The sequence below is a fragment of the Zootoca vivipara genome, chromosome 5, assembly GCF_963506605.1.
Source record: "Zootoca vivipara chromosome 5, rZooViv1.1, whole genome shotgun sequence".
NCBI lineage: Eukaryota > Metazoa > Chordata > Lepidosauria > Squamata > Lacertidae > Zootoca > Zootoca vivipara.
This window is the reverse complement of record NC_083280.1, coordinates 30,364,129-30,436,217: the sequence shown is the minus strand read 5'-3', so window position 1 is coordinate 30,436,217 and position 72,089 is coordinate 30,364,129. Positions and strand designations below refer to the sequence as shown.

The 72,089-nt window shown below is 43.5% G+C and overlaps 1 protein-coding gene across 1 annotated transcript; it reads right to left on the bottom strand.

Moving 5' to 3' along the window:
* Positions 1 to 62,293: 62,293 nt before the first annotated feature.
* SCG2 (secretogranin II) lies at positions 62,294 to 69,310 on the bottom strand. Its single transcript, XM_035133332.2, has 2 exons — positions 69,199 to 69,310; positions 62,294 to 64,794 (listed from the first exon to the last, which is right to left on the bottom strand). The coding sequence occupies exon 2, from the start codon at positions 64,778 to 64,780 to the stop codon at positions 62,930 to 62,932; it is 1,851 nt and encodes a 616-aa protein (XP_034989223.2). The 5' UTR covers positions 64,781 to 64,794; positions 69,199 to 69,310; the 3' UTR covers positions 62,294 to 62,929.
* Between the last annotated feature and the right edge of the window lie 2,779 nt (positions 69,311 to 72,089).

Below are 72,089 nucleotides of genomic sequence, written 5' to 3'. Positions count from 1 at the left end.
GTCTTTCAACATGAAGGTTGGAAGCAGCTGGCTGCTAATTTCCAAGTAAAGAACGGAGCTTGCTTTTAGCACAGTCTTCCTCCCTATGCAATTGCTTCTGTGCCTCTGCTTAACCTGTATATTTGTAAAGAAACAGATTACTACAAAGAGGGGATATGCAGGAATGGGAGCAATGGTCCCCTAACTGCTACCATAGCTGCAGCTCTGATCTAGAAATGCAGTGTGCAGAATTCTTGCTGCAGAGGGGAGAAAGCCGATTTGCCTTCACTTAACTTCTTGTCAAGGTACATAGAGAAATATTATCAACTGACAATATTCAAATACTGTAACATGAATTTGATGACCCTTTTGCCATCTACAAATGCAATCTTCAGGTGCTTCCTAAGTGACATGTATTATAAATGTCGCTAATAACAAACTATATAAGCTTCCATGCATTTGTTTCCTGAGCTGTTTTATTGCTCCAAGTTCGGGACTCCCTCCACCCTCATCCAAATAATTCAACAATTCCCCTTAAGCTCCCACTCCTCAGAAAATATGTATGTAACCACAGGAGGTAGGGCCAGTCCAAAATATTTTGGTGCCTGAGGCAGAGTTACTGCAAAAATTGCCCCACGTCAAAGTATGTTGTATCCAAAGCCAACCAAGATATTTTGTGGCCTGAGGCAGAAAACTCTCAAAGCACCTTACCTTCCCCCTTTCTGGCAGAAAAACAACAATAATGACAAATTAAATAGCAATTTACTGCCCTTCACAACAGTCAATATCACCTCATTCTTCCCAATAGTGTCAGGTGACCCTGACAGAAGGGAATGGTGGTTGTGGGTGGGGTGGAAACTTCCTTACTACACACACCCCTGTCACTAACTGCTAATATTCAATTCCTTCCCACTTTTTGTTTGGATTTTAGTAGCTTCCTCTTCCTCTGTGTATAACCCTCTACCTCACAGTAGTATGGTCCAAGTAATTGAATTGTGGTCCTCGTGTGAAATGAAGCCAAGCCGCAATTTTTCTTTCATCAGTTTGTCAGGGACAGTTCAGTGCAGCAACTGGCCATGTGTAGAGAGCTCCTGAAGGCTTGCCGGGAGGAGAATGAGAAGTGAGGAACCACAGGGAAGCAGTTGCTGCCTTAGCTCCCTGCTACGGAAGCTTAAGCTTCATGTCAGGATGGGCGAGGATGCCAATTTCGGGCTTTCAGTTCCCCATTTTTCCAGGCTTCAGTTTGATTCTCCACATTTCTTTTGCAGCACGTCAGTGCAAATGTCTCCTGATATACACATTTACACCTGTTGGACATGCCTGCAGTATACTCCTGATGGCCTTCAAGTGTACAGTAGCTTCATATATAAGAAGAATCCTGTCCCCAATTCTGTGAAAACGGGTCTCTCTGCTATTAAAGTTGATTATAGCCCCCTCCCGTGTCCATGAGAGCTCTTATTTGCAACAAGCTGGATACTTCACCAGAGACAAGAACCAAGTATGAAATTGGGTTTTCTTCCATCTAAGTAGAAAGGCCAACCAGAGCATTTTGTGCAGTGTAGCCACGTACCCTGGAGCTGAGTGCAGACAGATAAAATTAATTTGATAGGTGACTCACTTCTTGCCCTTGTTAGTTCCCAATGATTCATTTGATCCAAGCAGATTTTCTAACTCCAGTAAACGCAGGCTAGCGAAAATATTGCCTGCAATATATTAGTACATTGGACAATGACAGTTGTAAGGTACCTGCCTGCCTGCCTGTTGGCGATGCCCCTTACAGCACATTCAGAACTACTTCCTTTAAAACTGAGCTGCTTATTTAAAAGAGAAATTAATATGCAAAGTGTTCAGATCACCCCGAACAGATTACTAGTGATAGAACCTGTGTACTGCTGATGTCAAAGCTGTCAGTTAAAATATCTGGATTTCAGTAAAGCAACATAATAAAATGCAGGGTCGAAAAAGACGGGGTGAATTTATTTTGCATGGTCAGAGAACTGACTCATTAAAATAAACTTGTTTAAGACAATGCAAAAGTGAAGAGTTGGTTCTTACAAACATTGTGCATTCTTAGTTCTAAAGAATTCTTCATAATCTCTCAAAGTATGAGCTGCACTCAGAGGAATTGTGTCTGGTTTAAGTCATACTCATACTAAACCCATGGTTTTGACTTATAAAGCTTAAAACGGTTCAGAACCGCAATACCTCAAGGACCGGCTATTTCCATATGAACCTACCCAGACCCTGGGATCATCTTCTGAAACCCTCCTTCATGTGCCCCCTCCTCGAGAGGTCTGGAGGGTGGCAACACGAGAACGGGCCTTCTCTGCAGTGGCTCCCTGTCTGTGGAATGTTCTCCCCAGGGAATTTCGTCAGGCACCTTCATTATACACCTTTAGGTGCCAGGCAAAAACGTTCCTTTTTAACCAGGCCTTTGATTGACCTGATTGACATCCTATGCCCTTTTAAAATGTGGCTCTTTTTTGAGGGGGTATTATTGGGTTATTGCTTTTATTTTGATTTTATATATTGTGATTTTTTTTGTGAACCATCCTGAGACCTCGGGGTATAGGGTATATAAATAAAATAAATAAATAAATAAATAAATAAATAAATAAATAAGTAATATGTAGCGACTGCTGTGGCCCCTCCTCCTTTTCTTTTCTTTTCTTTTCTTTTCTTTTCCTTCTTCGGATGAAGTATGTATGAAGTGCCGGTGTGCATTTTTAAAATCTTTTGCTGAGAGGCCTATTAAGCATGCTGTTTGTAGTCTGTTGCTTACTAGGTGTGCATATCAGTCTGCAAAAATGAGGTCTGAGGCAAAGCTTATGATGTCACAAAGGTATTTATGGTTACCTAAGGCAAAGGTGCTCCCTGAATACCCTGTTCCTGCAGGGAAGGGATATTAGGACAGCTCCCTCTCATATTGTATGCCATAAGGTTGCTAATCCACTCTATTACTTTCCTCTTCATCTTATCTTTCAAATAAACTCCTCTCCCTGGTGTGATAGAAAAGTTGTTCTGGAAAAGAAACCATACTTTCTGAATAAAACAATAGATGGATCTGCCTATTTCCATTCTGTGTCATTTTTCACATGTGTTCACTCAGACTTTGTGGGTGAACATGACTCTCTTAGAGTCTGTGGGCTCGGCCCCAAGATGGCAGGCTCTGGAGGAGGAACAAGACAGAGAGGAAGAGGTTTGAAGAGATGGAAGTCATTCCCTCCGTCTGATCCCATCCGGTTTTAGTATGGCGATACGACCTCCGGGCCCTCTCTTCTAAGAGGAAGAGAGAATTGCTGGAATCTAAAGAGGGCTCTGAGCAGGAGCCTGGGATGGCCGAGCTGGATTTGGGATTGGGGGTTGAGCAGGCCCAAAGCTCTCTCTCAGAATCAGGTATCACCTTAGAGAAGGGACGAGACACGCCCACTCAGTGACTCAGACACAGTGCCCATTTGCCACATTCTTAGGGACAGAAACTCTTGCAAAAACTTGATGGGTAAGCAGCATCAACCTCCTGGAACAACTAAAGAAGAATGGCAACTTAAGTTGACAGAAAATGCACAACTCTCAGACTTAACATACAGAATAAGAGAACAAGAAGAACATACATTTAAAGAAGATTGGAAAACATTTATTGAATATATGGGAAATAATTGTGTACAGCTGAAAACGCTGGCAGCATTAAGATGAATTCAACAGTGTAAACAAGTTTTGATGGAAGCAATAATGGAATACTTAATGATATAGTTTTTGTATAATATGCAGGGATTTATGATATGTAAAATGAAACATGGAAAGAGAAGAAGGGAAGACATTGAGATCTTAAGAATGTGAAATGAGTATTTTAAATGGTAAAACAGAAAACTTAATAAAAAAAATTACACACACACACACACACACACACACACCACCTTGTGGAACAACTTTTCCACTCTTGTGACTAATTGAACTTCTTGTGCTTGGATCCAGAACTTGTGGACCTTAGCCTCACCCCTAGACTGGGATCTGGGACTATAATACTGTAGCTGTTTCCCTGATGCTGAGCCTGTACCATTTCTTCCTTAATAAAGGTCTTGTAAGAACCAGGACCTACTAAGACCTACTCAGAGTTCACCCATTGAAAGGAATGAACCTAAGTTAGGCCTGTCCAGTACCTTCAGTGAATCTACTCTGAGTAGGACTAGTGTGGCATACCACCCATTATGTTTCCTTTTCTATGGACGGGGGGGGGGGGGGTTACCATACAAAAAATTGCATTTGCCCTGTAAATTGTTCACAATTTCTCACTAAAGGCATTTCTCACTAAAATGCACATTTTCTTTATATTCTCCCCTAAAATACGCATTTGTGTGCATATTGCTCTCTTCAAAAATATGCATTTTGTATGGATTTCTTTGGAGAAAAACTGAACAAAATTTGGGGAAGTACACAGTCCTGTTGATAACTATGCTACATTCCACATACAATCCAGGAATTGCAGATTAGGTTGTTTCGCCCTAAAATGGACTCTCCACCATGCCTGTTTCTGTGAGATATTATTATACAATTGTGCAATGTCTTGCTTAATTGAGGCCTTTGTTCTTTTATTTATACCCCTGCAGCAAATTGAATGTGTGCATGGAACTCATTTGGCAGGGAAGCTGTGTTTAAAAGCAGCTGTGAGCATCCCTTTGAAAGGTAGTAAAAGCCCACATCCTTTCTCATCATCTTGTTGTTGTTGTTGTTTAGTCGTTTAGTCGTGTCCGACTCTTCGTGACCCCATGGACCATAGCACGCCAGGCACTCCTGTCTTCCACTGCCTCCCGCAGTTTGGTCAAACTCATGTTCGTAGCTTCGAGAACACTGTCCAACCATCTTGTCCTCTGTCGTCCCCTTCTCCTAGTGCCCTCAATCTTTCCCAACATCAGGGTCTTTTCCAAGGATTCTTCTCTTCTCATGAGGTGGCCAAAGTATTGGAGCCTCAGCTTCACAATCCGTCCTTCCAGGGAGCACTCAGGGCTGATTTCCTTAAGAATGGATAGGTTTGATCTTCTTGCAGTCCATGGGACTCTCAAGAGTCTCCTCCAGCACCATAATTCAAAAGCATCAATTCTTTGGCGATCAGCCTTCTTTATGGTCCAGCTCTCACTTCCATACATCACTACTGGGAAAACCATAGCTTTAACTATACGGACCTTTGTCGGCAAGGTGATGTCTCTGCTTTTTAAGATGCTGTCTAGGTTTGTCATTGCTTTTCTCCCAAGAAGCAGGCGTCTTTTAATTTCGTGACTGCTGTCACCATCTGCAGTGATCAAGGAGCCCAAGAAAGTAAAATCTCTCACTGCCTCCATTTCTTCCCCTTCTATTTGCCAGGAGGTGATGGGACCAGTGGCCATGATCTTGGTTTTTTTGATGTTGAGCTTCAGACCATATTTTGCGCTCTCCTCTTTCACCCTCATTAAAAGGTTCTTTAATTCCTCCTCGCTTTCTGCCATCAAGGTTGTGTCATCTGCATATCTGAGGTTGTTGATATTTCTTCCAGCAATCTTAATTCCGGCTTGGGATTCATCTAGTCCAGCCTTTCGCATGATGAATTCTGCATATAAGTTAAATAAGCAGGGAGACAATATACAACCTTGTCGTACTCCTTTCCCAATTTTGAACCAATCAGTTGTTCCATATCCAGTTCTAACTGTAGCTTCTTGTCCCACATAGAGATTTCTCAGGAGACAGATGAGGTGATCAGGCACTCCCATTTCTTTAAGAACTTGCCATAGTTTGCTGTGGTCAACACAGTCAAAGGCTTTTGCATAGTCAATGAAGCAGAAGTAGACGTTTTTCTGGAACTCTCTAGCTTTCTCCATAATCCAGCGCATGTTTGCTATTTGGTCTCTGGTTCCTCTGCCCTTTCGAAATCCAGCTTGCACTTCTGGGAGTTCTCGGTCCACATACTGCCTAAGCCTGCCTTGTAGAATTTTAAGCATAACCTTGCTAGCGTGTGAAATGAGCGCAATTGTGCGGTAGTTGCAGCATTCTTTGGCACTGCCCTTCTTTGGAATTGGGATGTAGACTGATCTTCTCCAATCCTCTGGCCATTGCTGAGTTTTCCAAACTTGCTGGCATATTGGGTGTAGCACCTTAACAGCATCATCTTTTAAAATTTTAAACAGTTCAGCTGGAATATCATCACTTCCACTGGCCTTGTTATTAGCAATGCTTTCTAAGGCCCATTTGACTTCACTCTCCAAGATGTCTGGCTCAAGGTCAGCAACCACACTACCTCTCATCATCTTGCCTCTATCCAAAATGAGTTGATTTTTCTGTTCCACAACATATGCAGAGGTTGCAAAAGTGGGAAATGAAGGAAGTGCAATCGAGGCTGACTCAGCATCTTCTAAGGTCTGGTTTGCTCCAAGCTACTAAAGCAGACGACAAAATTAATTGTGGCTCGAGAAAAATCATAATTGTACATGTAAACGGCATTTGACAGGGTTCCAGCTATATTGCCATTTGCTTCCTGGCTGGGAAGAGAAATGACAAAATGTTGCTGCAGAACATGTTTTATAGATGATATAGATATAGATAAAGTGTGTGTGTGTGTGTTGTGTAGTGATATGTTTGTCTATGATGTGGAGTGATTTGAAAATCAGTTAATATTTTTCATGGTGGTGTGTGTGCAGAGGCAAGTCCTAGAGTCTAGACAATGCCCATCCATCACTTTACCAGCTCCATCCATCTTTCCTACTGCAACCTTTCTGCCTGCAGCAGGCAGACATTCCTAGTTCTAGGTCCTAGCTGCAACTTCTCCCCAATTATTCCAACTCCTTTTCTCAACTCTGTGCTTCCTCTGCTGCTTTTTGTCTTAGGTGCATCCCTCTGTGATTGCCACTCATCATTTCATCAGGGTTCCTGTTTCTCAGCCCACTGCTCTTCTTTGTAGCTTCTTTCAGGGGACTTAATACCGGTAGCTTTCTAGTCCTGGGTGTGGAGCTCTGGGCAGGGGTATGACCTGGAAGCCTGGAAGCTCCTAGTTCAACTATCACCTCAATCACGACATCTCTAGGCAAGCCCCTAAGCAAGCAACCTTCCATATGCTGCAAGAAGGATTACTAAGACACAAGTATGTGGGGAGTTTTAAACACTACTAAGTCCTATCTAATTCTATGATTACATGTTTGTGCTCTGCAACACAGGCTGGTACGCTGGGGTGAATGGGGCCATTGCCGCACCAACCTGCTCTCAGCCTGCTCCCACCTACAGCTCCTTCTTACTCACAACCAGGTGGCACTGACTGTCACTTTCCTTCTCCACAGTGACTTGCCTTTGTATAACTCAGCAGGGAAGAGGATGAGGACAAAAATAGAATGATGTGGTTGGCTCTGCCTGCCATCGGTTCTGGTTCTACCTACTGTTGACCTCCCCACTGAGTTTGCTATTGAAGAGAATGGTGTCATATGTTCCTGCAAGCAGTGGGAGAACTGCTTCCTAGATTCTGTTGGTGAACCTATGACACGCGTGTCACCATTGACACGAGTAGCCATTTCCAGTGACACGCAGCGATCTCTGGCCGGCAGTGGAAAGATCTCTCCTCTTTCGAGAGGGGAGACTTTGCGAACGGGATCCGCTTCAACAGGGGTGTGTGTTTCGGTCCCCTGCTCCAGCCTATCCCTGCTGCTGTGCTGAGCCTCTTGGCTGGCCAATAGGGCCGGCTTGGGGGGGGGTGTTGACAACATTTAGGCCAGTGGAGCAGCATTCAAACCCTCTTTCTCCGCTCAGCGGCTTCTTTGTTTCACGCTTGCGGCTGCATCCCAGGGAGGAACGTCTCCTGCCTTCGGAGGTAATTTTTCTGCAGCCTCTGCTGAGCCTCATTACCTTCCTCGTTCTCTCGTGGCTAAGTATTGGCTTGGTAGCCGTTGTGAGAGTAGCTCAGTGTGTGTGTATGGGGGGTAATTATTATTTTTAAAAAATAATTATTATTATTTTAAAAAATAAGTTAAATAATTAGTTTTTGGTTTATTAAATACAGTTGTATATTACAATTATACATTTTTGTTATTTAAACTCTAAATATTGTGAAATTATGTGTGTTTTCTTAAAGTGACACACCACCCGAGATATGCTCGGGTTTTTTGGCGAATTTTGACACACCAAGCTCAAAAGGTTGCCCATCACTGGTCTAACACCATCTGCTCTGTCAGAACAATTCTAGAAGTTCTCTGCAAGAACCTCTCAGGGAAGAGAAGGCTCCTAGCCAGGATGGCTACGCTCTGCCTCTACAGTTGGAGGCAGCCATGCTTCTGAATACCAGTTGCTGGAAACCACAGGAGGGGAGAGGGCTCTTGTGCTTGGATCTTGCTTGTGGGTTTGCCACAGGCATCTGGCCAGCCACACTGAGAACAGGATGCTGGAATAGATGGGTCAATTGGTCTGATTTAGCAATTGGTCTTCCTATGTTCATAATTAAGGAGGGAGGGAGGGAGGCAAAGGCAGTATCAGAGCCTGATGTTCTGAACTGTCTCGTTTCCATCATTTATAGCTTTTGTTTTTACAATTGAAAATGGCCCTGGATGCCATTGGCAGAAAAGCGGCAGAAAAATGCAATGAATAAATATATTAAGTAGAATATTGGCGACAAACCAGTTACACCACAGCCTTTTTCACATTCACAAAAGACAGTGTGCAAAAACACCCAAGGCTTTGCTTCCAAAGCTTGTGCTTGCTTGAAACCTCCTTGGCTTCATTTGCTATCTAGAATTATTTTAAAGGTAGAAATAAAGAGTTAAATTCAATTTCAGTATGCCCATACAGCCAAATTATCATCTTCCTAGGGAAGGTATTGATTTAAACCCCCTGTGGGACAAAAGTCAACACCATCTTCATTTTTTAAGCAGTAAATCTATCTGTATGAAATATATAACCATACCTGTTCCATATTTTTACAATACAGTGTCATTTTAATCACATACTGAACTCTCTGTTCTAATAAATATCAGCTCAGCTCACAATTTTATATATATCTAAAATGACTGAGCTTTATTGCTAACTACCTCTCAGCTTTGTGATGGTGGCAATACTGTAAAATACTCATTTCAAACTGATACACAGAACATTCAGGCAAGGTAGGAAAAATGCACAATTATTGATTTTTTTTGTTTTGTTCCTAGTACTCTTATTTCAGTGAAACACCTTTAAAAATAAAAGTAGTGAACGCTGATTTTTTTTATTTTTTAAAAAAACACCACAGTCAATATTTCCACAAAGAGCTAAAAGTTCACGTCAAAGATCCCCACACATATTATTTACTTGTAATGGAATTGTGGTTTGGAAAACAACTAGGGACCACTTCTAAATTTAACTTTGTAGATGGACCTAAGCATTTCAGAAACTACAAAAATGTTCTGCTTCAGCCTTAGCATTGTATTGATCGAAATAATACAATATTCATCAAGAATGTGTGGTTTGGGAAAGGGAGCTAAGAAGGAAGAGTGCTTAGGCTGTGTAAGGATGAGAGAGAAGCCTGATTCAGCTGGATTACTGTGAGGCATTGCATGTGGGGCTGCCCTTGGAAGCTTCCATTAGGGTAGACTGTGGCTTTGAGAATTTAAATTGGTGCAGCTGGATGGAACTGCATTACACCAAGCCTAAAGGAATTGCATTTGTTCCCTATTCACTTTCAAGGCCAATTCAAAGTGAGGACCTATAAAGTCATAAACGACTTGGGAAAGAGCTTCTCCTCCAACTCTCTCTATACGTCTGCCTGTGCTTTGAAATCTCTCTTATTTTTCAAGTTTATACATTTCACTAATTTTATACATTTCACTAATTTTACAATCATTTTGACATTTCAAAACTTGACGTCCTTCCCCCTCTTTCTGCGGTTCCTTAAATTTATTTTTAATATTTTGGGCATATCCAAATTAACCTAATTTGCTCATTTATTTCATCTTCTTTAAATATATACTCTTACAAAACTGCAGGTTATTACAGTAATCCTGCCCATATTTTTATCTGTTTATAATTCATCTGTAAATATTCAATAAACCACTTCCATTCTTTTATTTAAAAAATTGTTATCTTTATTTCTTATTGCGTGACCTGGCGTGACAACCCCAGCCCCCAGGGATCATAAGAAAGGAATAAAGACTTTGACAATGTTATATGGAATTAAAATTAGGCCACAACTTTATTAAACTTCCAAATGTAGGAAGACCTTGGCTTAGGCCTTAGGCGTGTATCCCTCCCAGCCCCCCAGTCGGGGGGAACTGGGGCTCATCAGGATAAATGGGATATGGGGGTGCTCTGCGAGATGTAAGTGTAGCAGGCAGTCCAGCCCATATCCCACACGCAGGGTAGTTCACTGACAACCTTTCAGTGTATGGCCAGTGACACCCATTATATAACCCCTTCAAGAGGGGACCCTGGAATCACTGCTACTGGGGGGGGGGTGAGTCACCACTTCATGCCCCCCTCCCCCATTATAGGGAAGAAAAGTCTAAAGGATTCCACCGAATGCCATAACCATCAAAGTTGTGACGAATTGCTACGGGGAAGACAAAACCTGCCAATGCAGGAAAATTTCTTCCCAGTCCTTCAACAGCAACCAGTCAAAGACCGTAGCAGCACCCAAAGTTAACCTGCAAACAAGAAACATTAAACAAAGGGAGGGTAGGGAGGGTGAATCTCCAGAGCCGACTGCCTGGCTATCGTCAGCTCCACCCCCTATTTATAAATAGGGCTGGTCCCGCCTCCCAGCAAGAAACTTGATTACTGAGGCTGGGCGTGAACCTCCAAATAATAACACTGAGAGGTAAGACAGCCCCCTCTCTACTAGAAAGTTCCCTGGGAACTGTAGCACCGCGCACGATCCCACAAAGGGCACCCACATTACAAAGTGTGAATGCTCATTCTTCCGGTAAGTTTAGCCACATCTGCATATTCCATAAGTTTTGGTATTCATTCTTCCTTTGCTGGGACTTCTGCTTCTTTCCATTTGGGGGCAAGTAACATTCTTGCTGCTGTAGTAACATACATTAATGTGTTTCTATACATTTTAAGTAGTTCTGTCCCTATAATTCCCAAACCTTAGAAATCTAAGGAGGCTCATCTAAGGACGCTATTGTGGGAAGCTCTTTATGTCATATTGTGCAATGCACTTTCATCATAAGCCAGGTCCACTGTCCACTGTCAATGGTTAAAAGTCCCAGTGGTGGTTGTTTAGCCTGTTCTGTGTCACGGTCTGGTTGGCGGGAGGTAGCAGTCCCGACTCAGGACGTCAGGACCTGAAATATACTCGGAGTCGAGAGTGAATTTCATGCTCTTTATTCAGCTCATAGTCATCAAGGAGGAGAAGAGAAGACGAATGGCTCTTTTCCCAAAACCATCTGCTTATATACATTATTTACACAATGGGCCTTGCGTGATTGGCTACTTCAGGGCTACACCTGTGGGCCAATTATATTGTGGATTGACTTCTGCCTGCAGCCTGATTGGCTGCTCCTACAGGCCAATCAGGTAGCAGATTCACTTCTGCCAGCCGCCTGATTGGCTGCTCCAGCAGGCCAATCAGGTTGCGGATTCACTTCCACCTGGAGTTGGATTGGGTAGCTCCCGCTGATTCTGAATCCTATTGTTCTAGGATTCAGCTCAGTACATAACACCCCTCCCCTCTAAGTTCCAGTCCTGCCCGGGAAGTTGCATTCGTAGTCCCCAAGGTCTGCTGGCCGCCTCCGTGTGCGTTGTGGCCTGGGGTGTTCCTTGGTCAGGGGTTCTGGTTCTGGCTCGTGTTCCGAGGCTGCTGGCTGTGCCGGGGCTGTCTGGTCTGGCGCCACTGAACCACTAGGTTGTAGCTCTGGTTCCGGTGTCCTTCCAGCCTCGGGGCGCCCCTCTGTGCCTACTGCTTCTGCTTCCCCTGCCCACCCCTCTCGCTCTACAGGCCTCACTGCCCTGCTGTCCCCTTGGGACCCCTCTGTCCCGCTCTCCTCCCGGGTTCCTCCTGGGAATCGTCGCCGTAGCTGGTCGCAGTGGCGGCGCCAACATTGCCCCCCTTCCGTTAGTACCTCGTACGACACGGGACCGGTCACCTTGGTGACTGTGGCGGGTACCCATGCTGGGCCTGCCCCAAAATTCTTTGCATACACTGGGTCCTGGGCCACAAATGTACGGGGGTTCCTGCCTTTCCCCCCCACTACCTCATCCTGAGCTCTGTCGGGGTGAAGTCGGTCCAGTCTAGTTGCAAGGCGCCGGCCCATTAGTAATTCAGCTGGGCTCCGGCCCGTCGTTGTGCTTGGGGTGCTGTGCTGTGCTAGAAGAAATGTGGCAAGGCGGTATTCCCTGTCCCCTTGTGTCATGCGGCGGAGGCTGTCCTTGGTGGTCCGCACCATGCGCTCCGCTTGGCCATTGGTGGCAGGGTGGAATGGTGCTGAGCGGATGTGGCGGATGGCGTTCTGCGCTGTGAAGGTCTGGAACTCCTCTGACGTGAATGCGGTTCCATTGTCCGAGACGAGGGTGTCAGGGAGCCCGTGGGTCGCAAACAGCTTACGTAGTACCCGGATGGCTGCCGCTGTAGAAGTGGATGGTACCAGTGCGACCTCCAGCCATTTGGTGTAGGAATCCACCACTATGAAGAATGTTTTTCCCTGGAAGGGGCCAGCGAAGTCCACGTGCAAGCGTGACCATGGATGTCGGGCGGACTCCCAGGGCTGGACTGGGGCCCTTGGGGGATCCGGGCGGGATTCTTGGCAGGTCTGGCAGTGTTGGACCCAGGCCTCTATCTCTCTGTCAATCCCCGGCCACCACACATAACTCCTGGCAAGGGCCTTCATCCTCACTACCCCTGGGTGTGTCTCGTGTAGGGCTGTGAGGACCCTTTTGCGGAGGGGCTGGGGAACAACAACCCTGCTTCCCCATAACAGGCACCCCTTGTGGGCCGACAGTTCATGTTTGCGGTTTGTGTAGCCAGCGAATTCTGGCCCGGGGCTGCTGCTGGGCCATCCTCGCCACACCCAGTCCAGGACCCGGGAGATGACCCTATCTTTTGTGGAATGGTGCGCAACTTCTTGTGCCTGAATGGGTCGGTCGGGAAGCAGCTCCAGGGTCATAACCTCTTGTGCAGGCGCTGGGTCGGGGCCTGTTTCTGGTAGTGGTAGCCTGCTGAGGGCGTCTGCGTGGCCCATCGCCTTCCCAGGGCGGTGGATTAGTGCATACTGGTAGCCGGCAAGGAAAATTGACCACCTGAGGACACGTGGAGACAACACTTGGGGGGTCTGCTTCTCAGGGGCAAACAGGCCAAGCAACGGCTTGTGGTCAGTCACTATGGTAAAGGGCCGCCCGTACAAGAAATCATGGAATTTTTTTACGCCCTTCACGATTGCCAGACCCTCCTTGTCAATCTGTGAGTAGTTTCGTTCGGCTGCAGCAAGCGTCTGGGAGAAGTATGCCACCGGCACCTCTCTTCCATCCGGGAGTTGGTGTCCCAGGACAGCGCCGATGCCATAGGGAGAGGCGTCGCATGCCAGCACCACTGGCAGCCTCTCGTCGAAGTGTGCTAAGACCGAGTTCGAGACGAGCAAGTCCTTGACTGCCTGGAATGCGCCCCTTTGTCGCTGGCCCCACACCCAAGGGGCCCTTTTATCTAGGAGTCTGTGTAGGGGCTCCGCTACCGCTGCCTTATGGGGAAGGAAGGCATGGTAAAAGTTCAATAGTCCCAAGAATGACTGAAGTTCGGGCTTGCTCTTGGGCGCTGGGGCCTCACAAATGGCCCGTACCTTGTCACCGGTTGGATGGACCCCTTCTGCGTCCACCTTAAATCCCAGAAAGTCCACCTGCGGCACTCCCAGTAAACACTTTTCCCGCTTCACCTTGAGGCCCGCCGTCTGGAAACGGTGCAGGACGGAGCGGAGGCGGTCCTCAAATTCCTCTGGTGTGGGCCCGGCGATCAGTACATCATCGAAGAAGGGGGTGACGCCAGGAATCCCTTTAAGGAGAGAGTCCATTAGATTCTGGAATATGCCTGGTGCCACGCTAACGCCAAATTGCAGCCGCTTTACTCTGAATGCCCCTCTGTGCGTCACAATCGTCTGAGCCTCTGCTGTGGCTTCGTCCACAGGCAACTGTTGATACGCTTGGGCCAAGTCCAGTTTGCCAAAGATTTTTGACCCAGCCAGGGTGGCGAGGACATGGCTGACCACTGGCACTGGGTATGCATGGGCCGTGAGAGCCTTGTTTATGGTGCATTTGTAGTCTGCACAGATGCGGACCGAACCGTTAGGCTTGACGGGTGTGACAATTGGAGTTTCCCAGGGGGCGTTGGGCACCGGCTCCAGCACTCCTTGCTCCACGAGCCGGTCCAATTCCTCGTCTATGCGGGGTTTCAGGGCGAACGGGACCCGGCGGGCCTTGTGTCTGATGGGTCGTACAGCGGGGTCTAGCTGTAGGGCAATGGGGGGTCCTGTATATCGTCCCAATGCCCCATCGAAAACCCCTGGAAACTCTTTGCATATGGCGTCCACGTCCACTTGTAAGCTAGTGCGGTTCACCCCGGTAACGGCTAGCCCCAGAGGTCCAAACCATGCCAGTCCCAGTAAGCTAACGTAGGGGCCCTTAACTACCAGCAAGTCCAATTGTTGCTTTCGCCCTCGATATTGCACCCTGAAGGTCCCCACCCCCATAGTAGGGACCTTACGTTTCTGGAAGTCCCGGAGGGTGAATGGGGCCGGCCTTAGTTTGGGACCCCCATTAGGGCACAGTTCCCTTAATGTTCGGGCCGAGATTATGGATAGAGTTGAACCCGTGTCCAGCTCCATGCGGCATGGGGCTCCCTCTATCTGTACCTCTATATAAATTTTCTCTGTGCTGGGATGGGGCAACTGGAATACCTCGTAGTCCGTGATCTCCGTTGAGTTGCCTTGGTGCATGGTGCCATGTGACCTGGGGCTCCTGGGTCGGTCATCTGATGCTTGTCGACGGGTGAGTCGAGCCCGACACACCCGGGCGATGTGTCCCAATTTTCTGCACTGCCTGCACTCTGCGTTGCGGAAACGACAGGTCCTCCTCTCGTGGTTCTCCCCGCAGCTTGCACAGTTCCCTCCTTCTCGTCGAGGCTGCTGTGGTGTGTGTGCTGCTTGAGTGCGCCGCTGTACTCGGTGTACTTCCTCCCTGTCAGATTCGGATTCGTCGGTGAGGTCTTCGTGGTAGACCCTCGGTTGGGATGGCGGGGCCGGTCGTGCCTCTTGCGTTGACCTCTCGGCGGCTTCGGTTGCCAGGGCTTCCTCCAGAGCAATCTGGAACGTGAGGTCTTTTTTGGCGTAGAGGCGTCGTTGCAACATCTCGTCCCTCAGGCCACCGACGAGGCGGTCACGAAGCATGTTCTCCAATTCTGAGAAGTTGCATATCCGGGCGGCTTGGCGGAGGGAGGTCACAAACCCAGTTATGGTTTCCCCCGGGGCTTGCCGCTTTGCGTAGAAGGCATTTCGGCAAGCTACCACCGAGGGCTGTGGTGAGAAGTGCTCCTTCAGCCGTTCCATTATTGTTTTGTAAGAGACGGTAGCGACATCTCTAGGTGCAAGGAGAGCCCGGGCGATTTCAAACGTCTCCTCTCCACAGACGCTGAAGAATGTCGCCCTCTTCATGGCATCGTTGGTGACTTCTTTCGCTTGCAGGAGGAAGTTGAAACGGGCGGCGTACCCTTCCCAGTCTCCTGATGCTGGTTTGAATGGCGAGAAGCTGCTGTCGGTTGCCATTCTGGGTTCCTTGGGTCCTGGAGCTGAAGCCTGGATGCACGGTGCGATGCAGCGGTGCAGCAGGTGGCGGTGCTGCGGTGCAGTGCGTGGTGGCGGTCAGCTCAGCAGGATCCCATCCTCGTCGCCAGTGAAATATACTCGGAGTCGAGAGTGAATTTCATGCTCTTTATTCAGCTCATAGTCATCAAGGAGGAGAAGAGAAGACGAATGGCTCTTTTCCCAAAACCATCTGCTTATATACATTATTTACACAATGGGCCTTGCGTGATTGGCTACTTCAGGGCTACACCTGTGGGCCAATTATATTGTGGATTGACTTCTGCCTGCAGCCTGATTGGCTGCTCCTACAGGCCAATCAGGTAGCAGATTCACTTCTGCCAGCCGCCTGATTGGCTGCTCCAGCAGGCCAATCAGGTTGCGGATTCACTTCCACCTGGAGTTGGATTGGGTAGCTCCCGCTGATTCTGAATCCTATTGTTCTAGGATTCAGCTCAGTACATAACAGGACCAGAGGCAAGATGGCGGAGTGGAAGCAGGAACAGGAGTCCAGGTGGCGTGGGGCTGTGGGTCAAGCAGCAGGAAGTCGCAGGGTTGAAGAACCGGAGGTCGGGAAGCAGGGTCGAGGGTCTGAAGGTCGGGGAGCAAGGAGTGACAAAAGCGAAGGTCTGAAGGTCGAGGAGCAAGGCGAAGGTCCAAGGAGCAACGCAAAGGATCAAGGAACAGGAGGCCAGATGCAACAAGGCAGGGATAGCGTTGCTGTGGCAAAGAGCTGAAGGGAAATGCTGAGCTTTTACCCCTCCCAGCTCCTGCCACCAGGTGCAGTGAGGTATCAAGTGGCCTCACCTGAGTGACTACTCCTTGCCTCTCCAGCACAAGCTGAGGTCTTCACCTGAGTGGCCACTCCTTGCTTCTCCACCACAAGCTGAGGCAGGCCCCAGTCCTGCAAAGCACTACAGGCCCCAGAGCCTGACTCCTGCCCATACTCCTGACATTCTGTCGTTCTTAGCTTCCATTGTAAAAAAAGAAATAAAGAAAGGTGTATGATACTTTATTGTTTTATTATGCATTTTATCATTTATGTTATATACCCCGCCCTAGATGCTGAGTGGGGTCTCTCTATTTTTTAATAAATAGAATAAATCACATAAGGGAGTGTTGGGGTAAGTGTGGCAGAGCGGAATAACACCGCCATACTTGCAAAAACACGGTACTTCAGTTCAGCTTAAGCTGCTATAGCAGAAGTTACCGAACCATAGGATTGGCACCATCCAATCTAACGTAGCTCAACTGAGATAATAGGATGTGCCTTCAAGTAGTGTTCCATAGGCTTCCCTGGGGAAATCACAATGGATGCAACACGTTAGCATTGCAAAGATAATAGATTTTAGATAGTAGGATTCTCTTTTAAATGCTACTTAGAGAACAGGAGCAGGCTTCTAATATCTGGTCCTTTCATTTCTGCGAATAACATTTTCGTGGGGGTCTTACTAAGTCAAATAGTTTCCCTTTAAAATAATTTATGGTTGAAAAAGCAAGTCCTGGGTGGGAAATTTCCCATGTGAGGTATCCTGTAATCCTTTGTGCATTATTGTGTTCAGCAGCAGAGTAGGAAAGGAATTCCTTATCCTGTGCAAAACCACCCATTCTTGCTGAGACCATCACAACACCATCTGCTGCTGTGAACCATAGCTGCCAAGTTTTCGCTTTTCTCGCGAGGAAGCCTATTCAGCATAAGGGAAAATCCCTGTAAAAAAGGGATAACTTGGCAGCTATGCTGTGAAACACTGCTTAGTGCTTAGTGCTGCTGGCTTCTCCTGACTCATATAATAAATACCCTGCTCCTGTTGTTCTATTGCCATGTTTCATTATGGAGCACTTAAGGAGCTCTTATTTGGGTGTTAAAAATGCTACATTACATGTGCTTCGTTTTAAAATAAGCCCAAGCAACCCTTTGGGTCAGTTTTGCAAGTTGAGAAGGTTTTAACTGATGATCATGATGATATGCCAATAACATTATCATTTGCTACTTTAGTGGTGGATGTGCTAACCCTTTCTTCCTTTATATGTCCCCAGGATAACAACAGGCAGACAGATGCTACCACATTATCGTGGCAAGTCCAAGATGGCATTCATTCCAGAAATACCCTTCAGCCATGAATCATGCAAAGAAGAAACCACATGATAGAGCTTTGCTGTTTAGTTGGTTCTTCCAACCAAGTGTGGTGTAGTGGTTAAGAGCGGTAGACTCGTAATCTGGGGAACCGGGTTCGCTTCCCCGCTACTCCACATGCAGCTGCTGGGTGACCTTGGGCTAGTCACACTTCTCTGAAGTCTCTCAGCCCCACCCACCTCACAGGGTGTCTGTTGTAGGGGAGGAGGGGAAAGGAGAATGTTAGCCGCTTTGAGACTCCTTCGGGTAGTGATAAAGCGGGATCATAGCTGCCAAGTTATCCCTTTTCTTAAGGGAAATTCCCTTATGCTGAATAGGCTTCCTCGTGAGAAAACTTGGCAGCTATGAGCGGGATATGAAATCCAAACTCCTCCTCCTCCTCTTCTTCTTCTTCTTCTTCTTCTTCTTCTTCTTCTTCTTCTTCTTCTTCTTCTTCTTCTTCTTCTTCTTCTTCCAGACCACCATGAATTGTTCGTAGAATAGATCCACACGGATTCTTTTCAGAATGAGTGGCAAGATGGGCTTCATAAAGAGCTGGTCCACATAGCCTTGCTCATCACCTGATGTCTGTAACATCAAGGGTTGTAGCCAACAAATTTTACTCAGAGTAGACCTACTGAAATTAACACACCTAAGTTAGTTAAGTTCATTAATTTCACTGGCTGTCCTCTTAGTAGGACTAGCTTTGGACATCACCCCAAATAATTGATCCTCTTTGTGAGTTGTTGACCACTGAGATATATCATTAACGAATGAAACAGCCATTAGAAATCACATTCTGCTATAGACTTTTGCCTCAAAAGCAGCACTGTGCTTGTCAATGGAGTAAATTTCCACATTCAGCTGTCAGTTATTAAATCTGCAATATTCCAGTATAGGGAAATCAAATCATGGGCATGAATGTGCAAAGCAGACCAAAGATCATGAGACTCACATTCAGACATGTTATAAAAATGAAGCAGGGAGGGAATGCTGTTTGCACCAAACCTTTAGAAATTGAGTTCTGATGACAGCCAGAAGGAAAAAATAACCACGAACAAAGCAAAAGGTTGCATATATAATTGTTTCCATCTCCAAGCAGAATTCTGTTTGATGTTGTTAATACAGATGCTGCAGCCTGTACCTTATACACCTGTGTCCTTGAAAATAAAGTTGTTATAGCAACAGTCTGAACTGTTATACAGATTTAATATTGGAGCAATACTGTAAGAGCTATAAATAATTAGCAATTATTTGGTCCCACAGACAGACTTTAAAAGCCCATGCAATATATCTGTGCGTCAAACTGTGAAATAATGGACACAACATCATTTGCTTCTGCAACTGAATAAGAGAGGTATGCATTATTTATGTACACAAACAAACAAAAAGTGGGGAATCCTTTATTTTACCTTAGCAAAAGGAAAATGCAATCTATTAAACATGCATATATAAATCTAGGTTTTCAAGACTGTCATTCATTGTTGACATGCATCCGTTCTTCATCCTTTCTGTGTCAGAAGATAATTACTGTATTACCCTATCAATAAGCTATCAGGCATCCTAGCTCAAAGAGATTCTAAATCAATCTCATCTGAATTTGAAAAAATAAAATTGAAAAATAAAATCAAGTTAGATCTTTTAGCAAACCAAGCTGAAGACTTTCATTGTGTCTTGCAGGATGAGAAGGCTTGAGATCAATGTCCATGCCTGAATTTAGAAACAAACAAGTTTTAGAAGCAAAGCAATAATGGAGACATGGTTAGAGGCAACTTTCTCCAGGTGGCAACATCTGAAAAGATTGTGCTGTGAATGTAGTGTTAAAAGTAACATTAACAATTAACAAACGATATTTCAGATGACTTGAGAATGTTATAGTTCAGAAAGCACTGAACTGCTGAGTCCCTATAATAACATAGAAAAAAAAGATGTATTGAGAAGCCATTATTAAAAAACAGGCGTGATGCCACATGGCAAACACAGTCAAAGCTTTGTGCAAAGGCTCCAGACAGAAAGCATAAACTGTATTAGAATCAGTCACAACTGCTAACTAGATGACATTCCCTATTTTTCTGAGACAGAAGGCTGGGCTTTTAGGGGAATTTGACGTTTTGCTGAAGAGCGAAGTGTTTTGTTTTCTTATTAAATACTGGAAAATTATTCATAAATTATTTTCATAGAAAACATCAGATAATATGTTAGGTTAACTATAATCAGAGAGTTAGTTCCAAATTGTCCAGCACAAGGTACTGACAGAGCAATCCAAACGCTCTTTGTTCTGGGCAGATGGTGGTTGGACTGGGCAGAGGTATCTTTCTGCCAGCCCTGTGGGCCTCCACCATCATCTGCCTGCTAGTACAGAGATCCCTATTTCCACCTGTTGAACAGGTGAGCAGACGGAACAGGTGGAACCATCCCTGATACCACTGCATGACTGTATCAGATCCTGCCAGGCCTGAATTGCTGTGCCGGCTCCAGCTTGATGCAAACATCTGTCTGCCCCTCCAGCTTCTTCCCTGTCCACTGTGTAAGGTAAAGGTAAAGGGACCCCTGGCCATTAAGTCCAGTCGTGACCGACTCTGGGGTTGCGCGCTCATCTCGCATTATTGGCCGAGGGAGCCGGCGTATAGCTTCCAGGTCATGTGGCCAGCATGTCAAAGCCGCTTCTGGCAAACCAGAGCAGCACATGGAAACGCTGTTTACCTTCCCGCTATAGTGGTTCCTATTTATCTACTTGCATTTTGATGTGCTTTTGAACTGCTAGGTTGGCAGGAGCTGGGACCGAGCAACGGGAGCTCACCCCGTCACAGGGATTCGAACCGCCGACCTTCTGATCAGCAAGCCCTAGGCTCAGTGGTTTAGCCCACAGCACCACCTGGGTCCCTGTCCACTGTGTACAGCAGGGCTAATAACACAGCAGTGTCCATCTCATTTATAAAGCCCTGCTGGGCTGGAGTAATATTATTGCTCCCCAAAAGCGTTACCAAGTTCATTCATTCCTTTCTCGGGAAATAGCTACCAGTTTCTCTACTCATAGAGCAAAAGATTATGGTACAGAACAGCCTTTTCTTAACTTGATGCCTTCTGGATATTGCTGGACCACAACTCCCATCGTCTCTGACCTTTGGAATTTGGATGGCAGGTTGAGGAAGGTATGTCTACAACTCCCAGTTACAAGCTCAGCTGAGAGCTGTACATCAGTTAATGCATGTGCCTTTATAGCAGGGGTAGGCAACCTAAGGCCTGGAGGCCGGATGCGGCCCAATCACCTTCTCAATCGGGCCCGCGGACGGTCTGGGAATCAGTGCGTTTTTACATGAGTTGAAGGTATCCTTTTATTTAAAATGTATCTCTGGGGCATAGGAATTCGTTCATTTTTTTCTTTCAGAATATAGTCCGGCCCACCACATGGTCTGAGGGACAGTGGACCAGCCCACGGCTGACAAAGGTTGCTGACCCCTGACAGTATTTAACCTTTTAGTTCATATTGACTGTTAACTACCAAAACTGGTTAAAGACTGTCAAGGCACTTGTGTTAAAAAAAACCCAGAGGTGTAATTCTTCTCTTTCTTCAACAGAGAGGAATTTGTGGGCCCTGCTCATTTCTGGCTGAACTTTCATTTTCATCGTTGCCAAAATGCACCTGTATGTTTTTGGTGCTTTTTCAACAGCTTTCTCAAAATTTCTCAGTCTAGACATGAAGGGCCAACTCATGCATGGTAGGGTCAGCTGCTTCTTTTCTCTGTGTGATATTCAATATCTCCCAAGCAAACTGCAGCAGGAGTTTATTTCTGGGCCATACATTACTATTCTCAACAAAATCTCTGTGCACACAGAGAGAAAAAGTGTCCGTTTGCCTGTGCGAGCTCAGACCCAAACCATTTCTTGCTAACCCATCACAATCATCAACATGAAATAGGCTTCTGCCTACAAATGTTTGCACTGTAAGAAATCAGAATTTATCTGAAAAGAGCAACAAAACTTTGAGATTATTAAATCTCAAATTAACATGGATCTTCTTCTGCATTGTATCCAGCAGGGGGCAATCATAATTTCATTAAATTCTGCATTCTGAAATGGAGAGAAACCATTGCCTGTGAATATTTTAAAACGCTTCTGGTGCTTTCATTCAAAACTTTAATGAAAATATGCCCTTATTTTTCATTATTCTTATCACCTGAAGAAGCAGAAGTATCATTGATTTGCCCATTTTGTTGCTGTAATTTGTATGCCAAATCAAATTCAGTCATTCTCTAAAAGGTTTAGTGATGTTGATGCTGCTGGAATTTTATGTCCATAATTAAATCTAGATTATTATTTTTGCCAACTTCAGCATTTGGACCTCTCTTTCCTTTGTATACTCCTTTCAAAACCATAACTGATTGAAAATAATGATCCACAAATGTACTCTGTTGGCTAAATAAAAACTTGGCAACCATGCAAGCAGAACCTGGAGTCTCAGGCTATCTCTAAATGCAGCCTTTTGCAAAGCCACAACCATACTGAAATGAAAATCAAGCGCAGTTTTCAATCAACAGTGTATTTTCTTTGTTGTTGAAGCTGTATCAGTTCTATTGCCACACTTTTCCTGATATCAATAATCTGAATCAGTTCACAAATCTTCCTATGTCTGAGGCAGCATACACTCTACAGCTTTGAAGCACATTCTTACTGCAAAGAATTCTGGGCACTGTAGTTTACTCCTTGCAGATTTACATTTCCTAGCATCCCTTAACAAACTACAGCGTCCAGGATTCTTTGAGGGGAAGGTGTGCTCCAAATGTGCAGACACATCTTGAGAAGGATTAATGCCTTTTTAAAATAATAATAATAATAATAATAATAATAATAATAATAATAATCTCCAAATTACTGAAGAAAAAATAAGTGGCCTTCACATTGTCCTAAGTATATCTGGTTTTCCTGGGATAGCCACTGCCAACATTTCATTTTCTACTCATGGGTTGCCTTTTTAAAAGAATTGTACAAGCAACCTACAATTATTTCATGTATTTGTTGCTGTGTTAAGCATAATTGGTTTAATTCACACTGAAATAGGGAATGGCTCAGTGTGAAGACTCCCTGGAAAAGATCCTGATGTTGGAAAAGATGGAGGGCACAAGGAGAAGGGGACGACAGAGGACGAGATGGTTGGACAGTGTTCTTGAAGCTACCAACATGAGTTTGACCAAACTGCGGGAGGCAGTGGAAGACAGGAGTGCCTGGCGTGCTCTGGTCCATGGGGTCACGAAGAGTCAGACACAACTAAACGACTAAACAACAACAAATACTGCTGAAAGGGTTTAACTGGAATATTGAAACTGAAGCTTTAGAAAAGCAAGGAGAGCTCCCTCTGAGCCTTTTGCCTTTTAGTGTAACTTATTTTGGCCCTAATATATTTGTTCCTAGGTTCAGCCCTTGCCTAGTTCAATACCTGGCATCTCCACATTTGGCTAAGAAAGACCCCTTTCTGAAAGTAAACCTGGCTCAGTGGCACAGCAAGGGGGGTGATGGGGGCGGGTTGCCCCAGGTGCCACCCTGGAGGGGGGTGACACTTGCCCCCCCCTGGGGAACATTTTTTTATTTTCTGTTGCATGAGATTTTTCAACTGTTCTTACATGTTCTTTCAATGCTTATTTCATATCTGAAGTCGGTTTTGTTCTGTAAGCTCTAGGTTTTTTTTGCAATTCATGTTTTTCACTTTTTGCCAGAGCCAGAGCCGCATGGGGGGTGACAAAAAAAAATCGCACTGGGTACCACCTGGGCTTGCTATGCCTCTGACCTGGCTAGTGGCATTCAATGAATGTAGACCAGGCATCCCCAAACTTCGGCCCTCCAGATGTTTTAGACTACAATTCTCAACTTCCCCAACCACTGGTCCTCTTAGCTAGGGATCATGGGAGTTGTAGGCCAAAACATCTGGAGGGCCGCAGTTTGGGGATGCCTGATGTAGACAATACTAAGCTAGGCAAATCAGTGGTAGTTGTGGTATAAGGCAGCTTCCAATGTTTGTAAGAAGAAAAGAAGACATCTACAGGCACATGTGCGCTACTGGAAGAGATTGAAGACTCTCATGCACCATTGTAGCAGTAGCGAGTGCTGATCACTGCAGATAGTTGCTAAATATTCCACACAATCCACAGATGGAACTATGAAATTACACATATCCGTTCCCTTCATCTACTTTAATACACATTAATTCTGATAGCCATATGCTCCATAGTGCTTTGTGTCCTGATTCCTTTGGCTTACTGAAAAATGTTAGAGAACTGCTTCTTCTTCTTTTCTGAACATGGCACATAGTTGTACGAGCCTATTATGATTCCATTTGCATTTGTGCAGTGCTTTTTTCTTTAAAAATGCTCTGGGGTACTCTCATTTTGACTCAAGAACATCACCATTTTATAGTTCAAATTGGGGGAAATAAATACAGTAAATGGACAAAAGTACAAAGAACACACATTGCCTCATATTACACAGCTGACAGCTCACAGTAACTTCCACATTGGCATGAGGTTGTGTGCACCAACATTTTTCTAGTTCCTCTGCTTGAAATACTACCCCTCAATGAGGCCAAACTTTTGTCAGTAAAACACCACACATCCACATTCCACACTGCTTCACACATTAAACGCAAACTTCCATCTGAGACTCAGGAAACACCGTGACAGGAAATGAGGCCACCATTGGAGGTGGTAACAACAAGACTGACCAATCATCATGCTAGATTCCAACTCCTACTTTACACATTAAACCAGGCATTGGCAACATTTTCCAGCCGTGGGCCGGAGCATTCCCACGGACAATTGTCTGTGGGCCAGACATGGACTGGACATGCGCAGAAGCGATTTTCGGCGCTGCACTGCCCATGTCCGGGGCACCGGAAATCACTTCTGTGCATGCCTGGAAGCCAGAAATTGCTTCTGCGCATGCCCAGAAGCCGAAAATTGTGCCTGCGCAGAAGCGATTTTTGGCTCCTGCGTAAGTGCAGATGCCATTTCTGGCACCACTTGGCGAGTCCCTGTGCCGCGCTGTGCTGGTTTAGTGCAGCATGCGGGGGACTTGCCGAGCGGGCGGTTTAGTGACCGTTTATCCGTTTATCATGGGCCGGATAAACGGCCTCCGTGGGCAGGGTACAGCCCATGGGCCGGAGGTTGCCGACCTCTGCATTAAACGCTCGCTTCCGTCTGTGACTCAGGAAACACTGTGACAGGAAATGAGGCTGCCATCAGGGTAGCAACGGAACTGACGATTCACCATCAGTTTAGGGGTACGCGTCCCCCTGCATCCCCCCAGGAAAAAAGCACTGCATTTGTGCCTGTTTAATTTTAGTGTGTATGTAAATCTGCCCTAGTGTTCATGTAAATCTGTTGACATGAATAGGGGAGGTCTGCAAGCACAGGAGTTCTTTGTATGGAGCAGATCATATCTGGGGCGTCAATCAGATGTGCTGCTTGGTCATTAAGTCCCGCCATTGCCTCAAGTCTAATTGTCATTTTACACATTAGCAGAATCTCTTAAATTTTTAAATGCTTCCTTAAAATGGGGGGGGGGGAGAAAACTATAGAGCCATAAATCTCTCTAAAGTGCAAGCAGAACATATCCTGTGGGACGAGTGAATAATTTCTCTAATAAATAAGAACTCAGTCTCAGACAATTGGTTTTCAAAATATACTTAGTGCCAAAATCATAGTTAATTGGTGGTGATGATGCATAGCTGTTTGTTTGTTATAAGACTCTTCCAGGCCTTCCCAGGAGAACTCAGGATGGAAGATACTACTGGAAGAGGCTGACAAGAGCTTCTTAATGCTAAAAGTTCAGACATCAACATCAGGAAATCAAATGGCTTTATTCTGTTGGTGTCTGATCAGGTTGCTTGGGGTGATTCCTCCTTAATACCTGAAGGATAAAAGAATAAAGATGCCAAACGCATATAGTCTAATTGGTGCACACACACCAATTGTTCAAGGAACAATTCAGAAAGAATACAGTGCAGAAAAGATATTTTCATGTAGGGCAATTGAGCCAATGTTAACGTGCCACTCTCATTCTGAACACAGCCCCATCTCTTTGATTCTGTTCATGTCTTCCATTCATTTGATCTCTCATCCAAGGAACTCAAGATAGCCCGCCAAATCTATCTCATCAGTATGCGGATGATACCCAGCTCTACCTCTCTTTCAAATCAGAACCAGTGAAGGCGGTGAAGGTCCTATGTGAGTGCCTGGAGGCGCTTGGAGGATGGGTGGCGGCTAACAGATTGAGATTGAATCCCGACAAGACAGAAGTACTGTTCGTGGGGGACAGTCCGCGGGCAGGTGTGGAGGATTCCCTGGTCCTGAACTGTGCCCCTGAAGGACCAGGTGTGCAGCCTGGGAGTCATTTTGGACTCACAGCTGTCCATGGAGGCGCAGGTCAATTCTGTGTCCGGGGCAGCTGTTTATCAGCTCCATCTGGTACGCAGGCTGAGTCCCTACCTGCCCACTGACTGTCTCGCCAGAGTGGTGCATGCTCTAGTTATCTCTCGCTTGGACTACTGCAATGCGCTCTATGTGGGGCTACCTTTGAAGGTGACCCGGAAACTGCAACTAACCCAGAATGCGGCAGCTAGACTGGTGACTGGGAGCGGCCACCGAGACCACATAACACCGGTCCTGAAAGACCTACATTGGCTCCCAGTACGTTTCCGAGCACAATTCAAAGTGTTGGTGCTGACCTTTAAAGCCCTAAACGACCTCGGTCCAGTATACCTGAAGGAGCGTCTCCACCCCCATCGTTCTGCCCGGACACTGAGGTCCAGCACCGAGGGCCTTCTGGTGGTTCCCTCACTACGGGAAGCCAAGTTACAGGGAACCAGGCAGAGGGCCTTCTCGGTAGTGGCACCCACCCTGTGGAATGCCCTCCCACCAGAGGTCAAAGAGAACAACAATTACCAGACCTTTAGAAGGCATCTCAAGGCAGCCCTGTTTAGGGAAGCTTTTAATATTTGATGGATTTCTGTATTTTAATATTTTGTTGGAAGCCGCCCAGAGTGGCTGGGGGAACCCGGCCAGATGGGCGAGGTATAAATAATGAATTTATTATTGGTTACAGGTAGGTAGCCGTGTTGGTCTGGATCGAAGTAAAATAAAAAAAATTCCTTCAGTAGCACCTTAAAGACCAACTAAGTTTTTATTTTGGTATGAGCTTTCGTGTGCATGCACACTTCTTCAGATATCTGAAGAAGTGTGCATGCACACGAAAGCTCATACTAAAATAAAAACTTAGTTGGTCTTTAAGGTGCTACTGAAGGAATTTTTTTAAAATTTATTATTATTATTATTATTATTATTATTATTATTATTATTATATCTCATAGCAACCAACTGAGGAAGGTTTGGCTGAAAAAGAGTGCTACTAGACCATGGTAATAACCCACAAGGAGCTTGGAGATAGAACCCCATGTGATGATAAGAATCCCATTTTTTAAAAAATGAATATATCATTTCTATTTAAACCTGGAGAATGCTGTCCAAGTGTAACCTACAGAGTCGAGCCAAGACATTTTACTACATGAGGCAAAGGACTAAGAGGGTGTCCACTCCCAGAAGCCAACTCAACTGGCAGTCGAATCTCACTTCAACACTGTCGATGCAATATCATCCTTTACCACTCCTGAGGCAACAGGCCAGATTAGGGCCCCCTGAAAAGGCCATCTGGCAACAGCTGGGGACTCTGGAGAAAGATCTAGAGCTGCTGCTGCTGCTGCTGCTGCTGCTGCTGCTTGTACTCAGAGCATTTGACACCTGAGACGGTTGCTTCACTCTGCCTAATTGTAGGGCAGGCCCTCGTAACCTATCAGAATGCTATTAGCTGTTGTTCTTTGGAATCAATCCAATTAACTTTGATGACATAGTCTAGTTCCCTCCCTCTCCTCCAAATTCTGAAAATAGTACCATTTTGGACTTACACCTGTAGTCTAGCTTACTGGCTATTTTTACAGTTTACATTGTTTTGTGCATTATTTTATTAATTCTTTCAAACTGTCTTGTAAGGGTTCCACCCCAAAATTAATATATTAAATAAATAAGCAACATAGCATTGTATTCATAAACGTTAGTATGAGAAGCTCCCCTTTGAATTTGTGGTGAGATATTAGATTTATTTTGCAACACAGATCAGAGCAAAATATTTTTAAATTTTATATTTATGTGCTAAAGCTGATGGCAGTTCTAGACTTGTACTGATGGCAGGCAAATGTTATGTAGCAGTAGCGCTAACCCCATCTCTTTATCTTCCAGGACTCAGCTTCCTTTAAAAATGAAGTCAAATCAAACCAACCTTTAAGAACTGACAATATTAATAGGGGAAAAGAAACAAGTCATGGATCGTGATGGAAGACAAATGTCAAGCAACACTGGGTCAGATATATTTAAATGTTTAAATATGATCGTACCTGTCTGCCTCATCTCAGAAGCATCTTTTCAACAGTTTCTGGACCTAAAATGTAACAAAGGATGTGATTTTTCACATTTAAATGGCAAGCAATGCCACCAAGACAGAACATCCAGTGCTTCTGTGATTCTGGTTGCTAAGTACCCAGTGTTTATCACTTTGACTTAAGGTGGAAGTTTATGAATCCAAAGATTTCCACTGTCTTTGCAAAAAGCAATGTAGAATCTCTGGCCTCAGAGAACCAGAGCTTCTCTTAACATATTAAGTTAGAGGGTTAGATACTGGCCAAGAATCATAGCTGTCAAGTTTTCCCTTTTCTCGCGAGGAAGCCTATTCAGCATAAGGGAATTTCCCTTTAAAAAAGGGAGAACTTGACAGCTACGCCCAGAATCCCTCCACCTCCCTCACCCACCTGGTAAGCAGCTATTGATGCAGCTCTGCCCCAGGAGAGTCACAGCAAAGGTAAATCTCTAGAATACAGTATTTGCAGGGGGTTGGCAAGGTTTTCTGACTCCCATTTGTTTAAGAAAAGCAACAGCAATACAACTTTTCAGGCTCTTACAGTGAAGAAAGCTAGGCAGGAATGGACTTCCGTATGAAAGCACTGTGATCTCTGTTTAATTCTGCTGTATAAAATAAATTCCTAGGCCCAGAATGTGCTCACAGGAACTTTGTTTTTCTGTTCTATCTGGTTCGTTTTCCAAACCCTGGCTCTGACTGTTAGATCTTAGTGTTCTACCCCTGACATGGTTTTTTTAAAAAAATATTAAATAAATAAATACATCACAAATTGCTGCAGAATATGGAGAAAGGAATTTAATCTTGGAAAAATGAGAAACCAGGAGAATCAAAACTCAGAGATTCTTCCATCCAGGGCTTTATTTTCAGCTGGAACTCAGTTACAGCACCTCTCAGGTGGGTGCTATTGCAATTATAAGAGAACAAGGGAGGTATTCGTGGTGAGTTCCAGCACCTTTGTTTCTAGAAAAATAGCACTGCTTCCATCCTTCCATTAATGTCAAGAGCTTTTCACTTGGCTGGGAAGCTTGTGACATTGGCCCAAGGGCTCTGCAAAGTCCCCAGGCGAGCCCCAGATGAAATGTCTTCTAGCTCACTAGTCTGGATTCATCTGTGTCCATCCATTAGAAGGCATGCATGCATGTGCTTTCTTTGCAGAAGTGATTGCCAAATTAACTTAGAGTCTCTCACCCCCCCACCCACCCATAGATATAGGTTGTGTGTCTTTATCTGTTTCAAAAAGCACTCACCTGAAGGAAGAATCCCTTGTCTTTGTTTCACAAACAAATGCAAAAAGCTGTGTGTATATTGCAAGGATTAATGCTATATTGCCTAAAGCAGATAAGCAGAAAATCTCCAAGTGGAACAAGACAAACCCTTCATGATGTGATGCTTGTTTGAGCACCAAGTTCAAGTGATGATGAAAGCCATGTGAGATGTTTGTATTGCAATGCTGAACTGCTATCTCTCTCTCTCTCTCTCTCTCTCTCTCTCTCTCTCTCTCTCTCTCTCTCTCTCTCTTAAAAATCCCTTCGGATTTCATTTCCATCTCTCTCTCTCTCTCCCCCAAGAAACCCTTTCTGCCTCGTTGCTTTTAAAACACATCTCTCCCCTACTTCAGATCACTCAGAGCGTCTAGGCTTATTTTGCATGATCAAAAAAGCATGCTTAATATGACCCTCCCACAAACCGTGGCCCACAGCGAATAAAGAGGATATAACTCCAAATAATGGTTTCAGTGGTGGCGGTGATGGAGGGACAGGAACAACAGACCAGCTTTTCTCCCAATCTAATAGATAGATGTGCATTTGGGTGTGGGAGGCGGGAAGGAGCCCAGCCTGTAAGGAATGGAACTGAAATACTGTGTTCATCAGTAAAGAAACAGATGATAGCATTTTGCTGCTCATTCACAGAGAGGAGGACATATGATGAAGCACTGCCCTGTGAAGGGCAAATCCAACGGATAGCGGGATAAGAAGTCACAACGTGGTAAAATCAACATACATAAGCAAGCAGGGGTCAACGTGAACCCACTGCAAATAACTCCGGTGAGAAACACATTTATGCAATTGAACAAAATAGTTATCTAGCAGTGTGCATTTATGTCTTCACTGAACACAGATAAAGGACATGTGCATTAGAATGTCTGCACAAGGCTCCATTGCCTCTTACAAATTGCAAATTCAGTCTCTTCCCTGGTGCTTAAATGTTGCTTTCTAGCTCCCTGGCTATGCCAGGCCTCTTCCTGCCACCCTGTTCCCAATGCTTCCCCCGCTGCCTGCTTGGCCTGCTTTCTTGGAACTGACCTTGACTTCTTGAATATTCATTTCTCTTATTCCTCAATAGGGATGCAATGTTTTGAAATGAGATGAGCATTGATGAGCTCAGAGCCCAAAGCAGGCCTGAGAGGGGCACAGACTGTTTTGCTGTTTGCTTGTTCACCAGGGCCTAGATGCCAGAAACTTTCAAAACCATGGTCTATATCCAACGTTAGTCATTATCAGTGTAGTCCCATTGAAATCATGGTCCTAAGTTAGTCGCGTTCATTAATTTCAATGGGTCTGCTCTGAGAATGACTGCTGTTGCATACAATTCCATTATTTGTAAGAAAATAAGAAAACAGTGACAATATGCTTATTTTGTGTAAGCTGATTTTCTTCTTCTAAATCCTATACAGTGGTACCTCTGGATGCGAACAGGATCCGTTCCAGAGCCCCGTTTGTAACCAGAGCAGTGCGCAACCTGAAGTGCTGAATCTGCGCATGCACGTGACATCATTTGGTGCTTCTGCGCATGCGCAAATCGCCGAACCTGGAAGTAACCCGTTCCAGCACTTCCGGGTTGCGTATCCCGTGGTGTACGCAACCCGCAGCAAACATAACCAGAGGTATGACTGTACTAAGGTTGTCCAGGCATGCCCTTCTACTTGTGTATTCAATGCCCCTATCTACTATTATAGCATCACTTGTTCACTCATTGTCATGAATTGTTCTCGTCCTCATTAATGCATTGTTTGGTGCAGCCTCCAGTTGATCATTCTTGGACCTCCTCAGGCAATTTAAGCCTGTCTTCTGTCAGAATAGCATGTTTGTTCTTACTTACTCGTACTTTTTTGCCTGAGACAGAACCATTCGATTTACTTTTAAAACATTACACAGGGTTTTTTAAATTTCCCATTTTTGCATTTTGGTCCTCAGATGAAACAAGATAAAAAAATTCCTTCCAGTAGCACCTCAGAGACCAATTAAGTTTGTTATTGGTATGAGCTTTAGTGTGCATGCACACTTCTTCAGGTCCTCAGATGGAGAGCCATGGTACCAACACAGGCATTGCCCTGAAGAAAGTTAGCCACCTATGTTTTACATCACAAGAATTCATTGTTCCCAATTATTACATTACAATCTGTTGGACTCTGACATCTTCAAAGCAGTTTTGCACAACTTGTCTACTGATGGGATAACTCTCCTCAGCTGGGTTTGGAACAGAACCAGCATTTTGAGTATGATTGGAGGAACCTAAAAAAAAAAAAGAATAAATATGTTGAGTTTATAGGCTTGTCATCTTTGCGCCCATGCTTGCACAAATAAGCAAGAAGCTACAAGATACCAATGGGTTGTGGTTAACAGCATGTGTTCTCAGCTTCAAACACCAATGGTGAGAGCATGTTGCAGACAGAGGAAGCACTAATGTGCACACAGCCTACATTAGGGATTTTTCCTTTTCCTTTTTTAAGCGTTCATGAAAATTCATCAGCATTTTTGTGCAAATTTCACCCATTATACATATTTTTGTGTGCATTTCCCCCCTAATATAATGCTTTTTTTACATGTGATTTTTCACTAAGAAGTGCATTTTTATGCACACTTTACCCTCATATATGTATTTTTCTCCACAATACTTGGCTGGAGAATCGAACTATGAAATTACGAGGAGGATTTCAAAAGTGGCTGTGTTTTGCTTTGCAAAGGAAATCTGCCTTTAAATGTAAACTGAATCAAACTTCTCCCCCATTGCTAGAAGAATCCCTCAGAGGGCTGCACTCTCCTGGACGTATACCCTCCATCATAATGGCCATTGTTCTACCGTAGTAAGAAATAAGCAACAGGCAATGAATGCTTGTTGGGCACATTTAGAATGTTCTTCAATAGTTTTGCCTGCTCCACAACCCCAAATAGATCCAGCCAGTCATAATAACTAAGCACTGGCTTCTCTGTATCTTGTTTATAGCCATTTTACCTCACAACACAGGGTGTCAGGGAAAATGCAAACCTTTTGAGCCCTTTTAAGAGGGATGGGGGTGATTGCAGCCAGTGGAAGGCTGCAGGCAATTCGGTTTTCATCTCTGAAGTCTTGACTGGGGAATCGGAGTTATTAGCTTAAAAATAAGAGGTATTGAATGCTTCCAGTGAGTGTAATTGTCATCTTAGAAGAACCTGCCTGGGGTAGCTTGGTATCATTCACCCTAGTAAATGGTGCTGAAACAGAGTCAAGGAAATAGAGAAATGGATATAGAAATAGCTCTAATGGCGGCTTTCTGTTGTGCCAAGGAAAATGGAAGGGTCATTCCAAGCGCCCAAGAAGCAGAAGGAGTGAAAGGCATTAAACTTCACACCTAGAGAAAAGAAATAGTCCAACGGGGCTGTGCATATCTATATATATGGGGTGATAGTGCACTAAGCAGGACCACAGCACTGCAGAGAAAATTTAGCAGTGACCTCTGAACGCCCCAGAGAGGCTGTCAAATGAAATGACAGCCATGAATGGCTTTCACAAAGGACGGAGTGCAGTTCTTTTATTCCCTTTCATCCCAAGAATTATCTGCTTCCTGCAGAAAGGAGAGTGAGAGAAAGATACTGCTTTTGTGCTAATCGGCTGAAGTGAGTTCCCGCTCTGTACATCCAGTCTCCTGCATTGGTATGAGCAGATACCATTGAAATATTGGGGATTGTCTATGTGTGGACATGTGAATGCCGCTGGACTCACTGCTGGTATATTTAGAGATCTTTGGGCACGTTAGAGCCTCCCCCCATTGTATCCAGGGTATGCGTGTGTGCGCACACGGGGGGGGGGATTTCCATGTGTCAGAGCTTCCTCTCCAGTTCGCTGTGGCAAGATTCACAGTGCCTTGAAGGATGACCAAAGAACAGAGACTATGCATGACAGACACCTCCGGTACCAGAAGAAGATGAACTAAGGACCCCAGCCACATAGTCAACACTGGGTTTTTGTTTGCTGCTTTTTTGGCCTGGTTTCCCTAGGGAGCAGTGAGAGAAGGTGCTTATCTAGGGCAGGGATGGGGAAGTTGCTGTCCTCCAGATGTTATGGTACTACAACTCCTTAATGATACATCAACCCTTAGGATTGGCCATGCTGGTGGGGCTGATGGGAGTTGGAGTCCAGTGACATCTGGGGGACCACAGGTTCCTCATCCCTGAAACACAGGTCAGATCTAGACCCCATGGCTGTTTTTTCTTCACATAAAAGTGTCTAGCTTAAGTCTTTCCAGTAGCACCTTAGAGACCAACTAAGTACGTAAGGTGCTACTGGAAAGATTTTTGTTTTGTTTATTTTGTTTTGACTACGGCAGACCAACACGGCTACCTACCTGTAACTAGCTTAAGTCTGTTTTGTTTTTTAAAGGACAAACAGAGTAACACATAGTTTGCTTCTAGGTTGTCATTTAGATCTTCTTGTAGCAGAGTAAGATTGTCTTCCATGAACACGATCATAACAGTGAGTCCCTAAGTGACTGTGGAGGCCAGTTCTGTATCCACACGTTCTTCCACAGTGGGGACATAAGTTTCCAGGCAGGAGTTGATCATGGTGTGGGTTTGCCATATGTGCCTTCCTCTTAGCTGATTTCTCCCTTTCATCCTGAGTTTGAGCATCTTCAAAGTCCATGGCACCTTTGGAAAAGGCTGTTCTCCAACTGGAGTGCTCACAGGCCAGTGTTTCCTGATTGTCAGTGTTAATACTACATTTGCCTTGAGACAGTCTTTAAACCTCTTTTGTTGACCACCAGCATTACACTTTCCATTTTTAAGTTCGGAATAGAGTAGTAGTTGCTTTGGAAGATGATAATCAGGCATCTGAACAACATGTCATTTAGATACACCTAGAAGGGCATGCAATATTTTTTCAAAAAATACAGTGATAATAGCACCTGTTTCCATACAACACGTATTGAAGTCTCTATTCTATATGAATGACATATGTACATCTATAAGGAATCGAAATGGAAACTTCATATTGCAGCTTAGAAAGGATAAACACATTTTATTTTCCCTTGTTATTTTTAGGAAACGAGAAGCATAATGAAGAGCATATTTATTTATCTCAGCAGACGCATAGGACTTGCAATGTTTGTAGCTCTTCCTCTTGCTTTCTCTTTCAGCCTAGCAGTAATCTTTTTGTAGTTTAATGCTCAGGAGTTTAAAGATCTGAATTGCAAGGGGAAAGCAGCAATTAGGCAGACTCTCTTTCGTGGAAATCTTTTGTAAAAATGCTACTACTGTTGCTACCTGGTTGCTACCTTGACCTAAGATCCACCGGTTGTGATTCAGCAAGCTCCATTTCAGCCCACTGAGACCTCCTGTTTTTGTTGACTGGGACTGGAAAAAACAACTGGAGGAGTTTGCTGAAGAACCTGGCAAGCCTCAGAACATCGCTGGTGGGCTGAATTGAACCTGGCAAGTCAGAAGTTATCTTGACCTGACTTAAGACAACTTGATTAACTAATTATTCTTCCACAAACAAAAGGGTAAAAAAAAATGCAGGAAGCATGTTCGTGGTGTGTTAATCATATTTCCGTAAAAGGTTATATAAAAACAACCCTACAGGGCAGAAAATGAATAGAATCAGCAGCTCTGTTACAAAAGGTTTTAATTGTTGACATTTGCAGAACTTACCAGTGGTGTTAATGAACCTTTGCATATTCTGATACCAATTACATCTCATCAGTTGCTTGGGTCCTTTATGCAAATGAATTCATTTTCTATCTCAGTGAGCTCTATTTATAACTCTAGTGCTGCTGCTTTGTGTTTAAATTGCTAGATAAGGTAAAAGGGTTTAATCAGCTAACAGTTTAGCTGGAGGCTATTTCCCTCTGTAACCATGCTTTAAATCCAGTCTTCCTCTTTTTTTTAAAGCATCTGAAAATCATTTAAATTTGCAAGTGAAATTCGACACGAAACCATGTTCATATCAGCCCCACAGAAATGGTACTGAATTCACAAATCACTTCAACAGTGAAAGACCAGAAGAATAGATTTGCTCATAAATACACAGGAAGACCCAGTTCTCTTGCTCAAAATGTTACAATACAAAAAGCATGTTTATCAGGGGTCTTGAACATGTCCAGGCACAGCAGGTGAAATTCAATACAGCAGTGAAGGAGGTAGCACCTGAGAGGTTGTTGGACTCTTATCACTCCTGTCCATTGGCCCTGCGGGCTGGGGGTGATGGGAGTTGGAGTCAATGACATGTGGAGTGTCACAGCTTAGCTACTCCAATTTCTATGAATGTCTAGTCTCTAGTTCATTTATTCCAAACACTTTAAAATAAACCAAAGAAGAAGCACTGGAATCCATTTCCATGCATGTGCACTTAGAACCACAGTAGACAGACCACAGAGGAAGAATGTTGCCTTTGTAGTTTGCATCCAAACTGTGACTACAAATGGACTTCAAAGGAACTCACTGTAACACTTGACCAATGGTTTTGAACTTTGACAGGTGTACAGGGCTGCCCACATCTCAAAATTGGTCCATGGTGATGGGTAAGGGAATTAAAGAGCTGGCCCACTAGCTGGATTCATCTTCTTGCCCCTAATTTCCAGTTTATGAGATGATTCTGAAACATGCCTGCATGCAAACAAGTGATCATTACTTGCATAAACTCGTTCCGAGAGATCTGCATCAGAGTAAACCTGCATAGGATGGCAATATACCATTCTCTCACCTTTTATGAGTGACCTCGTTGTCTGCCTCAGCCCTCGGAACTACCTCACTCTTACTTAAATTGCCAGTTCGCTCCTACACCAACTTTACAATTGCTTCCCATATGTGATAAGGAGGTTCCACTGGCTTGAAGGGACTGGCTCACCTTTACACCTAATTTAAAAGTAAAAATGAAAATTCCTGAGCTAATTTCAATGAAATGAATACTATCCCCAAGACGTCCTGGGAGCAACCTTCTATACCATACCACCCTCTGCATTGTACGGTTGCCCAGCAACGCAGAAAAAGTATTCAACTGCGAAAGTGCTGCAGCCTAAACCAGGCACCCCCAAACTTCAGCCCTCCAGATGTTTTGGCCTACAATTCCCATCATCCCTGACCACTGGTCCTCTTAGCTAGGGATCATGGAAGTTGTAGGCCAAAACATCTGGAGGGCCGCAGTTTGGGGATGCCTGGCCTAAACACTATATTACGATGCCTCTTAAGTTTGGATTGGGAGTACTGTGGTGCTACACTGCAAAGCCAGTGGGCAGTATTGTCTACTGGTTTGACTATTGGACTGGCCAGCAACAGCAGTCACTGCCATCTTTACTCCCCCTCCCCCAAGCCTCTGAGCTCCAACCCCCATTTTTGGAGTGGCTCTGGATGGTCCTGGGGGTAGTGCAGAAGAGTAGTGTTGCATTGTGGGAGATCCACTAGTGCCCCCAAACCTGGCATCAGCCCCACCCTTGTTTTCTTCTTCAGTCTAAACTCCACTACATACCAGCTACCCAGATTTGTTGTAACTGAAACCGACATGAACTGGTCGCCTTCTCTGGAAACCCTGCTCCGTTTTTCATTCAGTTCTTTTCCTGAGCACAGCTGAGCAATCTGCAGTAAATCACCTGCGTGGTGAGCTGAATGCAACCCGCCGATACTGTTTCCTAAATGAATTATCGCTCACAGCGCTTGCAGAGGAAAGGGAAGGTGGGAGATATCGAGGAGCAGGCAAGCTCTTTAAGACACAACAAATGCTGAAAGCAAAACTTCCTTTAAGAGAGACAAATTGTATTCATCTTTTGATGGCTGCAGGCAGAGCACTCCTGAGCAGGGGACTCATAAAAATTGTGTTAATATGTCGAGCTGTCGGTGCTTTGATGGTGAAAATAGCAGTAAATGCTACATGGCAACAACAACAACAATATGGTAAAATATGCAACTGAGCACAAGCAGATCTTAATATAGTGAGATTAAACTCCATCTCCACCCCTCTGCACCCGCACCTGTTGAACCTTCCTGCTCAAAGATGAGCCATGAAATTAAAGTTGTCCTCCTTCTTGGTGACAGTCCTTCATTGAACAGTAAGTTATGCTAAACCATTACAGAGAAGAGCAATGCTTCTGGCATGAAACGGAGATAAATGCTAGTGTGTGTTTTGTCGTTGCCATAAGTAGAAGTAGGAAAATAATATTGCAGTCTTGAAGTGCTGCTACTAAAGGAACATCCTAAGAGCAGTGACTGGCAGGGGTGGCAATGGGAAGCCATTTGCTTCAGGCAGTAGACCTGGCCTTCTCCCTGATCCCTCCTCACACCCTCCCTCCCCTCCCCACCACTGCACTGATACCAGTCTCGCCAGGCATGACCCACATTGCCAACCCAGCCCCATTGCCCTTGTTGCCTCAGTAGCCTTGTGGTGGCATGCAGGTGCAGATGAAGCTACAATTGTGGTGATGAGCTTTATCACAGATCAACAAGACAACGACAAGAATCCACCATCTGTTGGGTTTCTTGAATAATCAAAGTTGCTTTTGAGCCGGTCTAATGTCAATACTGTCTGTTTAAGAAAAACAGGTGCCGGTAATTTCTGTTTAACTGCTCACAGGCGTGGGCATAGCTGCCAAGTTTTCCCTTTTCTCGCGAGGAATCCTATTCAGCATATGGGAAAATCCCTTAAAAAAAGGGATAACTTGGCAGCTATGGGCGTGGGCTCTACTCCATGTATATAAGGCTCTGTTGGAAAGCATTTTGTGTGGGAGTATGGTGGGAGGTTGGAAGGTGGGTATGTAAAGTTGCTGGGAGAGAGAGCGTTTATCTTTAGTTTAAAGTCTCTTCCGAGTCAGTTTGTTTTTCTGTTAAAGAAAGCCAACCTTTTGTTTTTCTTCTGTATACTTTAAACAGTATACTGCTAGTCAGGGGTTTCATGCTAGGTTGGTTTTTAAACTCTTGGTGGTGTATTTTAGCCAAGTCAACTTCTGTTTGCGTATTTTGTTTTTCTATAAACTCTGTGTGAAGCGTACTTTGAAGGGCCACTGGGAAACTGGGTTATATGATTTATGTTAGCACTCTTAATACCCAGTGTTCCCCAATATTATTTCATAATACCATCAGCATACGAATCAATATGGCTAACCTGATTCAAAAACACCCACCCACTTCACTCACACATGAAAACAAAGTCCACCACAGCCAATCACAAACAAGCAACCACACCCTAGGCCAACCCCAACTTATCTCACCACCAAAGGAGCACTCGCAAATAAGAACCTGCGCAAAAGATGCTGACACAAAACCCCACACATACATTAAGTAAAAGAGAAACATCGCCACCCAACCCTACCCCCACCCACCATGGCCCCCTACACCTCTTCCCCGCCTTTTTTCTTTCTAATGTAACACTAATGTCTCAACAAATGAAACTGACCTATAGAAAATGTGACTTGAAAGAAAGAGACATCACACATATTTTTGTAAGCCAAGAAATCTTTAATAAAAATGCATTAAAATTAATATTTGTGGTGATGAGGTTGGCAGCATTGCAGGCATGACAGTGGAGGCAGGAAGGGGTGGGGACCCAGATCTGGGGGCAACATCAAGGGGTGAGAGCATTTCCAGGGCTACAGCAGCAAAACATCTTGGGCCAGCCCTGGTGACTGGGATATATCCCAGCACTCATCCTACAGACCAGTTTTAAGCAGAAATTGTCCGAATGATGACTTGTACCCCCCCCTCACTTAAAATATCCATCTCACCCTTGCTATTTGGGTTGAGATGCTTATAACTTAGCGCTACTTTCGAGCTGGCTTGCACATGACCATGCGGCTAAAACTGAAATCTCATCTGATCAAAGGAGGAAAACTCTTACAAATACACATCTGACATCTAAGGTTATTATGTGGCTATTGTTGCCATGGTCACAGGAAGAAGAGTCCGGGAATAAAAGGGATGACCTGATATTGAACTGAATCCATGCAGTGACTGTGTCTGCCTAGCTTGGCTAATGTTTTTGAGATGTTTAGAATGTCACGGTGGTGAGGAACACAGGACTCAAAGAATTATTCTTCTCCACTGGAGCAACCTCTGCTATGACAATAAGGATCATTTCAAAGATGTTATAAATAGAACTGAGCCAGAAAATTTCTCAGAATATTTTTTCTCTCTGAGAAAATTTCTGGGACTTGACTTTCCTTTTCTCCTACCCTCAGAGAAAAAGGCAACTTTGCAAAATTTTCTTAGCAAGTAATAACCCCCCCCAAAAAAAACCAGGCTGCCTACGCCTTGTGCATTTAAAACACATGTAAAGCACACATAAAGCACATGACCCCACCCAAAAAAAATCCTGGGAACTATAGCTTGTTAAGGGCACTGGGAATTGTAGCTGTGTGGGGATTAGATTCTTTGTGGGAAGCAATGTGCTAAAAATGTAGGGTGTATATGCAACCACAGTAACAATTTTCCACTTTGACATGCTTTTGAACTGCTAGGTTGGCAGGAGCTGGGACCAAGCAACGGGAGAGCTCACCCTGTCACAGGGATTCGAACCGTCGACCTTCTGATCAGCAAGCCTTAGGCTCAGTGGTTTATAGCACAACACCACACCCATCCTTTACCCAATGCTATAAGCCTGTCAAAATAAAATAAGCTTTTTTTTAACAGAAAAGAAAAGAAAAAGAAATCCATTTTGCAATGCAGGGGGAAAAAAGGATAAGGAGTAAACCCTACACAAATCCCAAGTGGAGTCCCTAAAATGGTTGATTGGCGTCCTGTATGCCTCTTTCCGTCAATTCCTGCAGTCAAGCTGGTGCCAAATCTCTTGCTCTGCTTTCCTTTGGACCACCGCAGCAAGGCTGAGAGGAGGGTCTTGTCATCTGGGCAGCCCAGGAACTCCATACACACTGCCCAGACTTTCAGCACAAACAATGCGAGAGACAACGCTTATCGGGTACCAGTGTTTCTCCAGCTGTTTGACTTCACCTCCCCCCCCCAGAGGTGCACTCCATTATCTTTCAAGACAGATGGATGCCAACAAGGCTAAAGTGTGCATAACAATGCATATATTGATGAAAATAACATAAACAAATGCATTCGATTTGGGAAAATTGCTTTGGAAGAATGTGCCCATTGGGCAAAATTGCATGAAAAAGATGGAGTAATTTGCACTAAAATGTCAGTGACTTTTCACGACGACTTAAAATCGCAAATTGACTTGTAAGGGTGGCCAACTGAACTAAATATCGGGGAAATGAGAAAGAACAAAATTGATAGATTCACCCAGACCTAATCTTGAATGATGGGAGTGAAAGACCAAGAGCATCTGTAGGGCCACACTCAGATTCCCCATCCTTGGGTTTGTGGAACATTCTGCCCGAGCCTCAACCTGCTTGGCTACGCTTGACACTCACTTGTGATTCTATTCACAGGGAACCTGGTAAATATTGGAAATAGACTGAGTGCGTGAGAAAGTTCCATTCATCCTTGTTGCGCAGAACACCTGCATGAGAGCCAAGAGAATGCAAGCAGTATTTATACAGCTTGAGATAAGGAGCCAAACAGCTGCCCATGAACTGGGAGAAATTAACATCTGCTTGAGCTAGCAGAAGATGACAGCGATGAGTCAGTGTTGCTGAACTTTAGATGGAGATTATCCTGGGATAACAAATAACCTTAGCAATAACCACCAGCCAGTTTGTCTCTGAAGCATCCCTAGGCAAGCACTCCTTAAGCTGTTGTCTTATTACCACAGTCACCATCTGACTGCTAGCATTTAATGTCTGGTCTATTCTCAGACATCCTGTTCCCCATTGGCATGGCAGTATATTTGATAACTGCACAGTGCAATCAAGGTGTTGTAATACTAACAGTCCTCGGTGCAATGAAGAAAGTTGGGGACCAGGCTACCTCAAAAACTGCCAGGATCACTTAGATCATCTGGGAAATTTTTACTCATAGCACTTTACCCCACAGTATATCGAAGGACAAAAACCCAAAAATGGCATTCTATGCCATTGTCCCTGCATTCTAGAATGCTCTTTCCTTTGGGATATGTGAAATATTGTCCACCAGTTGCTTCAGATGCCTTCTAAAGACACATATTTCTGCTCAGGTTTTCCCTGACTCATAAGAATGGACCTTGCTATCACAAAAGTCTTGTTTTCATAATTTTATTTTTCTAGTTTTCATGTTGGGTCTCTGTTTTATGATACGGTTCTGATATTTTTATATTGTATTTTTTAAATATATATTTATTGATTTTATAAAAACACGACAAAAAAACAGAAAAAGAAACACAAAATATACACAACAAAGCGACATATCAACATTACAATAAAAAAGAAACAATATCAAATCAATCTTATATCACAAATCTTTGTCGCCTTCCTCCATTCCCTCCCAACTACGTTTCTTTATCTAACTTCCTTAGTACTTTCCAAATCTTAACTAAATCTTAATACATAATAAACTTAACTAAAACTCTTCTACAGCCTCCTTTTACTTCCAAATCCTTTGCTAAAAACTACTAATCTTACAATTCTTTTCTTTATATTGTATTTTATATATAATTTAGTGATTTTAAGTTTTTAAGCAGTTTTGAAATGCTTTCAGATAGACAGATAGACAGAGGACTTTGGGTTCTTGTCAAGCTGAGTAAAATCATGTTAATCATAATACCTCAGGTACAACTCCCTGTTCCAAGAGGTTGGGTCAGGGATGCATTCACTGTGAAGTCATTCACCAATATAGACATTTCACTGTTTTTCTCCTGCTGCAAAAACCTGGCCTAGCATAGCAGTGACATGCTAATGAGTGCTGATAACACATTTGAAAGACCCAGAGCCCCATGCAGAGATGACAGCATGGACTTTTAATACTCACTTGTTCCTCTTCTTGCTGCGATTTTTCTGTTGCTAAGGCAGGTTTCTAGGGCAAAACCATCAAAGTAAGTTGATTGTAAAGAGTAAATGTCCCAAAACAACCTTGACATATCAATGGCTTAATCCTTCAAGTAGAAGGATTGTGTAGTACAGAAAACATTTTAAGATACAGTATGACCTTGGGAGGTGATTGGTCTGTCAATTGTGTTTCATTTTTCTGGTCAGCTTACAGTATCAAGAAGTATGTCCCAGGATAAGTTGACCTTGGTAACCATTGAGTTTTGCAAGGATCTGATAAAGTAAGGTTGTTCTGAAATTTTATAAGCCTCTTCTAAAGGACATAAAATATAATTTGAATTTTCAGACTGGGAGCTCATACTTCTTACAAAAACCATTGGTAGGAGAACTCTTGAACTGCATTCTGATGCTTTGGTTTTCCAGGCAGGATAATCTTGATCTGAGCAGTAGGGCTGGGGAAACATTTTCATGCCATGGGCCTGGAAGGAAACATTTTGGGGGCCACGTGCTGGTGTTTGTGGGGGTGAGATCCAAATCTGGGGAGACTAGTGAATGGTAGGATATGACCCAACCACAGAAAAATCACACACATCTCTCTCCATCCAGTAAAGTTCAAGGACACATTCTAGCCAATGCAACCAAGGAGGGTGTGGAGAACAACTGGAGAGAGGTCATGGCCAAGGGAGAGTCCTGACGGTTAGATAGAGGGGTCAAGTGGGATGCATAAGGACGCTGAGCCTAAGGTTCCCAACTTCAGCTTTTTTCCCCAGGTCAACAGCTTGAGCAGATCAGTTTTCACTGAGATCATGGTGGGGAAGTCATAATACTACCTTGCGATAAACTACCTTGCCATGGAGTTTGGAGTTGGACACAGGAAACTGGGACTAGAGGCAGGAGGAATGGTCATGAATGGGCTGGAGGCCAGATATCAGATCAGAAACATCAGGGGGGACAAGCTATGCCTATGTCCATGACTAGACTATAGTCATGGACTTAGTCTGTTTCGGGGGCCTAATGTGGCCCGCTAGCAGTTTATTTCCTGGGGGGGAAAACCTAAAAAACCTCGACAACTTCAACCCTAAAAAAAGCTCAACAACTTTGGGGTAAAATCATAAAAAAAGCTCAACAACTTCAATCCTAAAAAAAAGTCGGCCCTTTCGTCGGCCCTCACAACCCTTCACTTCATCAAATCTGGCCCTCTTTGAAAAAAGTTTGGACACCACTGGTTAGATAGATGGCACCTCTCCATTGTGTTGCAAGGTCAACTGACCAACTTTGGGTTTCATGGCCAGCATTAACACTCAGAGTGCCCTTTCTCTATGGAGCATTGGTGGCAGATGAGATAGAGCCACCAGAGAGTGAAGGCCCCAATTCAAGCCCCTCTGGGTACCTTACCTAAACTTTCTCTCCCTGCATGTGACAGTCCTGATGAGTCCCCCTTGCTTCGGCCTCAATGGGGCATACCTCTGAGCAGACATATATAGGATGAATTGCGCTGTAAAGAATCATGATCATGTGATTTACACCAGGCACCCCCAAATTTGGCCCTACAGCTAATAGGACCAGTGGTCAGGGATGATGGGCATTGTAGTCCCAAAAGAGCTGGAGGGCCGAGTTTGGGGATGCCTGATTTATACTGTCTCCTAACAGGGGCGTAGGGAGGGGTGATGCGGGCGCTCCGCCCTGGGAAGCGCGATCCCAAAGGCGCCATGGCGGCTGCCCCCACTACCCGTGCTGGGCGCCCCGCCCCCGCAGGCAGCGGTCTCTGCCCCCAGAACGCACACCACGCCTCTACTGGTGGCACGCCACACCCCCAGAATGCGCGCCAGCCCTGGACCCGCCTGCTCTCCACCCCCGGTGCCGGAGTATGAAGCTCCGCCGCTGTCTCCTAAATATTACTCTGACTCATTTTCCCAGACCACCAAAGCCAACGTCTGTTTGCTTTACTCTTCTATTTTTTTGTCATGAGCGTTACGATTTACATGAATGACGAATCTTCTTGCTTGCAGCTGAAATAGACCCCATTTGCACAAAAAAGGCCATTCTGTACACTTGATCATTTCCTCATCCAGCTGTAGATTACTTTACCCTAACCCACTCTGTCATAGACAATTTTGGCAGAAGCATCTGTTTAAGACTTTCCTTTGCTGTCTGATTTATCTTGTATTTAGGCGGCCTATTGCAGCGATCTGTCACAAAATATTTACATTGGTTGCACATTTTGCCCACAAGGACTAATGCTGCTCTCTGTGATACTGTGTTCTGACAAACAATGAGAAGAAGAACAATATGCATATATACTGTATTGGCCTGAATATAAGCCTCACTCCCCACCCCCCAAATCTGACCGTGAAAAGTTAAAGTGTGGCTTATATTCATGACCTTACATTGTGCAGTGTGTCCTCTCCCCCAAGGCTGGGAAGGGAGAGACACACACTTGTGTAAAAGCTATTTCACTGTGGCATGAACATTCCAATTATGTCAGTGGGGCCAATCACATGTGACTGCTCTAGCTGATTGGCACCCGCTCTTTGGCATTGTGCCAAGTAGCTGGGAAACACTGACATGATTAGAATGGATATACATAGAATAAAATCTGTATCATCCAGTCTATGACAAATGACACAGTCCAATAAAACCATACAGGGTTTACAGAGAACACAGCGATGCCAGATGAAGACATAGAAACTATCCGGTAGGCTCGTATTAGTTAAAGTGTAGGACAAGCCAGCCTGTTCCTTGATTTTCCACTCCCAGAGTAAGGAACTTCTCAAATACATATTCCGCTTATAGTGACTGCTTCTGCTTTACATCACAGGTTAGGGTTGCCATATTTCAAAAAGTGAAAATCTAGATAGAACTTTTTGGCAAGTTTTTGAGCTTTTTTGGCATTATTTCTCCCAAAATAATGAAGTTTTTGAGCTATTTTGGGGGGAAATTTGCCCCCAAAATCAACACTTCTGACATGGGTTTCCATATGCCTGGGTTTCCCCAGACAATTTTACTGATTTTTTGGAAATTCTGCCCAGACGCTATTTCCGATGTATGAATCCCGGATATGTCTGGGAAATCCAGGATGTATGGCAGCCCTAACACAGGTGCCACATTTCCTTCCAACACAGCATGTTCCTACACCTGGTCAATGCTCAAGATCATTCTATCAATTCAGTGTTCCAATCATCACTTTATTTGATTGCACAGAAGGCAAGGGAGGAATCAAGATAATGAACTGTGGGAGATAAACTTTTTTAAAACAGAATTAAATGAGCACATGTCTTTCGTTACAGAAGAGGCAGAATTGAAGGAAAATGTCTTTAAAAACAACTTCATTGACAAATGTGCAAAAGATCACAGCCCACAAATAAAATTCTTAACAATAATTCAGGAACTACATTAACAGATATCTAATTTGGAAAGAGATACCTAGCTAGGATGCTCCCTCTCCCCATTAATTCTCTATCTGCTTAAAAAAATATTGGCAAGCAGAATTAAATACCATCCTGATATTCAGGGCATTAAATTTGGGGTGGGGGAACAGCATAAAACAATTTTATATAGCTGCACTGATTGATTTGATTAATACATTTGAGAGTCTATTGCAATACACGACAAATTGGGCAAAGTCTGAATTAATGCCCTTAGGCAATATCATGCTGTTGAACCAATTTAAGGCCAGGCAGTTTTGTATATGCTCTGAAACGCTAACTAATCTGGGGACTCTGATCCCAAAGGAAATGGGCAAAATGCTTAAATCAAATTTGATAAAGTAATTTCAACGGTGTCCCTTGACTCGGATCAGTGGGAGGCCTTGTCCATGAAAATATGAGATTTATTCTTAAGATGAAAATTCTTCCCCAGTTGATCTACATTTAGAGGGGCCTCTCTCTTTCTCTCTCTGTTATATTTGTGAGATATAATTAATACACCATTATGTAAATGCATCTGGTGAACATCTCCCCTATGAGCGAATTCATCTACACCTTGGCAATTCTCAAGTCCAGTTATTTGGCCTCTCTTTTTTTATTTTATTAAAGATTTCTTGGTTTTCAAAAGTATGTGCAATGTCTCTTTTCTTCAAGTTGTGTTTTCTACATTAGTGTTACATTAGGAAGAAAAGGGGGAAAGGGGGGAATGGTGAGTGGAGTGGGGTGGGGTCAGGTGGCCATGCTTCTATTCTGCTTAGTGTATGTGTGGGGTTTTGTGTCAGAGTCACTTGTGTGGGTTCTCTTTACTATTCGCTTGTATTTCCTTGGTGGTGAGAGAGGTTGGGGGGTGGCCTAGAGTGTGGTTGGTGGTCTTGGATTGGCTGTAATGAAATCTGTTTTTGTGTGTGAGTGGCGTGTGTGTGTGTGTGTTTTTGATCAGGTTAGCCAGATGGATTCGTATGCTGTTGGCGGGTTCTTGTCATTGTCATGCTGGAGGGCTTTAGGTTTTTAAGCACATTCAAGTTGCGCATATCCACCCTGCCAATATAACAGCAGTTCAGGAAACATGGGGTGTCCTGGCAGAGCAATTTTGTTTTCATCCATATACACATAAAGCTAACCCTTTGCTCTAATCAGAGAGACTTGGAGATAGAAGGGCAGATGTTTCTCTCATCGGCGACAGGATAAGAATTCTGGATTAACTGGTAGACGCAAGCTGTGAGACAAAAAGCTGAGAGATAAAAACACTCAACACTCTTCAGGAATCTAGTAGTCGCTGTACAAAGCAATGAGCACCAAGGAGCAACCTCATGCAAAGCAAACACTGATCTGAACCTCTGTTATCCAAATGTGTTGTCCTATAGTAATTTAAAGCCTGTGGACACAACTAGCCCTGTTTATTTAAATTTTGGATTTAAGATCAATACGGTGATAATGCATGCACCAATCAAAGGCCACAGCGAGCAAATAGATCTTTATACTATTGCCAATGTCATGTCCGCAGAAATTGGAAGGTGGCAGGATCCCCAAGGGTGTGCTCTATGGAGAGCTGGATCCCCAGGCCTGTTGGCAGACCAACTCTACAAAAGGGACATAAGGGCTGGGAACACTAACTCCACTGTGTGGGAATCCCTTGTAGACAACTGCAGCGCTTGGAGACCATCAGTCAGGTCATGTATCCATAGCAGTGTCCATAGAAGGAAGGCTGCTGGGAGGAGCAAAGAAAGAAGAAACACCATGGTACACTAGCACCAGCGCAACGAGACACCTTCATCTGCCCTGCTGCAACAAAACATGTCTCTCCTCTACAGCCACAGGAAGTGCTTTAACTTTCCCAACAGTTTGACTTCACCCTTGAAAGTGAAGTCTTCCATTGGCTCCCAAGACAGATGGATACCAACCGGATTCCAACAATGCTGATGAAAGGATGAATAATATCACTATAATAAGGCAGCAATACTGCCTACAACTGCTAGTGTTCTGCTGTGATATTTTTTGATAAAATTATATGTGTGACATTCTATACTGGGATAAAGTAGTGAATACAAAGTGGATTTCCCTCTGTGCAGCTCAGCGTATAGACAACAGGTGGTTGGTGACTATAAAAAGAGGTACCTAACGGCAGAAGCTCTTTTTGAATCTGGAATCCAAAGAACACCCAAATGAGGTGAAGACTAAAATGTTGTTAAATAGCTCCAATAAATGATGGCAAGATGCTGTTTTTCATCCTTTCTGAGTTGCCCTGCAGGCAATTTTTTATGAGTGTATCTGATATTTCGTGGTTCTTAAGCTGCTGTTAAGAACTGGATTTTATCTGCTGCATTTTGACCTTTATGACTACAGTTCACACCATTGATTTATTGGTTCCAAAGGTTGTTATCCACTTTGGGCATATTGTGGAAAGGAGGAGTACACTTAAATAAAAGAAAAAGGGAAATATTAAATAAGCATGGGGTAAAGAGGAGGCATGGAGCAAGGAGAGTCATTTTCAAAATCATGAACACAACCTATTTGGACTAGAGACTGGACTGGGGGTGGAAGAAGCAAAATGGACCGATGCTAAGAGGCGGGGGACGAGGGGGGGCAACTCATGTTGCTATTTCCCAGTTGTTGGTTCTGTCTTTGTTTTCTTTTGTGAATGACTAATGCATCAATAGCAGCAGCTGCTGCTGTTCCTGACAGGAACTCCAGTCTTGCTAGGACCAGTAAGTCTCCAAGACAACACACTGCACACATCTCTAAATGTCAAGAAAATTTTCAAAATCTGGAAGGTGAACTACATGTCAAAGACTTAAGAGTCCTCTCATATTCCTACCGGTGTACAAGCAAGCAAGGCCTTATATTGTTTTACAATAATTTATGGGATCTGTGTAAATTATAATCAAGCTTGTTCTTTGGAAACCACAGGTTCAGTTGGGTAAGAGTCCCTATAGTCTAACCCACGGCAAATGCACATTGTGAGTGTTGGGGGGAGGGAAGAGGAGCAATAGGCCCCCTGACCTACGATGGAGGCCCCTCACAGCAAGAGGGTTTTGCTTCTCTCATAGCCATAGCCTTTGATGCCAACAGAAATCAGACATGGCTCTGACTCTCAGCTTCCCAGTCTGCAGCTTATCAGCTTCTAGCTTCTAGCTCACATAATCCCCCTCTGACTTTTGTCTTTCTAATTAACAGACAGGTGAGGGAAGGTGGCCCACCTATTTGCTTTCTGGCACAGAGCCACTTCCTTTGTTACCTTAACAACCCACATGTGGGGGGCTATTACCAAGAAACCTGCTTGCCTATTCCAGCATTTGAATCCTTGTTGGATCCAGGAATTAGAAGGGACTCAGGAATCCAGCTTACCCACCATAGCTGCCAAGTTTTCCCTTTTCTCGCGAGGAAGCCTATTCAGCATAAGGGAAAATCCCTTTAAAAAAGGGATAACTTGGCAGCTATGTTACCCACCCACCTTAAGTCACAACAGAATTGATACTGGCAAAACTGTATATGTTTCTCCTGGGGTTTGCACTGTTTTTGTCCTCCCCCCCCTTAAAAAAGTTTCCTTTTTGCAGATTATATGCTAAATAACAAAATAACAACTGCAATTGTATGAATTAATGATTGGTGTTATTAGTGTCAACAGGGGAGGTTGTTTCTTCAGTTATCTGGAAGTCATTTATTAGGGAAAATAATATGCTTTTACTTGTTTTTATAATGAAAAGCAAGTCCTGTCATACAAACTAAACCACGCTACGCATTTGCAGTCTGTGTGGGAGGGCAAATAGTGGCAATGTGTCAGCAGAGTTTAGATCTTCATAGAACTACTGGCTTTTATTCCTCGTTATGGACACACTCGTCATGCATATCAAGATGTGAAATCTGCAATTTAAATGTGAAACATACAAGTGCATTCAGACACCATGGGAAGATGGTTCAATCAAAAGAGATAAGCATGAGCAATCATTGAAACCTGTGTTCATCTCCGACTCCCACCTTGAATACACCATTTAGGAGCATTTTAGACTGATTGACAGCTTAGGCAAAATGTGAAACTTGATTTCCTTGATCGTCAGAAAATCCGCCCCACCTTGCAAATTGGGATCACCTAAGTGGTTCTGGAGAAAGACAACATTCAGGTTTTCAGCTGCATGTGGCTTCAAGCCGTTTAAAATATGAGCCTATGCAAACCTGCCTAGAAGTCAGCCCAAAGGGAGCTGGCCCAAAGATACGTCTATAGAATTATAAACTTGGTCTGGAAATTGGTAGGTGTATAGCGGAGGCTGGTCCATTAAGACAAATGGCTCAGCTCAGTCTGCCCTCAGCAATCACCCACCTCCCTGTCTTCCTGCTTAAGTAGCCCAGGGGTGTAACTCTGTTTGCTTCCTCTTCCTTCATCTCCGTTTTGCCCCTATAGAATTCAGCAGGGAGGATGAGGGGGCGGCGGGGGACTAGCATTAGCTAGCTCTACCTATCAGTAGCTCTGTCTTTGCTTATTATCTGCTCCGGCTCCGCCTACCACAGACTCTTGCTCCACCTACCACTGCCTCCCCACCTTCTGCCCTTCCAGCCAAATTGGGCATCAGTCACCAATAGAGGTGCAGCTTTTAGTATCAACATGGACTCTGTCCTGTGCCGAAAGAAGAGGAATAACTTGGGGAATAACACCTGCTTTGTGTTTAGAAGGTCAAGGGATCAAGCTCTGGCAACTCTGTGATAGTAGGACTGGGAAACAAGCCCTTCTCTTTAAGACCCTATAAAGCCACTGGCAAGCTGAATAGACAATACTACTATTTTGCATTGTCATAGACCAGGCACAGGCAAACTCGGCCCTCCAGATATTTCGGGACTACAACTCCCATCATCCCTAGCTAACAGGACCAGTGGTCAGGGATGATGGGAATTGTAGTCTCAAAACATCTGGAGGGCCAAGGTTGCCTATGCCTGTCATAGAGCAATGGTCTTACTTTATAGCTTTATCCAGCAGAATTAGGTTTCCACCCATTTGAATTAAGGGTTCGCTTTGAATATAGCTTAGATATTACACATGCGCATAAGCACGCACCTGGAGAGAGGAAAACAAATTGCCAAGTTGGAATGAATTGTTAACTTTTGGTCATACTATGCAGGGCTATGAAAGCATCCAGGGACTGCCTAGATGATCTGCTGCATGCCCATGGAGACCTCAAATTGCATGAGTTTATACGCACATGTTAGGAAGACTTTGAGAAGCTCCAGTAGCTTGTGGAGGCCCAACATATGGGCCTGGTTTTCATTTCCTGACTTTCATTTGTCTCTCTTGTTTTGACATTCACTGATGATGTGGCGCTTGATAGTGATATTTAGGCACCAAATCAAATTAGAATCTGTGAACAGGTGTGGATTCATTAGAGTGAAGCATTGGCCTCACATTTTTAAAAAGGAGCAGATGTGACCAGAGCAAGGTTATGAATACTCATATTAAAATTAAAAAAGGAAAAGAAAACCCTTTGCTTGTGCATCTCAGAAGTAGCATTACTGACAGTAAACAGTCGAGCAGCAGATGTTGCAAAGCTGGAAACACAACAGAGTCAATATTCCCTTTTCAGCTGTTCTCCTAAATGCCAGACACATGGCTTGTTCAGAAATGTGGAGGCCAAGTTGAGAAGGGATTTATATAAATCCAGAGTGAGGGCAGCAGATCCCAATAGAGATCTTCACTCCCTACTTCTTCCCTGGCAGGGAGGGAGGTGGGTGATATTGGTGGTTTGCCTCAGGTGCCAAAATGTTTTGAGCTGTCCCTGTGTGAAGGGATACTTTCTTTGCTCTGTCCCGAATCTTCCTATATTCATGTTCATGGGATGTCACCACCGAAAGAAGCCTGTTTCTTGACCTCTTTTTACATGTAGAAAACATTGGTTTGGAAAGCCAAAATCCCATCCTACAGCACTTCTACAGTGTAGAGATACACAGTACAGTATTTATATTGCATAACAGGATCTCTCATGAGAAACATTACGTGCATTTAATCAGACACATTCACAGCTCATGGACCATCTGCATATGAATTATTGAACGTCACTAAAGTTCTCGAGTCGACATCTAAAAAGGCAGGAGCAAAGCCAGGCTATAAAGCATCACCTTTACAGCATTACAAAGAACAAGACGATCAAATGGTGAGATATAAAAGAGCCTTTTGTCCACTTATGATCTCTTTCATTCCTTCTTTCACATATGCCAGCAAACAAACCCGTTTCCCATTTCATCTGAGCTTGACTATTAAGCCCAATTCAAACCATGGTTGAAAAGACCTGAAATTGGTGATATAGTTCTTGGCTTCAGCTAAACGGGAAGTGTTGAATCATTAGCGGTTTCTGGGTTTAAAAAATAGCATCATTTAGACCTGCTATTACTGTCTTGAGTATTTAAAAACAGTAGATACCATTTACTGCCATTAAGTTTTATAGGTTGGAGTACCTCAGTCAGGCAGATAGGATGAAGTATATTCTCCTGGGTAACCACCACATTCTATAAACTCAATTACAAGCTACTCTGACCTAACTCAAACTCATTTACAAATGGCTGGTTTTACAGCATTACTGCTAGCAAGCAATTACAATGCCTTTTTTATTTTTTAAAGGATAAGAAATAGGTGTTCCTCATCTTTGAATAACCACTAGACATGCACTTGCTATTAAAGACAAAATATTTACACACTTGTTCACAGTTAATCACTTCAGTGGGTTTGGTTCTCAAAAAAAGAAAGAAGAAAAGAACATTAGTTAATCTTACCTCTATGTAACCATCAGAGCAGCTCAATTACACCACGTAGGCCTATTATTCCATTCTCTACATTTGCTCTCTTGTTTGTGAAGATGCTGAAAGTCCTGAAACACAAACAACAAATTCCCTGAAGGGATTTAGTTGTCTGTAGTAAGCAAACAGGTTTTTTGGATGCGAAGTAATCAAAGCTTATATCAGTTTGTTTGTTTTTACTTCTAACCCTGTTGTGCTGCTATAACACTAGCTCAGTAGTCCTCTACCTTTTCAGACCCTGGATCCTCTTTTAATCCAAACATGCAACAGGGGGGAGCAGTTCTTAATATTTTACCATATATTTGCATGGGGGTACTGCAAAATTAGCGTACTTTGGGAAGTACTGTACCCCTAAGTAAGTAACCTGCAAAATTCCAAAAGGATGAGAGCAAAGGTACATAGCATTCAAACACCTTTTGAGGTTGCTTGTTTGCTTGATGCTCAAATGACACCAGCTGGTAAGTCCTTCTGACATCCCTCCCAAAAACAGAATGATTAGAAGTCAAAAGGATAGTTCTGCTTCTCCTTCCCTTATACCAGGCATCCCCAAACTGTGGCCCTCCAGATGTTTTGGCCTACAACTCCCATGATCCCTAGCTAACAGGACCAGTGGTCGGGGAAGATGGGAATTGTAGTCCAAAACATCTGGAGGGCCGAAGTTTGGGGATGCCTGCCTTATACTGTATTCCTTGGTTGGAAGCTAGAGCTGTCATACTCACAACCACACCCCTTCCTCTCTAATCCTCTCCTTTCTCTTAAAGTTTCCCTTTCACAGAGAGCTGGGTTGGGAGTTTTAACTATTTTTAACAGACAGGCTAACATATTGCAGATATTAATTTTGCACAGTCTGAAGTGACTGGATGCATATAAACTGGTTCCGTTCGGAAATAAAACATTGTCGAGAGCCATAAGTTTAATTAAAACTTTACTTGCAGAACTTTCAAAAGTGAATTGGCACCTCCTTCTCTGTGATTCCTGCTGGACAGGAGGACACTTATCTTTATAAATTTGGAAGAGGGAAAACTCCTGAAATAACTATGTGTCTGCCTGTTTAGGAAAGTATGGATGAGGTGCCATTGTAGAAAACTGAAATTCAGGAGTGACTTTTCATTGCACTCAGAGTATCATCCAAAGGATGCTGCAGCATAGTATAGTGTAGGTCAGGGGTTGGCAAGGTTTACCTCACCTGGGCCGGTTCACTCCAGCGGAGCTCCCTTCGTGGGCAGGATTGTGCGCATGTGTGAGTGGCAATTTCCGGCATCACGGAAGCAAGTCCCTGCGCTGTGCTGCACCAGTTTAATTTGATTATGCCCAATTAGAAAATTATAAGGGACCCAGGTGGCGCTGTGGGTTAAACCACAGAGTCTAGGGCTTGCTGATCAGAAGGTCAGCGGTTCGAATCCCTGCAATGGGGTGAGCTCCCGTTGCTCGGTCCCAGCTCCTGCCCACCTAGCAGTTCGAAAGCACATCAAAGTGCAAGTAGATAAACAGGGACCACTCCGGCGGGAAGGTAAACGGCGTTTCCGTGCACTGCTCTGGTTCGCCAGAAGCAACTTTGTCATGCTGGCCACATGACCCGGAAGCTGTCTACGGACAAACGCTGGCTCCCTCGGCCTATAGAGCGAGATGAGCGCCGCAACCCCAGAGTCGGACACGACTGGACCTGATGGTCAGGGGCCCCTTTACCTTTACCTTTTAAATTAGAAAATTATATTAGTTTTTAGGAGTGATCATGGGCTGGATGCACTGGTGGGTATTAGTAGAAGATGCCTGTGGCTTCTTTGGTGATGAACAGCACATTTACTGGGATTAATGAGAGGCAGAGGTCATGATGCAACAGGAGTTGGTAACTCATTAAAAAAGAGTATACAATTTTTGTCTGTTCTGCTTATTTGTTCTGTACAAAAGGCATGTTTCTGTCCACAGATACTTTTTCAGGTCAAAATGACCTTTGCAGAGTCTCAGCTGACCTCAATATATGGAGGTTTCGAGGGCGAAGCATAGAGAAAGATGAGGAAATAGAAATTGAATAATTTGCTGCTACATGCCACCTTCAATCTCCACAGCCGAGTGAGATTCCAGGGAGCTCCAGGCACTGGGTCTGTGTTTCCTTTTGGACCATGAGAGACAGTGAAGACTGGGGTGCCATTACGAAATATGGTTTATTTACACATATATGCAGCCTGAGCCTGCCATGGATGGGTTCAGTGCATCAGCATTCCGAGACAGTCCTGCTTCCCCCATAGGCACAGCAGCATCCTTGCCCTACAGCTTGCCCAACTCCCTCAAGTCACACCCCAGCTTCGTCTCTTCACTAATCTAAGCAGTGGTCTCTTTTATTTATTTATTTATAATATATTTATTGATTTTGCAAAATAAAACATACAAAACAGAGACATAAAAAACACACAAGATATACACAAAAACAAATTACAAACACTACAATAAAAAATATCAAAACATTCTTCTACCAAAAATTTCTCTCTTTGCCGACTTCCTCCAATCCCTCCCCACTATGTTTCATTATATTAATTCCTTAGTACTTCCATATCTTGATTCCAATCTTCTTAATAATTATCTAAACATATTATATCATTTACTAACTTATCAATCTTATAATCTCTTATAATTATCTCAAAATACAAGTCTGTTCTAATTAAATCTTAAAAATCAATACAATAACAACACATAACTAAATCTTAATATATAATAATAACTCAACTAATAATCTTCCACAACCTCTTTATACTTCCAAATCTTTTAATGAAAACTACTAATCTTACAATTCTTTTCTAAATAAACTTTAAATTTCTTCCAATCTTCTTCCACCGATTCTTCCCCCTGGTCCCGGAGTCTCCCAGTCAGCTCGAACATTTCCATAAATTCTATCAGCTTCATCTGCCAGTCATCCATCGTAGGTACATCTTCAGTTTTCCAATTCTTTGCTAATTAAGCAGTGGTCTCTTTTAACACAGGCAGAGGCCACAAAATCTATACATGGATAAGTACTCCAATTGTCATTTGAGATTCAGGTGCTTCTTTGTCAACTGTGAAACAATGTAGAAAGGTGGTAGCTAATGTCCATCATTATTATTATATTATTTATTAAATTTGTTAGTCGCTTTATCTTGCCCAAGGCAATCCAAATTGACTTGCAACCAACCAACCAATCACTTCCACAGACAGCAATCATTGAATGCAACTATTGTGCATGCACACACACACACACATGCAACTCATGTGCATGTGCAAACATGCACACGCACACACATATGGCTTTGATTACAAGGATATTCCTCTGTGGTTCCTTGCAGTTCCGGCTTCATTTGTCTGGAAGAGTCATTGTAATTATGGGAGATGGCATCCATCAAGTTCCTAACAATGATGACAGCTTTCCTTTGCCTGGGGACTACAAAAACAGGTATATGGTTCCAATGAATTCCAGAACAGCTCAGTTGCCTTGCCTGACCCAGCAATGACAGGGACAGGAGGTATAATTCTTCTTTGTCATATTTAAAGGCTTTTGCTTAGACTTTCCCTCTTGGTCCACTTATCTTGCAGTAAAAGAGCCAGTCAAAGCAAAAGAGGGATTCAGTGAAACTGGGGGCCAAGTGTGCTTCTTCAGATAAAGTCTGGCCCATTTAAAGCCCCACTGTAAATCAGGTTCCATTCTGATCTTATTTTCAAAATAGCTTCTGAATGCAATCAAGAAGTGCAGTGACAATAAATCCATATGTGCTATAGGGGTTTTCCCTTAATTTACGAGGTATTCCCAGTGCCAATATGCCATACACTAACCCACACTAGACTACAGTGTACGTGTCTTTAAGCAAAACAAAAAAATTAGATAAATCAGAATTGATTCATTGTAACAGTAGCATTCTATTTTTTTGTGAAATTTATAATCTAACTTTGTAACCCATTCTGTTCAAAGTTTCCCTTGTGATTTTTCTTTTAGATGCAACTACAGGGAGTTACTGATTCAATAGCAGCAAAAGGCAATGTTAAATTACTCCCCTAATTTCTCACTTACCATTTTCAATTAGCAACTTGGAAAGCAAATTTGCTCGAAAAAATACCATTCTACCAAAATTGACAACTCCCCACAGCAATATTTCTGTAAAACAAAAAAACAAAACAAAACAAAAAACAGTAGCAGCAGCAGCAAACAGTTGAGACAACTAATCAGAAATTTCCCACATAACATGGAGCCCAAGGTACAATCAGGGCAGGATTTGGGGGCAGAAGTTCCAGGCCCTGAATATTTTGAAAGAAGCAAAGTAACTTTAAGTTTCAGGTGACCTAAGTGCTCCAGCTTGGTGCTAGCAATGCTAGAATTGTTTCTGGATTTCTGAAACTTGATTCAGAGCAGAACACTGGAATACGGTGGCCATTTACACATTTCCAAAAAGGAGGAAGTGCAACAACCCCGCCCCCCCAAAAAATAGGACCTGGGTTTGCATAAAATTTGCATATACTAATTTATATGCATAGCTGAAAATTTAGAAATAATTGCTATCATTTAAATAGAAGAACAGTACATTTTATCATAGTGGGAAATACTGTGTGACCAGGTGATCTGTGTTCCTGCTCCCTTTGCTGTGCAAATGCTGATGATGGCAGGTTTAAGGCCAGCTCTATGTATGGTTCTTTATCTCTAAACTAGACTTCGAACCCACAGCCCATCAAATAGAGGACTCCCCTCTGTGAAGAAGGAAAGTAAGACAGGCAGTAGGACTGAAAGAAGTCCTGTTGAGTTGCAGAACTCCATGACCCAGGAAAATGTGCTGGATAATTTTTTTAGTAATTTGTTGAACTAAAAGATTCTGCATGTAGAGCTGGATTAAAAGTACATCTGTAAAATTAAAGGTGTTTTGTTTATAGCAGGTTGGAGTATGACGCAGCTGGTGCCCTTGCACAAGCATAATGGCTCTTCCTCCAGTAGGAGGTGTCTGCTCATGGAAGGGGGGGGTGCAATTTGACGATTCTTCAGCCAACATTCTAGAACAGATTTTCAAGGGCTGCTGGATTTTCAAGTGAGGCTGGATGGAAAATTTTGAGGGGTGGAAAGTGGTGAAAAGGTGTGTCTTGTGGTTTGCCCTCCAGCCCCAAAGCTAGCTAGCTTGCTACCCTAGCATGGCTGGTGCACCAATGAGGCAACTTGTGGCAACCACCCCACCAAGGCGTCGATCAGGATCTGTCCTGCTGCTGGTGGAAGCATTGGTGGCATATTTGCCTCAGGCCAGTCAGCGGTTCAAATCCCCACGATTGGGTGAGCTCCCGTTGCTCAGTCCCAGCTCCTCCCAAACTAGCAGTTCGAAAGCACGTCAAAGTGCAAGTAGATAAATAGGGACCGCTCTGGCGGGAAGGTAAATGGCGTTTCCGTGCACTGCTCTGGTTCGCCAGAAGCAGTTTTGTCATGCTGGCCACATGACCTGGAAGCTGTCTACGGACAAACGCTGGCTCCCTCGGCCTATAGAGTGAGATGAGCACCGCAACCCCAGAGTTGGAACACGACTGGACCTGATGGCCAGGGGCCCCTTTACCTTTACCTTTTAAATTAGAAAATTATATTAGTTTTTAGGAGTGATCATGGACTGGATGCACTGGTGGGTATTAGTAGAAGATGCCTGTGGCTTCTTTGGTGATGAACAGCACATTTACTGGGATTAATGAGAGGCAGAGGTCATGATGCAACAGGAGTTGGTAACTCATTAAAAAAGAGTATACAATTCTTGTCTGTTCTGCTTATTTGTTCTGCACAAAAGGCATGTTTCTGTCCACAGATACTTTTCAGGTCAAAATGACCTTTGCAGAGTCTTAGCTGACCTCAAGATCATGCTGGTGGAAGCATTGGTGGCATATTTGCCTCCAGCCAGGGGTGCCAACTTGAATAAAAATATTGTGGGGGCCCAGGTAAGCCCAGCCCTGCATAATCAACACAGTGCACACACACCATTTGAATGGGAATACCCATCAACATTCTGGGGGCCCAGCCCCCTCAAATATGTTCATTGTGGGGGGCCAAAAAAACCCCACAGCCCCTAGGAGTTGGCTCCTATGCCTCAGGCACCAAAAGGCCTTGGACCAGCCCTGTACTGGAGGCTACTGGGTGGAAGAGAAAGCTCTTCCATGAGTGGATACCTCTGCTGATAGAAGAGCATCAAGAACATTACTTAGATATCATCCATTTTCTCATATAAATTGATTTCAGAAACTGAAATAGTGTTTGTGTACTTAGACTCAGTATGGCTGCGCTCTGGCTGTTTTCCGCAAAATTAATAGGAAAGCCATACCTGATAGGCGCATTTCAAAGAAGCACAGAATTGAGAGATATACCAAGCTGTTCTGTCCACTGTCCAATGTTAAAGGCAGAAATGAGGTTGAAAGGAAGACCCCCATCTGAGAGACCGCCTGTACAATTTTAGCGGGAGTGGAAACAGAGGTTAAGACATCAAAGCCAGTCTCCAGCCCCTCTCAGAGACATCATGTGCAATTACATCATAGCACGGTGGCCAATGAACGATGTAGCCCTGGCTTTGGGTGCTTTTGTCCTGCTGCCATGGCAACCTGTTGCTTCAAGGCAGAATCAAAGGATCACAGCAAGCGGAGAGAATGCCATGGTAATGAGTTCTGCATTTTTTTTATTTAAAAAATCCACACTAATCCTGTTTAAAATTATAGAAACAGTAACAGGAGAGGAGAGCCAAACAATTGCACACAAAAGGAGAAATGTGTTTCATTCTCTTTATGTAGCACCAATGCTCTATCCCCAGTGTAAGGCATCCTATCCCAGGACTGTACATTTGGGAGACCAGAAAATATAAGTCAGGCGTGCAGCAAATGTCACAGTGTGAGTGCTCCTGTTTAGGGTTCCAGCTAGCCAGTCATGCCATCTTTCAGGATACTTACTTACCCCTCTCCTTTGGTTTTCCAGTCCCACCTCTCAACAGACGCTCAGCAGTCATGGTCCTCACTTAGACATTTTGAGGGTGACATATATGGACGCTTTCCCAAATATTCGACCTTAGGGTTCCCTCTAGCCTGCTGATGGCCCCATTTTTGGTTGCCTAAGGAGTGCCACTTGGAGAAAGGGTTCAATGTATAGGATGCAAGGTGCAAAACTCTGATGTGTGGCTTGACTACCATAGAAGATTTAATGGGATTATGAATGCCATATGCTCATCTCCCAGGGACATGCCATGTCACTTTTTGAATACTATCACCAAGTGTGACCAGCTTATAAGAGAGACTAGAATGGTTATCACATACTTGGCCTTTATTTCCAGAGATCCTTTAATGAGAGCAAATGATAAGAAAACTGTTTAAACAAGGCTGCATTAAGAAATTGGGACATCCGGTTAGATTTCAGTAGGGCTAATGCAGGATTCATTGTCCTTTTTGTTATTTCCTGTTAAATGTGCAGTACTTTATGTTTGACAAGTAACTACACAATGGATAAAAACAGAATCTGGGGAGGGGGATTTGTCATATCCCCCCCCCACCGCCCAACCTGCTGCCTCTGAATCCTCAGAGATAAAAGATTATCTGTGCCTCCAAATCAGCCAAGAGATCGCCATGACATTAACTTCCTTGTGTATACTTAACCAGTTTTGATGACATTTTGATGACATGTTGAGGGCAAGCTAATAATCAACCAAACTCTTCTTCAGCTAAAAGTTTTTTAGAAGTCTGAGCTGAAAAATTTCAAAAACGATGACCAATTGATAGTGATTTAGGCAGCAGTACAAACTCTGTAGAAAACATTGTGAAACTGTGTTAGCCAATGAGCATCAAATAATTAATAGTTTGATAGATATGCTGATGTTCTTCTGAGTCAGAGCAGACCCACTGAAATCAATGTCCGAGTGTAACTTGTAGGCTACAACCCTATGTGGTTACGAGCTGTAAAGGGAGAATTGAAAACTTAGGCCTACCGTGCAATCTACTCAAAGGTATTCCCTTTAGCAGTGTTTCCCAAACCTGGGTCTCCAGCTGTTTTTGGACTACAACTCCTACCATCCCTAGCTAGCAGGACCAATGGACAGGGATGGTGGGAATTGTAGTCCAAAAACAGCTGGAGCACTAGAGCTTCTTAGTTTCAGCAAGGTGGTGATTTGTGTACTTTCAGACCATTTCTTGGAACCATATCTTATGAGCGGGGGGGGGGCAAAAAGTTGGGAAAGGCTGCTGTACACACTCCTTTCTGTTGCATAACCTGGAGAGGCATGATGCCTTTGGAAATGGCTGTGGAACGCCCTTCCTTGAAGACTCATGCCTTGAAGACTCATTTGTTGCAGTTTGCCTGTCTTTAGCAGTGCTCTTGTGCCATTGATTCCTGAGACTTGGTGGTTCCTTACGAGTATGAATTCTCACACTTTTGCCACTCAGATGTATTCAACGGGATCTCCCTTGTTTGATTTCATCTTCTGAGGAGACTGTACTCCAAAAGGCATATGTTATGAAATGCTTAAACAACAAATGAATACACTTGTGCCATGATTTTGAAGAAGTCCTCATTGACTTCACTGAAACCTGCACTTCCTCAGCATCCTTGAAAAACTAGTTATTACTCTTTAAAGAACCAGGACCTCCCCCCCTTTCAGTAGTATAACCATGAAAATAACCTATTGAAAACAGAAAACATACTTGCTTCTTTTAGCATGACTCCATAGCCATCCATTCACAAAACTATAGTGCCTGAAGTCAAGGAATCAAATGGTCCTAAAGACCCTATTTACATGTTCCATTGATTAATTCCTCCTCCCTCCCCAGTCATACACTATGTGATTCTGATTCAGATATATGTGTGTCCCCAAATGGATAAATGCACCCTCACATCTATTAAAATGGAAAGAGAGCCAATTGCAGACATGGAGCCTTCTGAATCAAGGTCAGCAACTACAATCCCAAAGGCCATGTTGTCATGTTGCCCCAAAGCTCAAAACCTCTTTAACTCACGTGAGTGAGCCAGCGGTTCAAATCCCCGCGATTGGGTGAGCTCCCGTTGCTCAGTCCCAGCTCCTGCCAACCTAGCAGTTCGAAAGCACGTCAAAGTACAAGTAGATAAATAGGAACCGCTACAGCGGGAAGGTAAATGGCGTTTCCGTGTGCTGCTCTGGTTCACCAGAAGCAGCTTTGTCATGACCTGGAAGCTGTATGCCGGCTCCCTCAGCCGATAACGCGTAATGAGTGCCGCAACCCCAGAGTCGGTCACAACTGGACCTAATGGTCAGGAGTCCCTTTACTTTTACCTTTATTGCTCCCAAGGGAGGCAATGGGAAAACTTACTTTAAGTACACAGACCAGTAAAGGTTGTTAATCAATCGCATCTCATAGAACTGGATCTTTTACAATGATCCAACCTCTACTGGAAGAATTTCAAGCTATAGAAGAGCAAAGTTCAAACATTTTTACCCTCTTATCCAGGGAAACATTATTCCTTTACCAGTATTCCTTTAGCAATTTTTTTTGCAATTGTGTGTACACACTTGGGACATACTTGCGAGCAAAAATGCACATGACTGGGCTACACATTTCTTTTGGGGACCAGCAGAGCACTCTATAGGTAACTCAAAGTAAAACACAGTCTATTGTCCAGAAATAATATTTATTCATCAACCATAAAACACAGAATAGAAAAAAGCTTTATAAATAAAACTATATATATATTATATATAATATGCTTTATTTTTATTCAGTACTCCACAAAAACACTACACGCAATAACAAAATATTTCAATTCATTTAAAAAACCTCATAGAATGCAGTTGTCATTCTGCCATTGTCATGATCTGTCGTGGTCATTGTTTTACATAGTTTCACTTAATTTCATAAAACTGTTTCTTAAAAAAATTGAAGCAATTTGTTACATGACCAAGATTTAGAACATTGAAAGATACCCATAAACAACAGAACAGCTCAGAGGAGTTTACGCAGACTGTTCAATGTCAAGTCATGTACCACTGGGACCAGTTGAGACACAGAACTGGGCCACTTTTTGCACCTGCAGGGATCCTCTGGGCATGTTCATTTGCATGAGCAAAACAATGTGTTTGCTGGGAACTCACAAATATCATCTCTAGGAATCTCTGTGATTCCATGTTCTAAAACCTTTATCAGAGATCACAGAGGTAGCTACAGCTGAGGTCCATGAGCTCCCATTTCAGATGTAACATTACTCACGAAAATGCAGGTGCCAGAATTCCTATGTGCATAAAGCAGCTGTGTGTAATGTCTGAACATGCCTCAAATTGTTAAAGAAAGGTAAATCACAACAGAACTGGGGTAGAAGTCAATACAATGAAGAGAAATAATAAGGAAAAAACTACATATTTTCCATTGCCCTTTTAGTAATGTGCTCCCTCCCCCTTTCAGACTTTTCCTGGTTTAGATAGTCTAGAACCTTTGCTAGCATATCCTCATCCATATATGGTCTGTTTTGTGTGTCGTCATTCTCTTGGGCCATGGACAGCCTTTTGCTGAGAGATGTCAACTTGTCTGACTCTCGAGTTCCAAGCTGGTTTAGATGTTCTTTGATAGCCTGCTCAAACTGGTCATCTTCTTGCAAGTCATCCTCGGATGAAAGTGCGAGTGGAATTTGTTTCATCTGACCTGTATTAACAACCTCAGGGTATTTTGCCAGCACCTTGGCTAAGTAGTCTGCCAAGTCTTCTTCCTTTTCATTTAGTGATTCCTGTTCCATTTGTCGTCTTTCCAAATGGTTTAACCAAGCAGCTTTGGAAAACTGGTGCCCTTTAGATCTTCCAGGCATGTAGGAAACTCTTGGCAACTCTTGCTTGAGTTGATTTGCCGGATAAGATGGTTTCTGACTCCCTACATTTTCAGTCCCCAAAAGATTGATGATATCTTCTACGGTGAGATCTTCTGGCACATTATCGGGTATCAAATTAAGTCGCTGCTTTCTGTAACCATTCAAGGAGTTCATTTTATTTTTGAATACATCTGAATTGTCTACATTAATTTCAGGGATGTCGTCAACATCTTCTGGGAGTTCAGGCTCTTGCTCTTTTTCACTCTGTTTTTCACCAGCTCTCAGCATCTCAATTAAATCCTCAGGTGGGATTTGTAAATTCCTTGATATTTCTATTAACTGATAAATAGCCTGAGGATCAAGTTGCTTTCCAGAATATCTGGCGGCCCTTTTGTCTTCATTTTGCTTGAATCTTGAGTTGTCATTTCCGGCACTGCTTATCATCTTTTTCAAATAATAATCCATCAGCTGTGAAACATCCTCTGAGACTTGATCTTTGTCCTCTCTTTTCATCTCATCATCCAGGATGCTGGACCTCTTTGCTTCGTCATCCATCTCCTCTTCATTTTTCTCAATTTGTTCCTTACTGTCTCTGATCTCTTCCTGGGTTTGACTTTCCACTTTTTCCTCTATTGGGTTCCAGTCTTCTCCTCCCACCACATCTTCGTAGGCAAGGTTGTTTCCTTTATAGGCATCATCTTCGTCATCAGCATAGAGTTTCTGTTCCTCATCAAACCTCCCCTTTTTAAGGTTACTTGGCCCCATCATCTTCCCCAGCTCCTGAAACACTGATTCTAAGGTAGCTAGACTTTGAGGTGTGTACTGCTCTTCCACTATTTCATTTGTCCGCTTATAAGGGCTGTCTCTTGAATTTTCTTCTAAGTAGACATGGGGTATCTTAGAATGTTTGTGCCTTGTCTCAGGCCAGGTGCGGTCATCATAATCGTCAGTCATTCCATCTTGGAAAATGTTATCTGAACTCATGGGGTAGAATTTACCTTCTTTCAAGGCTCCCTTGGATTCTTTTTCTCCTTGCCTTAGTGCTTCCAACATGGCCTTAGCCCACTGTGACTCATCTTCTGATAAAGGTTCTCTTAGATTGTCCGACAGGTAGTTCTGATCTTTGCTTTCCTTTGGCTGCAGAGCAAATGGGACACTTTGATAGGAGCTATCATCTGGGCTCGTTTCTCCATTGCTGGCTTGTTTTCTGAGGTTTTCTAGGTATTCCAGCGCTTTGATCATATCTGGGCTTGGAAGCCTTTGCAAGTTTTTCATCAGGTAGTCTGGATCTTTCTGGATGTTTTGGTAACGTTGAAATGAAGCAGCACTGGCAGAACAGATCAGGGCAGAAAGCAGAGCAAGAAGCAAGACTGCAGCAAGCCTTGAGGTTTTAGCATCGGCCATGTTTGAAAGGTTTCCTTAAAATAAAATAAAAAAATGAAAATTAACACACAAAAGTTTAGACATCATCTAAGCTCATGGCAATGAAATTTTGACCTATAATCTCTAGAAAACAGCAGGATTTTAGGGGTGTATTAAACACAATAGGCCATATTCAATGCTAGTCCTATTCAAAGTAGACCCAATGAAATTAATGGACATGGCTAAGTTAGCTCTATTAATTTCAGTTGGGTCTCCTCTGAGTATAATGTAGAATAGAACATCTGTAGCTAAGCAGTTGTATCCAACACTCTGTGCATGGAGTTCCATTTGCACAATGGGACTTTTTATTCCTCTCCTATGCCCTGCGCCGACATCAAAGTATGTTCTGGGTGGTTCCCCAAGCCACTGGAGAAGATCTTAAGGGTGTGCAAGGGGCTGTGGGGAGGAAGAAGGGGGAGTCCCATATGGAGTCTGTTGTGTGGATGCTGTGGACAACATCCAATGCTGACCACTTCTTGTGCAACAGAAATCATCTTATGCAAGGGCACTTCTAGTTTCCCATCTCCAGCCTGATATACACCACAACCAAGAACACACCATAACCTATTTTCTGTCAACAACAGAATACTTCATCCATGCCCAATTCCAGAGGTGGAAGGGATGGTAGAAGGGGACCATGGGCACTACATAAGCATTTCCCTATAAAGTAGTTATAACTACTGTACATTCTAATCATAGAGTCTAAGCCTTTGGCAGGGGCTTGGCTATTCTATTTATTGTGCAGCATCTTCAATGAAGGTACATACAATAACTTTATAGGTTCGGAAGTACCTGACTATCTCAGACCAGTCTAACTGCCTAATGGTTTGAGACAGCTTTTTGATTAGTTGTTTAATCAAAATAGAAATTAGTTCATAATGTATCTGTATATGAAAATCAGAGTGGCATCCATGTGTAGGAATGAGGTCCTGACAACTGTTGGTCTTTTTTTACTGCGTACAGTTTAATAGAGCATTATGTTCTGCTGATTCACTCCATTCAAATGACACAACTTTGCAGAAGAGAACCGACTCAAAATGGACTACTATAGTGGAAGAAATAGAACCAGGATTCCCAAACTGCAGTGATTTTTGTTTGAAATATTGCAGTTTATTCCTATTAATGACTCTCTCTCTCTCTCTCTCTCTCTCTCTCTCTCTCTCTCTCTCTCTCTCTCTCTCTCTCTCTCTCTCTCTCTCCCCCCCCCCCCCCGGCTGCCCTTATTTCTTAATGAATTCAAATGGAAGAATTACAGAGAGGAAGCGATGAGGCAGTTAAAACGGTTCTTCTGCAGCAATATCATCAGGGAGCTTGAGAGGCTAAAGCACAGATTGGCAACCTATAAACTAAACGCCATATGTGCCTCTCCAGCTCCTTGGGTATGCCTTCCCCCCCCCCCAAAGACAAGGGAGGGGGAGGGGGAGGGGAGGGAGTGAATGGATGATAAATGAATGAATGGAAGGGTGAAATGTGTGTGAAGCAATGAATGGATGATGGATGGATGAAGGGGTGTGTGAGAGAGAGGCAGAAAGAGGGAGGGGGAGAAGGTAAGAAAGGAAGAGAGGTAAGGTATGTCCCATTCAGTTCTTATTTCAGCACCACCTCCTTCTTTCCTTTCCAACAGCCTGTGTGGCCCCCAACCTAGGGAAACGCCCCCCCTCCAAAAGGTTGTGTTTAAACCTGGAGGATTATTGCTTTTTGAAAATATGCTTCCAAACTAAATTGAACTTTGGAAAATGTTGTCCATAATATTGCACCAGGTACATGCTTTTATTGATGCTTGATTTTTTTTATAAAAAAATACCTAAAAATAAACAACCTTGATGGACTATAGACTATCAGAACAGACCAAAATCCTTTACTGTTTCTTTATGTTTGCAGAATAATCCTATACATGTCTGCTCAGAAATCAGTCCCAATGAGTTCAATGAGGCTTACTTCTAGATAATTGGGCATTGGATAGCTGTCTATAGCTCTCTGATTTCCAGTGCCTTGAATGAACATTTTTGCTGGGTTATGTATATCATTTTGTTGGTGGTAAATGAGAATTCATCTCTGTCAGTCTGTTACATCATAAGGGCTATAATACAGTGCATAGTAAATATAATTCTAAGCTTATAACATTATTGATCAGGTGTTTCTGCTTATTTGGCATTTTATCCTTCTGTCTATGAAAGTGGGTAGCAAGCAGTAGAGTCCATTGGATGTTATATAGTAAGGATGTGGCTGGAGAAGGGGTTGATTTCTAAAACAACAGATTTAGAGCACTCTGACCGCATGAAAATAATGCTGTCAGATCTAGAAGCCCTCCAGCCCAATCCCTGATTTGGGGGAATTCAGTGGTGAAGAGATGTTTATCTGTTCCTACTTAATACATTCTATGAAAACACATAAGCAAATTAAGCCCTGAGTATAGGCTTTGCCTATATTGTTGTCAAAGATTTGAAATAGATTTTCCATGCACACATACTGTGCTGTGTTTAGATCATTTCTCCAGGCTACTAGGGCACTATTCAAGTTCCCTAGGCAGTTAAAATCTGGCTGAAGGAAATCGAGGATCTCTAATATATTATTTTCTCTCTTTCAGGTAACAAACCATCCAAAGTAAATCAAAATTATACCACACATAAAATCATAGCTTAGTGCTACAGCATCTGCTTTGCATGCAGAAGGTCCCAGGTTGAATCCCCGGTGTGCCCAGGCTGGGATGGGAAAGACTTTTCCATGAAACCCTGGAGAGCTGCTGCCAGTCAGTGCAGACAGTACTGAGCTAGATGGACCAATAGCCTGGCTCTGCAAGAGGCAGCTTCCTTTGTCGTTGCCTAATTCATATTTTTCAGTTCATTCATTTCCCCCTTTCTTTGTACTCTGTAAAATATCCTGTTGATATGCCTGTGATTCATGAGAGGGAAAAATCCCTAATGCCTGTACACACCCACTGCTCTGAGTAGAAAATTACAGTGGATTTGTTATGCCAGTCAAGAAAGCTTCTTTTTCCTTCTTCTTCTTCTTCTTTTGCAACACAGTATGAAATAATTTCACATACTGGGGTAATTGAAGTACCACCGTGTTCCACAGAATTGCCTTGTTTCCTCCCAGCTGCACCACAAATGAGAACTTTGAATACCCTCAAATGCTACCTAATAATTTGTTAATTTTCAAGACTGGACGTAGAGGAAAACAGTGATTGAAAAGCAATTCACAGTACCCTTAAGAGAATAGGAAATACTTTTATTCTGTTACAGCTATTTTTCAGTGCAACAGCAGACATACACAGGTGGCTATTAGATAGCAATTCAACCAGAATTTTACCACGTCATGAGAAACATCTTAGAATCATTTCTTTCTTTCTTTCTTTCTTTCTTTCTTTCTTTTTGCTTTTTGAATTCTTATCATTGTCTCTGTCTTACCTTGCATTCTGAACCATAAAACTTTGTACTTTAACTGTAAATCACCTTTCTTTCTAGTTCCCCGATAAAACTTAAACTTTTAAGCTCCAAATACAAGAAAATCGTAGTACTGTATACTGAAAGGTAATATTTTTAAGAATTGCATATTTTCTATGCTGCCTCGGGATTTGATTTTGTTCCAAATGGAACATATTTTAATATAAATGGGAAATGATAGGAATACGCTGTTTCAGCTGTTTTTGCATGGCAGCTGTATTATTTTCCAGATTACTGCTTCCTGTGAATTCACATTGCATTCAGGCACAATGGGAATATTTCCTAACTACTGTTTATTTTGAAACCCTGCAGTTTGCTTGTAATTCACATTGCATTTATGGAGTACAAATCTACTGTCACTGAATCAAACCCCCACTTCGTTGCTCATTATGAAGATGGTTCAACAGCAGCTTCCCTTAAAGCATTTGAAGAGATCCAGTGAGCCCATCTTAACCATGAAGATTTAACACTTTCACTTTAATCAGAAAGAACTGTGATGTTCTAGAGGAGAAGAGCAAAACCTTATTTGCTGGTGTTTGTAGTTCTCCTTAAATTCACTACTGCTCTTTAGAAGCATATGTAGCTTCATGCACATGTTGATAATGTACTAAGAGCAAGTGAAATTACCAAAATCACCTTTCTATGATATTGCCACAGTATAACTGGTTTACATTGTAATTGTATAGAATCAACCTTTTCCAGGGCTTTTGGCTGTTATTATTTTTAGTATTCATTATCAGGTGCAAAGGAAATGTTCTTAAATTGCCCAGTAAAACCGTGTTTTTGTGCTACTTAAGTGAAGTGCATCAGGTGGCAATTTCAGACGTTTCCTGGCTAAACTATCCCCCTCCCACCCCGCCTGATCCTTGCAGTGGAAACTGTATAGGCATAGAGAGTGTGCGCATTTGGTCTCCCATTCTGTTTGTCAATTAAAGAGAAAGTAGGTCTGCTTACCTGTGTGCAGAGACAATTTAAAGCATGGTCTTCGTTATCTGTCCGCGGCAAGTTTATGGACTGTTTTCAGCACCCGGACAGCTCCCTTCGCTTATAGTGTGCATCACCTGACTCGCCACTGCCATACTGACGTCACCCCAGTCGGCCACGGGGGGGGGAGCGCAGCTGAGCTGTTCAGAAAGAATGCTACAGAATTAGCTTCGTTTGGGGTGTTTTGCACAGGTTTCCATTGTACGTTTCCGCCACCTGCCTTCCTCTAAGAAGAACTACATTCCTCTTTGCAGTTAAGCAGCCAGTGAAACCCTCCTTAGACAAACAAATAATTACACTTGTCGGATAGGTGCCAGCGTATAGACTCCTCTGTAGACTCTTCCTTTGGGATTGAATCGGATTTTACTATTACTGCTATTTTGAAATCTACCTTTGAGGAAGTGAACTGAAGGCCAGGAAAGCTTATAGCACAATAAATTTACTAATCTTTAAGGTGACAGCAGACTCTTATTAGTGTGTATGTGTGTGTTTTCAAATGCAGGGTGAGTTTATGAGAGGGATTCCCAGTTAACAATCATAATGGCGCCTTAAATGAGAGGTGCGATGTCATCTATAAATTCTATATCCCTAAAGCAAGTGCTGTATCTTTGTCTCCTCTTAGTTTCTTAAAACTGCATGTGAAAACACAAAGAATAAAAATCTGGTGGTGGTTGATTTAAAATAGCCTGGCAGGGGTTCCTTTGGGAGGAAGGGTGGAATAGAAATTTTAAAAATAAATACAAATCAGTGGGGGTCAGGATCTGTGCACTAATAAAAAACAAGCTTTCTTCCTTCTGCTTGGGGGTGGGGAGGGGATTCCTGCTCCTATTCTACTCCTACCCAAGAAAAAAGGAAGGGAGACATTAATTTCAGGGGGGGGGAGATCCCTCAGTGGTGTGCAGAGAAGATTGTGCATTGTCCCCCACCTTCCTCAGGGACAATTCTGAGTCATGTTTTTTTTTCAGAGAGAGAGATGCCTCAACTATAAAGGGGTAAAGGTAAAGGTACCCCTGACCATTAGGTCCAGTCATGACCGACTCTGGGGTTGCGCGCTCATCTCGCGTTATTGGCCGAGGGAGCCGGCGTACAGCTTCCAGGTCATGTGGCCAGCATGACAAAGCCGCTTCTGGAGAACCAGAGCAGCACACGGAAACGCTGTTTACCTTCCCACTGTAGCAGTACCTATTTATCTACTTGCACTTTGACGTGCTTTCGAACTGCTAGGTTGGCAGGAATAAAGGAGTAAAGGAATAAAGGGGTAGATGTTCAACTATGCCAGCTGTTCTTCAACAGGTACTATTTAACACTTTAGGCTGAAGCTCATAGATGCCAGTCACTCTTGAAAAGCGCATAGCAGGGGAGAGGAAAGCAATCAAAATTGGGACTGCAATGAAAAAACAAACACACTCTAAAATAGTTGTACAGTACTAGCAGTGCCCCCTGGTCTTGCTGTCTTCCTCATGGGCTAAGACAGGAGCACAGTGCAATATGTATCATCCTGTTTTTTTCCTTTCCCAAGAGATTAGAATGCTCTTTATTCTCATATCTCTCCATCCTAGGTGGGGTTTATCCAGACCTGAAAATCCACATAGTGCTCCAGAGGGCAGGAGTAGAATTAGTGGGTGAAAATGGCAAGGAAGCATTTTGACTAAGCATTAGAAAATACTTTCTTATGGCAAGAGCTGTTCAACAGTGGAATGGGCTGCCCTAGGAAGTGCTGGGGGCCTCTTCTCGGGCCTCTTCTTGGGCAGTATTTAAGGAGAGGATGGACAGCCATCTGCCAGGAATTCTGCAGTTGCATCCTGCATGGCAGATCCTGAATTGAGCCGTGCGTTGAAGTAAATTATTATTATTATTATTATTATTATTATTATTATTAATTTATTTATTTATTTCCCGACCATCTGGCTGGGTTTCCCCAGCCACTCTGGGCGGCTTCCAACAGAAGAATAAAATAATCAATTAAAGATTAAAAGCCTCTCTAAACAGGGCTGCCTTCAGATGTCTTCTAAAAATCTGGTAGCTGTTTTTCTCTTTGACATCTGATGGGAGGGCATTCCACAGGGCAGGCGCCACTACCGAGAAGGCTCTCTGCCTGGTTCCCTGCAACTTGGCTTCTTGCAACGAGGGAACCGGCAGAAGGCCCTTGGCACTGGACCTCAGTGTCCGGGCAGAACAATGGGGGTGGAGATGCTCCTTCAGGTATCCTGGACCGAGGCCATTTAGATGACTTCCAAAGTCCCTTCTGACTTTGTGGTTCCAAGAAAATCTCTTGCACTAAGCAAGGGAAAATTACAGCACTCCATGTGCATTCTGTCTTGGAATGGCTGACGTGAAAATTATTAAAATGTGCCTGCATCCTGCCTGTTCCATAATGACTTCTTTATTCCCCTTCACTTGCAAAATACATTTTTCTTGACAATTTTGACCTTTCACAGAATAATAAAAAATAAAAAATGTGGCTGAATCTTCTTTCCAATTCAATCAGTGTTAGGAAATTAAATCGATGCTAGACACAGTAAACGTGTACTGTGAACACACCAAACTTTTAAGCTTCTATATGCTAGTCTGTTCTTTACATTATGTGTGGGGTCTCTTCCATCTCAAGAAGGACAGAAGGAAAATGTGATATTCTTTTGCCTTTCCACAAATGGTGGCACGGAATATAGACAGAACCAAGTTCTCCAAGTGGGCTACAAATTAAATGGCTTTGGTGTCTGCCCTGTTCTGCAATTGCTCCAGACCCTGCCAAATGATCTCCAAGAACCTGAAACTGCAGTGGAGCACAAAGAAACTTGTAGGAGAAAGTAGAATGTGATCCAGTGGAATGTTCTTGGAAAGAGATCACATAAGGGGAGTTT

What these genes read in the sequence shown, in the direction of transcription:
- SCG2 (XM_035133332.2), bottom strand. Translation starts at nt 64,780, where the DNA reads ATGGCCGATGCTAAAACCTCAAGGCTTGCTGCAGTCTTGCTTCTTGCT.